The sequence below is a fragment of the Tinamus guttatus genome, unplaced genomic scaffold, assembly GCF_059628265.1.
Source record: "Tinamus guttatus ecotype Peru unplaced genomic scaffold, ASM5962826v1 Tinamus_guttatus_pri_ptg000027l, whole genome shotgun sequence".
NCBI classification, from domain to species: domain Eukaryota; kingdom Metazoa; phylum Chordata; class Aves; order Tinamiformes; family Tinamidae; genus Tinamus; species Tinamus guttatus.
The window spans coordinates 4,350,100-4,420,072 of NW_028288561.1; the positions used below are offsets into that span (position 1 = coordinate 4,350,100).

The window sequence follows — 69,973 nt, forward strand, 5'->3', positions numbered from 1 at the left end:
CGGCTGCAATTGGGAAGACATGGAAGAGAGGAGCAGAGTTCCCTTTGACCCTTCCCTGCAGTGGGAGCTCACGGAAGCGCTGAGGAAGCTTGGCTGGAAGGCACGTGCTCCGTGAAAAGACACGTGCTCCGGTGGAGATGCCGTGAGGAACACGGAGAGGTCCAGATGTTAGAAGACACCCCCGGTTTGTGGCTGGCTACCTCCCTGCGGTGCGCAGGGCTCCGGGTGCTACTGCAGGGTGAGGGCACACGATGCTCAAGGTCCCATTTAACCCTTCCGACAAAACCTTTTGCCTGCTCGGGACTCCCCAAAGTCATTCCAGAGCTGGTTACAGTTCTGCACTGTGGCCTGTTCCCCGTGGCCTAGAAGGACCGTGGAGGGTTGTCATGTGCCGGCAGCTCCCATGGAGGGGCTGAGTTCAGACTGGGGGGTCCCACACAATATAGTGAGGCTGGGGGCGGTATAGCGGGGCAGTATAGCCGTTGTGGGGTGGGATAGCAATAGCAGGCGGGGAACCATATAGTGGGATGGGGGCAGGGTGGGGGGGGCAGGACAGCAGAGAGGGGCAATAGAGCAGATAGGCGGGGGCAGGCGGGTCAGCGCAGGGGGTGATGCAGTGGGGTGGCGGGGGCTGTTGGCGGGCGGGGGGTGGGCGATGTAGCAGGGGGGAAGCGCAGGCATGGAATAGAGGGATATGAGAGCAGGATAGTGGCGGTGGGGGACGGCCACGGGGGAGCGGTGCGAGGGGTGCGGGGTGGTATAGCCGGGCGGGGGCAGAATAGTGGGACGGGGCGGTATAGCAGAACAGGGGGCGATATAGCGGGACGGGGCGGTATAGCCGGGCGGGGGGCGGCAGGGCGGCGCGGGGCGGTATAGCGGGACGGGGTGGTATAGGCGGGCGGGGGGCAGTATAGCGGGATGGGGGCAGTATAGCCGGGCGGGGGGCAGTAGGGCAGCGTGGGGCGGTATAGCCGGGCCGGGGGTGGTAGGGCGGCGCGGGGCGGTATAGCCGGGCGGGGGGCGGTATAACCGGGCGGGGGGCGGCAGGGCGGTGCAGGGCGGTATAGCCGGGCGCAGCAGGGCGGTATAGCGGGACGGGGCGGTATAGCCGGGCGGGGGGCGGTATAGCGGGACGGGGCGGTATAGCCGGGCGGGGGGCGGCAGGGCGGCGCGGGGCGGCGCTCGGGGCCCGGCCCGGCGCTGCCCTCCCCTCCGCGGGCGCGCCCGGCCCCGCGGCATAAAGCGGCGGCGGCGGCGGCCCCGCCGGGCCGGGTCGGGCCGGGCCGGGGGATGGCGGCGCTGGGCGCGCTGGTGAAGAAGGTGTGGAGCGTGCGGCGGGCGCTCGTGCTGCTGGGCGCCCCGCTCGCGCTGCTGCCCGTGCTGCTCAGCCTGCCCGCCAAGGTACCGCGCGGGGGGCGCCGGGCAGGAGCTGCCCCCGCGGAGGGCACGGGCCAGGGGTGCCCGCGGGGTCCCCCGCCCAGGGCGAGGATGGGGAGCGGGGCCGGGCGCCGAGTGGGATGCAGACCTGGAGTGCGGCTGGGGGTTCAGGGTACAGCCGGGTTATGGACTGGGGTCCTCCTGGCCCCGTGCCGCCTATGGTTGCGCTCGAGTTGGGTGTTTGCCAAGGACCTGCTGCTCTCAGGGGTGACCCGTGCGCTGCTGAGCGGTCACCAGGCTGCGGAGCAGAGGGACCCCCTTGGTGTGCGGCTGCGGTAGCCGTGGGGCTCCTGGGACCCGAGCACTCAGCTCAGCATGGAGGGGACTGCAGGAGCCCATGGTCACCTGGGGACTGCCCTTCTGCAGCCCCTGCACAGTGCGATCAGAGCAGCTTGCTTTAGTTTTTTAGGGAAAGGAAGGGGTAGGTAACCTAGTTTGTGTTGCTTTCATAGACACTTGCGGAGGTTTAAAGAACTTGGGGCTCAAAATTGGCTGAGTTGGAGCAGCACTAAGTACTTTGTGTTTGCACTCCCAGGAAGCTTAACTGCATACACAGCTCTTGTGAAAGGAGGTCACACACCTCTTGCTCCCCTTCCCAGCTGAGAAGCCGAGGTGTGGAGCAGGGACACAGCTCGGGTCCCCCCCGCTAGCTCTTTGCAGAGCCGGGGCACAAAGCACGTCCTGGGGACCGTGCTCCCAAGGTCCAGCAAAGCTGCCCCCTCCGTGCTGCCCTTCCCAGCGAGCAGCAGCTGGGACGGACAGCAGTGCTGGCCTGGGAGAGGTCACAGCGGCCGAGATGGAGCCCACGATTTGGTGGGATCTGTGCTAAAGCCGCCTGTGAAACAGAGTGGCTGCACTGCGTCGGGACAGGAGAGATGGACGGTGCCTTGGGATGCGGGAATTTCGCAGACTGGCACCTCTGCTACTGTAACTGCAGAAGCTTGTGCAGGAAACGCTTGAGCCGTTCCATAGATACGGTTAACGGGTCTCCTGGAAAGGTTTGTGAGTCGGGATATGTGTTATGCAGCACTTTAACTAATTTGTTTGTGGCAAGACTTTGGGGAATGAAGGATTTTTGCACCTCTCCTGTACACACTTTTGTGCCCTGAGACCATTGGAGCGCTGGGTGGCAGTCCATGTGGCAACAAAGTCACTGGGTGATGGCTTTACCGATGACTTCAGGGTGACCAGGGTTTCGCTCTCACGTTCTGAGTCAGATCCATTTGAGAGTGACTTTGTTTATAGCAAGAAATAAGTGATGTTCAGTAGTTAGTGATTATAGAATGATTCGGAGGCTGTGAGGATATGACTTCTACCTGTGTATTCCTTGTCAGGGAAAACCTTTACTTTCAGCCTAATAACATAAATCTTCTAAATTAAAAAAAGAACAGAAGAAATTGATTTATTTCATGATACAATATGTTAAAAAAGAAAATTTTTCTTTGGATGTAATCTCTCTCGCTTCCTATTTTGCATTATTTGGCTGAGTACTTAAACGGGAATATATATAATATTTGCTTGCCCTCAAAGAGTAGAAAACAGGTTACTTAGCAGATGCTTAATGCCTTTGCAGATTCATAAACATCTCACTGTATTAGTTTGTACCTTCATTTGGTATAGCAGAATGGGTGACTGCAATGATTTTTAATGGTACTCTGCTTGATTTTGGCACTTGTGAAGTCTTGAGGCACAGTTGGATGGTGAGGAGAGGCTGTGAGCTCGGCGCACGCTTGTGCCTGGGCTGAGCTCAGAGCTCCCCCAAAATGTCATCACACTGTGACAAGTCCTGAGAATCATCGTGGATCAGGATGGTGCTGTGGATGTCATTTTTTTTTTTCTGGTCAAAGCATATATTGATGCACATGGTATAGAGATCTGGGAGTTCAGGGAGGAGACTTGGCCTCACAAGCAGAAGAGCTGTCTGCAGGCAGAGCTTTACTGGTAGAAAACCTTAGCTGCGGTTTTGTGCCAGGGTGGTAGCATGTTCCTCGTGTGAAAGCTGAGAGGACTTCAGAGACTGCCCAGTCTGCTCAGCAGGTTTTTCTTAAAGAAAAAATGTGTAATGCAAAGGTAGGACTTCACAGTGGGACATTTACACCTGAGAAGGTCAAGGACAGCAAGGCAGCTGCAGGCCAGGGACAAGGCGACCAGCAAAACTACTGAAGGGAATTGCTGGCTGGATGCCTGCTTACATTAGTGAGTTCCTCATTTTCTATAAGCTCTAAATGCATTAGAGCTAATAGCGAAGAGACTGTTACCTGTGCTGGTTGCTGTCAAAGCACCGATGCTTTGATGATCGCACGACTCGTGTTAACCAGGGCAGTGTTTGTGGGTTTGAAGCAAATCTAGGCTGCAGTCGCACCGCATTCTCCCAAAATTGAACCTATGGGTGAACCTGCAGCTGCCAGTTACTGCAGAAAGTGGTACTGGTTTGTGTTCAGGGGCCAGTGAGTCATCCACAGTTTCAACATTAAGTTGTCCCTCACTTGTGCAGCAAGAAGGGAAATTTGCTGCTGCATCAGCATGGGGTTAACTTCTGAAGTCCAGCGCTGTTGCTCTGCTCTGCTCTCTGCAGCTTGAGCCGCGGGGGGCTGCGGGGAAAGGAAGGGAACAGATTACGCACTTAGCAGCGATGTGAAAACACAAAGAGGGGGGAACGGGCGAAGCCGCAGCAGGTGGGGGAGTCTTGCGTGGTTGGTGTTTGGAAGCTCTCCCGGCGCGCGGTGGGAAATGTGTGCCCTCCGCTGGGCTGCTGAGTCAAGAGATTTAGCCAAACACAGGCCCCGAGTCCAGCCGCCCCGTCCTGGGCAGCCAGGAGCACCGGCTGCTTCAGGGAGCCGGCAAGCTCCATCTCGGACCGACTCCAACCTGCTGGCCCGTGGCTGCTGTTACTCGGGGCTGGTCCAGGAAGGCCGCCCGTGGAGAACATGCTGGTGGCAAGAGCACTTCCCTGGTCTCTTAGCAAAAGGCCTCTTAGCAAGATCCCTGCTACTAATGTTTTGCATACCTGGAACATCTGTATTACCCTGCAGGGTGTTACACCAGTAGAATAAGGGAAGCAGCAAGGCCCAGGCCTTGCTAGTCTCAGGATGAGCTTTTCTGCAAAGACATCTTTCTTAAAGGTGTCTCTGCTGCGCTTTCCTGCTTGGGAAAATCTATTCCCACATCATATCAGCGATTACATTCCCATGAAAAATTCTCTTCTCCAGGAAGAGTCAGGATTTACAGTTGGACCTGGTGATCTTAAAAGTCTTTTCTAATCATAATGATTCTATGATTCATGTTTCAGTTGTTTTCTCTGATATCAACTTATTTTCAGTCATCCTTGTCCCCACTTGGATGCTCAGCAATTTTAATCTCTCAAGGTACCAGAGCCATAAAGAGCCATCTGTGCTCTGGCTTTGAGGGCAGCATTTCAGTTGAATTTGGAGACCAAGAGATTGTGATCTAAAAATTAGTTTGACACAGAACAAGTGAGACGTGACTTCTTGGAAAGGGGCATCTCTGCGAAACGCTGCGTGCAATGATTTTCCCAGTGAACTGGCACTTAGGTGATCTCTCCCTGGAGACAAAATCCTTTGAAGAAAAATCACGTGTCAAATCTGGCCTTGCTTATTGCTGCTCAGCTGCAGCATCCCAACCTACAAGGTCATCGTCAACCGTTGTCCTCCAGGAACCCATGCAGAACTCCATCCTGTCCCCACGCAGGTGGACAGCCATGGCAGGCCCTAGTGTTGATGTTTTAATGCTGCCTCTTGTTTGCATTTGACACCCTTTTTAGGTTGCAATCGCAGAGGAGACTTGCGTAAGTAGTTTTGTCTACAATCTTCCTTCTCTTAAATAGATAAATGAAATTTCTGCTCTGTGGATAGTTTTGCTTAGACCCCAGGGTTTGCTCCCCAGGCTGTGACCGGAACAGAGCTGCGTCCGTAAAAGAGCACAGTGAGACATTCAGTGTGGTGCTGCTTCCCTGCAATCAGTTCTTTGCATAAGGGTCTGTGTGTCACCTTCCACTCTGGTTGTTGCTGAAATGGTTGAACATTTGACCCGTGAGAGGAAGTGCCTACTTGGGAGAGCTGTGAATGATTGCAAAGAGCTCTGGCAGGGCAGGAGGGGGTTGGAAGAACTGTTCTGCAGGAGGGGGCATGGGGGGCACTTTCAATGAGCTGTGCAAAGAGCTTGTTCCAACAGCTTCTAATGAACTCAATGTCTACAGCCTCTTGGCTTGGTAACAGCTGAGGCAGCCAAATCTGCTAAAAGGAGCTTTGCGCAGGCAAATAGGGCCCAATGACTTCAAAAAAACAGAATTGCCTTTCTGAGTGGACATAGACCAATTTAAAATTAACTTGGGAGTGATGAATCCTCCTTACTAGAACAAGGAGACTTAAGAGTGAAGAAAAATGACATTGGTTGCATGAAAGCAAAGACCATGGACCACTTCCAAGCTATTTCATTATGGGGCAATGGGTGATGCAAATGGGGAGCAGGTGAGGAGCAGTGTGTCCCCAGCACGGTGCAGGGTACAGACTGCCAGGCAGGAGCTGCGTGGTGTGCAGAAGCACGGGCAGGCAAAGAAGGAGCCGTAAGGAGAGCAGCTTGGCAGGAGGAAAAGCCCTTGCAGCCTGGTTACACGTCATGCACAAAGTCCTCATCGGTGCTACCTGTGTGCCTGGTGCTTTAGAAACCAGGCTCGCAAAACTGGGAGCAATTATTGGCCAAAGAGGGAGAACTTCAGCAAGGGGAGTGATTGCTGGAAGTGTGTGACTCTGTTTTGCCATACGCACTGAGAGCTTCTGTTTGGAGAGACTGCTAGCAAGCAAGGAGTGGGTACAGAGGGGAAGCGAAAGCAGAAATGCTTTGGGCAAAAGGGAAGTTGACAAGAATGAATATTAATTGGGAACCATATAAAACTGAAAAGGAAAACTGAAAACTGATTCAGGAGGAAATCCCTGGGCAGAGGGTTGAGGGTGGTAAGTGATTTTTCAAGTGTTAGGCACAAAAGGAGTGGGGGGGAAAAAAAAGAGCCATGCGGACAGGTGAACCAGGAACCAGGGTCCATTTGCACCCACCTCATGGTAGACGTGTGTAACTGGGGATTGTGACTGTAGGCCCTGCGCATCTGCAGCCCCTCTTGAGGAGCAGGTTCCAAAAATGCCTCTGCAATATCAAGTTGAACGTGGCTATCTGGACTAGCTACCCATAGCCAAAAGGACCAATGTGAATTTTTATGTATAAATACATGAGAAGGTGAGTAAGAGCAGTGAGGAATTCCTAGGTCACTATTTAGTTGCAGTTATCACCGAAACACCCTGTGTTCTTATTTCCAGAGTTCAAAAGAGGCTTTGATAAATCAGAGGAGTCTGGGAGAGCAGGACGAGTAAAGGACTGCAAAACAGCCACACAGGGAGAGACTGCAGGAGCTCGGCCTATTTTCTCAAAGAACAAAAAGGCAAAGAGTGGCTTGTTCACCATCTCGAAGGCACATCCATCACAAGCAGAGCTTGGATAGGGGCTGCCCGGGCTAGGGCATAAAGGGAGAGCGTTTAACAAGATGCAGAGCAGGGAAGCTAACAGATTCAGATTACCAAAACGTACTTTTAACAGTGAGGTTAATAGGAGCAGCTTATTCAACTTGTATCTGACTCACCATCATTGAAAATGTTTCTTTTTTAAGCCAAAAGTGGATCTATCTTAAAAAAGCTGATGTTAAAGTAGAGATTTCTTCGAGTAGGGAGCCTTTTAACCTCTTATAGGATATTGGATCATCACATTGTTCTGATCTTGCTTTGCAGAAGAACCAATGAATGATTCAACTTCTGGGATCTGCTGGTGCCTCCAGGAGAAGATGTGAGCCTCGGGCTTGAGACCTTTGAGGCAGGGATGATTTTCCCTATGATGCCCATTTTTTATCATGTTTCCTATCTGATCTTTATCGTTTTGATCTCATATTTATGCTCAGTTTCTGAGCTTCAGCGGACACTCATAAAGTGGACAGAATGATTTTTTCTGCCAGTTGCAAAACGTGTCTAGAACTTCACACAGAAATGCTTCCAAAGTTTTGTCTTTTTTATCATAATTTCAGAGCAAAATATCTTCCCGAGCATTCACTGCAGCTCTTACCGCTTATGCCCCTGTGGCAATGGCCCTTTTCTAGCCACTCTGCAAATACCCAGTGGGAGCAAAACAAGTCTGCTGGCACGAGTGCTGGTAAACAGGACTTGTTTTAGGTCCAGATTACATAATGTTTGCAGGAGCTGCGTTGGTAGAAACTGGATTCAAATGTCCATCTAACTGGAGAACAGGCCGTGCAAATAAGGTGATGGGGGAACCTGAGCTGCAAATTGTGAGCAAGATGCTAAAGCCCTGCTGGGCTTTCTGCATCTAGTTCTTTGACTATCACAGATAAGATGTCCCTTCGTGACAGTAGCTGGACAAAAAGACTTGAAAACTCCATCTGCAGGCAAAATGAAAATCTCCTGGTGTTGGGCTTGAGGTGCTGGAGCATCCCCTGACTTTGCTTGCCCCCTTCTTTGCTCGTTTCGCAGAGGGCACACGAGGACAGCCCACATTTGAGACACGAGGCCACGGTGGCCCCGTGATGTGGCCAGGTCATCGGAGCAAAACCGAAGCTGGGCAGGGTGCCTCGAGCAGGGCCCAGCGCCAGCACAGCACGAGGGCGGGCGAAAGCCCTGACGTCCCCTTCCCGCCCGCGGGCCGCTTCCCGGCGAGGCGCTGCCGGCCTCCGTGCCGCTCGGCCGAGTCCCGCGCATGGAAAATCCCAGGTCTTTCGGTGCGGCGAAGACGGGTCTGGCAGGGCAGAGGTCGTCCTGGAGGCTCTTGTGCAACAGGAAGGTGAGATGTTGTAGCCACAGAGCCCTTGCCGGCAAATCATTAAATGGTTATAAAATTAACCCAATCACAAGACCTATTTTAAAGTTCGTATTTGCAGCCATTTTTTCCCCTCATGAACTTTGGTAGGGACTTTGGAAAAACAGGGCTGCAGGGAAGCGAGGGGAGCTGAAACGCCCCTAGCAGGCGGTGACACAGCAGAGGGATCGCAGGACACGGGGTGCGCGGGGACGACGGCGCACGCGTGCGGGCGTCCCCTTCTTGCCAACGTGGACAACCCGGGGCCGTTCGAGCGCAGTCCCTGTATAGCAGCCAAGCTTGCAGGTGGCTGGGAGCATAAATTAATTAATGCTTGCAAGATACTTTGGCTCCAGGAAACCTTTCTATTATATTATTAGTTTGCGGTCTTAAATTTCTATTCCGAGGAGTAGTTGCTCCGAATCTGAGCTATTTCTGACTATTGTCCTAAGTGAGAACTTGTTTAGTACTGGTGCAATTTCTTCTCTCTTGGGATGGACTAAGTTCCTATTGCTAAGTATTAGCAATACTTCGTCTTTCTTTTTGAAGTGCTTTGCTGTTGATGTAGGTTACACAATTTCAGAAACCCGCTTTGTACCATAATTTTCTACCCTGTTTTATCTGTGCATCTTGGCTTGGATTTTGCAATGAAGATCAATTATCAGCTTCATGGTGTATTTCATGGAAACATTTTCCATATGTCGGATAATAAATATTCCTTATCTTACAACTAGCTTTCTGAACTGTTTCACCCGTTTCGTTGGGTCAGCTGAAGTCTTCACTGATCTGCTCTTATATCAAGATGGTGTTAAAAACTCTTGGTCATTCTACCTTTCTCAGAGGCAAAGCATGTTTATTTTGAAGTCACTCCGGTGAAACTTTCCTTGCAGAAAACTGGAGAAGATTGTGCCATTGGGAGGAAAAAATGCTTTAAATGACCTTTAGCGAGCAAACGGAAAATAACTTAATGAGAGCAAAGCTATTTCTTTAGTGTATAAGAGGAGCCAGTGTAAAGAGAAATTATCAGTTGCCATGGGAAATAGATCACTAATCTAGTGTGCAAACATGTCACTGCATGATTCTTTATGTTTGCAAGAGGTAGCACTCCCAGACTGTTATTCTGGTCCTGCTGGTTTAGAGGAAATACACCTAGAGGGAATTTGTGGGAGCTGACAGATGTCAGATGAGCTTTAGGAATGTAAAGGTTTTACTTCACAATATCTCATATCTGTCTTTATCATGCTCTAAAATTAGGACTGCAGATGATCTTTAAGGGCAGATTTTGGGAACCTCACGTGAAGCAGTAGTCCTCTGTGAAAAATGTATTGAAAGGTCCAAGTTGGTTACTCTAGGTCCTCTGGTATTCGCAATTCCACATGCAATGGAGCGCTTAAGTTTTACTAGCAAAATTGCTTGTGAAATGTAAAACTGGAATGCTAAAAGCAAGCAACAAGTTCTCCCACTCTTGCCTATTTGCAGACACTCACTACAGATACAAGGTAAATCCATATGAGCTTAAATTCACTTAGCTCTACCCATCCAGGGTATCAAGGAAGATTCTGCTCCAGTTTTCCATCTTGATTATTTTTCAGCATCTCTGGGTGTGCGTATCACTGAACTGGTGTTTGCACTGGGAGCTCGAGGCCACCATGTTCAGCTAAGGCTTGCAGGGCATTTTGGTAGGTGGCCAGGCAGGTTTTGCCTTGGCCTTACCTGCCCAAACACTTTGTTGGAGACCTCTTTCTCTCCAAAGTGCAGTTTCAGACCATTCCCAGTTCGCGCTGTTCCCCAAACCAGCCAAGTCAAGGCCGATGGGGAACTGCCATCACCTCCCAGAGAAATCCCGGCAACCTTGGTGCCGGGAGGGAAGGTCCAAGCGGAGGTACAGAGGTGGCCTTGAATAACAATTCAACCTGTTCAACAAGCTGGAAAAAAGTGGCAAAATAAATAGCTTCCAAGTGGTTCTGAGCCGTTATTTATAGCCCCGTGGGCACGCTGCCCTGTGGGCACTGACAATAACGCTCTTCAGCGCGGCGGTGACGGACGGGTCCGTTGCTCTCCCGTGTCCTCCATGCAGTCCCCATCCTCCCAGTGCTGCTCTGGGGCTCTCTTATCCCTGCGCTTTGGGCACTTGTCCTGACTCCTTTCCCCAGCTCATTATTTCGGCTGGGGCTGTCATGACAAATGGCTCTGGGCTCGTTGGAGCCTCCTGGGCGGATGAATGAGCCTCTCCGCGGGCGCAGCGAGGGAGCTGGCTCGCTGCCAGCCTTGGCCGAGCTCGGTGGCACTGAATGTGGGCAGGCTCGCGGCGAATAGGAAGTGGCACAGCACCATAACTCTTGATTTACTGATTTCCGTAGGGACTGGGATGGGTTGCCTTGGAATTGTTTCACACAGATCTCTCCGGAGACCCTGATCCAGTAAAAGAAACCTTTTTCTATGCCTCCTTTTGCAAATATGGAGACCTGATATGTCCCTTGGACCTCTCTCAAAGGCGTTTTCTCACAGCCATGCAAAGCCTGGTCTGTGGAAGCCAGAGAGAAAGCACAAACATATTAAGTGTAGCAGCTGTGAGATGATGCGGACACCTAAGGATATTAGCAGTGCTTCTTTCCAGCAGCAGTGCTCGCTAAGGATTAGCACCCTAATTCAATGCAAGAAACAGTCCCTGCTTTCCAGAGCTTCCCAGCTGATGACTTGCTGCATTGCCAACCAGGAACGTGCTGGAGGTTCAGGCAACCAAGGAAGCCCTGAACCCCATGCCCAATCTACGAGGGCAATGCTGCCCTTCATGGGAAGGGCTTGGGAGAAATACTGGATCCTTGAAGGAGTAATTGGTGCGTATTGCTGGTCTGGGATAAGTGTTTTCAAGTGAAAGGACTCCTCTATAACCCATCAGGCACTACTTTATCTTCTCTGTTTGTTTTGCAGGAGGGAAGATGTCTCTACGTGATCCTGTTGATGGCCCTGTACTGGTGCACGGAGGCGCTGCCGCTGGCCGTGACAGCCCTGCTGCCCATCGTCCTCTTTCCCTTCCTGGGGATCCTGCCGTCTAACAAAGTTTGCCCACAGTATTTCCTAGACACCAACTTCCTCTTTCTCAGTGGCCTCATCATGGCATCTGCCATCGAGGAGTGGAACCTCCACCGCAGGATTGCCCTCCGTGTCCTCATGCTAGTGGGCGTCCAGCCCGCCAGGTGAAGGAGGGAGCGCGCGGGGCAGCGAGCGGCCGGCGCTGGGGAGGCCGCGGGCAGCGACACCGGCATCGCCCCCATTCCATGGAGCTTCACGTGCTTGTGGAGTTTGTTTGTGCTGGGTGTTGCCTAGGGAGAACTGTTTTGTTCCTCACCGTATTGATGCTTCTTTTGGTTATTTATGCTCACCCTGGTTGCAGAAGTGCTTTTTCCTGTTGCTTTTATGTGATTCTTGGATCTGTTCTTCTTATAGCCAAGCTATGTTAGAGAACCCCTCGAATTCAAGAAATTCAGCTTTTTCTTCTTTCTGTCTTGCAGACTAATTTTAGGAATGATGTTGACAACGTCTTTCCTGTCCATGTGGTTAAGTAATACTGCCTCCACTGCTATGATGCTTCCAATTGCAAATGCAATTTTGAAAAGCCTCTTTGGGGAGAAAGCCACATCTAAAGATCTGAACAGGGAAAATGAAGAAAACCAAGGTAACTGAGACAGGGCAATAGTAGAAGCAATCTGAGGTCTTCACTGGTGCCAGCAAATTTGCCCCATTTCATTGCTGCCCCAAGTATCTAAGAGCAGTTTGTGCTTCTGGCAGATGGCAATGAAAAACAGCAATGCAGAATTGAAGCCCTCTTCACAGCTATTACTGATGCTGCAGGTTCTCTTGCTTGCACTAATTAGCACTGCTTTTGTTACTGCAACTTAAAGGCAATGGCTTCTTTGTTACTGCTGATTTCTAGGATAGAAAAATGAGTCCTCAGAAGAAGTCTAAAGCCTTTACATATTCTAATCAAGATATACTTAACCATTCATCATTAATGTGTAGCAATCATGAGACATTTGCTTTATCACATTTGCTGAATGAGTTGTTGACCATGCACATCTATTAAAATCAGCCCCACTGACCTTCTCGCTGTAATTTCCTGTGCTGGAGAAGTGCTGCATTTTGTGATTCCACTCTTTAACCTCCTTCATCCCTGTCCTCTGAAATGATTTGATGTGTAGTTGTTACTATACATACAGTAGCTTTTGGGAATATGTAAATCAAGATCCCCATTGGCCTAGGCACTGCAAGTGTGAAATTAATGTGCTTAGCTCATGATGCTCGCAGTGATGTGAGAAGGCAGAAAAGGCAAAGGGAGAGGGATGTGAGCAGAAGAATAAATAAAGTGTTGCTTGGAAAAACTCCTATGATTACATAATGATGAGTTTTTTTGAGAGCAGAGACTTGTAAATGTGGTAAATACAAGTGAAGGAGGAAGTCATTTGTAAAATATAAAACATGAAAATGCAAGTTTTCCTGTAGCGTTTTTTTCTAGAAGTTTAGTATTTTAGGATAGTGTTTTAGGAATAAATGAGAAAAATGGGGTCCTTGAAGGAAGCCCTAAAGCTAAAGTCAGGCAGGAACTAAGAGTCTTATTTTATACTTACAGGAAGAGAAGTGAAAATGAGCTTTCTGTAGAGGTTTCCTGGCAAGTGTCATCTTCAGCCAGGACTGATGGCCCTTCTGAGATGGCGTGTCTCAGCTGAGCTTTTTCCCAGACCTGACGAAACCCTGTCACTGGGCTGTGTATGGAGGCCATCTTTGACCTTGGCATACGATAACATCAATTTGCTGATATGCTTGGGTATGCTTTAGTAGCACTGTAGTAATGATCCGAAGACTAAAAAGTGAGTTTGGATAGGCAGAAGAAATAGATTAAAAATGCTTTAGAGGTATGTAGCATTCAAAGACTTTTGATCTTTTTCAGAAGAAATCTCGAGAAGTGCATGAAATCAGTCTGTGAGTATGTAGCAGTCAGCTTCAATTGAACATATCATGCAAGAATTTAAATTATGTCTCTGATGAAGAGATCACATTTTGATGCTGCTGAGATAACCCTGAGGTTGGAATCACTCATGCCTAGGCTTTCCCATGCGTTTAGGACTTGGGGTGGTCTTAGTGGGTCACAGACCTGCAAATGATATCTTTAAGGGAGGCAGTTGAGAAATGTGTATTTATAACCCTCCACAGCCTACCTCTGTCTGTGCTGGTGGGCAATGGCCACAGACCCCTCAGCACATGGTGGCATTGATCCTCAGGCCTCTTAAACCTTGTAGAAGCAACCAAAATGTCACCAAAGCAAAAGCTTTCTAGGAAAAGCCCTTTGCATCTAAGGTACAGAAAGTATTTGGGTGAAACAGCTGGGATATTGTGCAGCTTTAAAGGATAATTTACAGTGAAATGCCTAATTTCTTGCTCAGGAGTAGTGGATATTTTGTCCATCATTCAGCATCTGCCTAGATGCAGAGCTAGAGAGGGAGACTGGGGGAGCTCATGGGTATGGCTAGCTGATGTTCTCCAAGTCATTAGAAAAATGAAGTGGTGCTTCAGAGGAACCAAAACATTTATTTTATTTTTCAGGATTAGAAAAAAAAATCCACTTAATTTTATCTGCAGCTATTTTCTGCCTCCCCATTCAGCTTTTATTTGCTTGTACTACTTAACTGAAAAAGCTGTTATTCATTGCACTTTAAGCAGCACCTCTAGAACTGCAGGATTGATAGCCACTGATACTTCTTGTACTGCTCAGTGAGAGGTCCTTATGGTGCTCATTCAGTGGTTTTCAACCTCTTCAGGCTTTTGAACCCCTAACAATTTTCAATCCTCCTTTTCGAAGTTTAAAAGGAAAAGATTGTTCTACAGCATCTCTTTCTTTCCTTTTCATCATTGCCACTTGCAAACCTTCTTGAAGAGAGAATTCGCAGGCACCATGGTCCTAGCAAGAGGAGATGGGAGTTTGGCTTAGCAAGGGAAAAACACAAAATTTCTTAAAGGTGGAATGATATATTTATCTTTGCTAGCACAACCTTGGGTGAGACTTAGATGACAACAAGTGTTGGGCAAAAATCTGTTGGGGGGATTGAGTCAGCCAGGGGTTAACATTCTTGCCCTTAGTTGCATGCTGGCATCACAGCAGTGTTGGGGTGAAAGCTCAGCATGTGTGTGTGTCCCAGCCCGTTAACTTCAATTCAGTAAATTAGCAATGTGTAAAACACGACACTGCAAAACTCCCTGGTTCAGTGAGCAGGAATGAGCTGGTTGTCTTCAGTGACAAGTGCTGGGGGTTGGAGACTTTGACCACGAGCTCCTTTCCGTGCGGCTTCCTTGCTGTCTCAGCAGACAAAAGCATGGGAGAGGAGCCTGAGGAAGAGTGCAAGGAAATTTGGGGCTTGCTGGGATAGTGATGGCAAGAAATGGGCTGAAGTTGCGAGAGGGAGAGATTGCATTGGGAGGGATAACCTTGTGATTCTCATCCATCTTTCAATTTCTGAATCCCGTGGGTGGGATGGAGTTGGCTGCACCTCCTTGTTTACCGCCAAGGGGAAGGTCAGACACCCTGGGCTGTTCAAGAGATGCCTTTTCCCAAGCGCTCCCAAGTCCTGCTTGCCCTCCCTGAGGTCAACGACAAGGGGGCAGAGAACCAGAGATGGTGCAAGCTGCACAGGAGGGTCCCTGGCTGCTGGGTGCGCCTGGGAGTCCCTGGGGTGGCCTTGATCCTGGCCCTGGCCTGGGAGGAAGCTCTCAGCCTGCTGGGTGCACTTTTGGAAGGAGGCTGAAGGTCTAGGATAGTCCTCGCTCTCTGGGTGCATTTTAGAGGACCATGTATGAAGCCTAATCCCCAAGGTGTCCACAGTTGCCTTTAGAGAAGGAATTCTAGCTTTATGGGGCTTTGTACAAAGTGCAAGGGGCTTAGAATGTTCATTCCTCAGGTGTATTTGGGCCAGACAGTGCTCTTGCTATACCCGGAGGAGCATGTCAGTTCCTCAAAGTTGTCAGGCTCAGCAAAGTTGTTCCTAAAACCTAGCTCTAGCCAACCAACAAAACAAATATATGATGGGATAAATGACAACCTGGAACTGCTGTTCAAATTACAATATTCCAAACTCTGACTAGTGGCAGAACTAATAAAAATACCAAGCCCATGATGGTGTCAGAGAGGTGGCGTGTGCTGCAGTGAGAGCATTTGAGCCATCAGACTGGGGGCCTGGAGCAGCAGCTGGAGGAGATGAGCTTGTCCATCCCAGCCGGGTGCTCCTGGCGCCCATGCCCATGGGGTTATTTCACCCTGCATTTGCAAAGTCCCTGCTCTGTAAATGCAGTTTCCTTCTCTGTTTGGTGCAGGGAGAATTTTCTAGATGCTTTGAACTGTTTTAAAGTCCTAATCTTTCTTTTTCAGCATCTTTACAGCAGAATAAACTTTACACTGTACCAACTGAGATGCAGTTTCTGGCAAGTACTGAGGAGTAAGTTAACTATAAAGTTTGTATTAGAGAGTTTAGAGAGAGAATTATCCCCTGAGCTAGACGCAGCTTTAGGAATGTGACATTTGGTCACTGAAATGTTTTGATAATGCCGAACTTCCCAGCTGCTAACAGGCTGAGCACAGAAACCCAGCTGGACACAGTGTGTGTCTAGCAACCTTCTGCACATCCAAACTATTGCAGAGGTTCTTGAGTTGCTTTGAAATATTAGCCAGAGGTGTCTCCTACTGAAAAACTGTGCCTTGGTTACGCTCTGGAGCATCAAACGTGTGAAGCAGGTGATGTAAAAGCCACCAGGCTTCACATAACATTGATGGTCCTGGTTTGCTAACAGGTGAGGGGAAGAAGCATCTTCTCAGGAGCTTGTTTCTTGCCACTTGGTGCTATCAGAAACAAATTTTTGTTCGCTTTTAGCAGAAACACTGCTGCCTTTCTGCTGTTTTGTGCATTGGGAGCCTGGGGCAGGTGTGGGCCCCGCGGCTCCCACGGGCAGGCCTTGTGGGTGGCCTTGGCAAGGCTGCCCCGTGCCAAGTGGCAATTCACTGAGCAGTGCGGAAGCCTGACAGACCCCTCCTGCCAAAACGAGCCGCTTAGGTGTCCTTGAGGACATTACTAACTTGGATTACTAAGAAACAAGAGTTTTCCCTTTGTCAAGGCTCTAAATTGGTTGCGCTGTATTTAAACCAGGGCTTTCACCGGATTCTCTTTTGGAATGTTTTAAAGCAAAGATCTGGCGGAGGAGAAGGAAGTTGCCAGCGATGTGCTCTCAGACTTAAAGAAGGAGGAAGAATACAAAACAAATATCTGGAAAGGTTTCCTCATCTCAATCCCATATGCAGCCAGCATCGGCGGGACAGCGACACTGACGGGAACGGCACCAAATCTCATCCTCCTAGGACAGCTGAAGAGGTAGGGGAGGTCGTCCCGGGAAAGCCCCACTCGTCTGTGTGTCTATTAGAGTAAATTCTGCAGAACAGAGCTGTATTCTCTGCCCCTGAAGGAAACTCACTTATGGGCTGAGAGCTGTTTTGGAAAATCCATACCTCTTCACAGCATTTTGGGATATGTTGTGAGCAGAGAAAAGCTATGTTTCCAGCTATCCAGATTTTCCATGCACCCAGTCAAGCTTTCAGCCAAACCAGTACATATGTGCATCACTTTATTGATGCTCTTAATCCCATTGAATTTAATGGGATTTAACTGCCAGCTTAAAATTAATCTTGTAACTGTTTTCAGGAAACAGGCCATGCAGTGTTTTGTGAGCAGTTGTATCTGCTAGAGTTTGGTAGAAGAAAAAAGCAGGGATCCCACTACTTCTCACTTGTTCTTTTAGTCATAAAAGATGCTGCTTATGTGCGTAGGAGCAGAGATTCTTGCCATCATAAGTGTATGCAGCTACTTCTTACCTTTAATGGTCTCTACGTATGTTAAGGATCTTCTAGGCATGGGGAACCTCCCTATGAAGTTCATGCTGAGACTCCCCAGCTGGTATTGTACCAGGACTGAAATTGATAAACCACAATAAGATCTTGGTGTTCAAGAATATTGTTGTATGAGAATATCAGAATATGGAGAGCCCGATTTTTTAAAAAACTTCATTTCCTGGCTGCTCATCCAGTTGGATGATGTCAGGTCTGTGCCTGGTGAGGTTCTCTCAACACAATGTTGCCCAAATCCCATAGTGCCCAGAGAATTGCTGTTGCACACAGAGGAATATTTATTAAAAGCACAATTGGCAAGTTTGTGAGATGTTTTTCTGCTAGTTTCAAATGTTTGTTTACCCTTAAATTGAAGGTTTGTTTTTCCTTCTTGCATTAACTTTATTTTTCCCATTTGCTTAGTTATTTTCCAGAATGTGATGTGGTGAACTTTGGTTCTTGGTTTATGTTTGCGTTTCCTCTAATGCTGATTTTTCTTCTCATGGGATGGCTATGGATCTCCATCTTGTATGGAGGAATTAACCTCAGGTACGTTTACATTCAGCCGTATGTATTATATACAATATATTACATGCAGTAAGCAATTGCCGATATGCAAAAGAATTGCTTTGGAGCTATTTGGCAACAACAGATATTTTATCAACCTGAAATACATGCACGTATATTTTTTTACATGTTCAGCCAATTAAACACAATTTTTAAGTTCAGTTTTACTGCCTGTGAAAGTCAGAGGCAGGATTTCCATGACAGAAGAGAAAGCAGGATCAAACCTTGAAGAGGAAGATGAAATCTTGGTTTCACGGAATTAGTAGCAAAAATCCCCTAGAACAGGGAAGAGACAAAATTTGTTCCTAGATTGAAATTTGGGTTTGGAACAGATTACTTCATGACAGGGCTTAGTTTTACAACAACGTGTTAATCTGTAACTGAGAGTAACATGTTTTACTGGTAAATCTTTGCAGGGCACTCGCAAGGTCTCCTGGAATGTCCAGTGTGTACTATTTAAAACAATTATCATGCTGCCAAACTGATTCATTTTGGAGCCTGTTTTTTGCCCTTTTGTGATAGTAGCAAACTCAGTCCTGCTTTTTCCAGGGACCATACATGATTTATAATATTAAGAAAGATTTTTTTTTAAGTTGAAAATTTAAGTAGAGGGTGAAAAGAGACGTGTCTAAATATTTACATTGTCTCAGAGAGGAAAAAAATCAATGGGAAAGCCACAGTTTAGAAAATAACCAAACCAGGCCCTTAAATTTCTAGACAGCTAAGCTCGCAGGTAATTGCTTGGAGAGGGCAAGGGGTGTTTTCAGCAAGACAGTTAAGCGCTTAAGCTGAAGCTTGTGATAAAGTCCTCAAAAACTAGGGGAGTTCAGGCATCTTCATAATTGCACTGCTGGTCTGGAGCCCCAGGTAACTTCAGTGAGGACCATCCTTCAGCCAGGCCCATAAGAGAAGTACGGACATGCTGAAAGGAGTTGTTTTTAGGCAAGGCAGTTGTATGTGAATAAGACTCAGTGCAGTGACAATGATCCTGCTGTGAACTAATAACATATGGGACCTTATGGGCAGGCATGAGGCTGCGCTGCAGCTGGTGGCCGTGGCTTGTGCGATGCAGAGCCTGGGGTTCATCAGGTGAGGGAAGAGGTAGCTGTGCTGGCCACCAGCCCGGGTAAAAGGCAAAATTGCTCTTCTATTAGGAGAACGTGATTGCTTTTGTTTTGTTTGGCTCCTCACTATCGGCATGAAGCACAGCTTTATTGGGATAGCTGTGTCCAGGAGAGATACCAGTATTCCCTAGAGGTGGAATGCTCTGAAGAGACGTGCGGAGCTGCGCAAAGGGGACCGCGTTTGTGCGGCCTGGTGCTTGGCGCCCTGGGCCCAGCAGTGAAGCAGTGGTGACCAGGCTTTGCATGAGGGAAAATCCCTGGTGTCTGCAGGATTGTGCCCAAGAACTGAGCTAAAGAAAAACAGGTTTCTTAAAAAGAGAAGTTACTCCTTGAGAAGCAGCTTTTATCTGTCCTTGCCCTAGTTCGAGCCCTGTGGGAGCCAGCTTTCAATAGCAGGCATATTTTTCTTGAATACAAGAGGTGTAAAAAGGCTTAGTTATAGGCTGAGCTAAGATGAAAAAACAAAACAAAAACCCTCAAAGGACCAGGTATAAATATTTGAGATCCAGGGATTTTCAATGACAGACCCAACCACACTGTGCCATTACCGCCATGAATGAATTAAGCGTGGGCAGCACAGGGCCCTACCTCCAATGGAGTTAAGTCCCATTTTGTAGATTTAATGGTTTAATCGAGGTCACAGGCAGTGTTCAAAATCCGTCCTGGTGGCAGGGGCTAGGGTGGACTATGAAGTGCGAGATATGAATATATCATTTGTCTGCGTGCCCTGTAGAGGATCAAACAGTGAGTGCGGGCAGTGCTGCTGGCCTAAAGAGGCTTAGCCAGCAGCACATTAACATTCCCGGCCAGTTAGAAATTCCACACATTTTTGTTGATCCTTGGCAGCTTTCAGAGCTCACTCAGGACTTTGCAAGAGACTTGAGAAGTGGAGGAGCAGATTCATTTTTCCATGCCACCCACTTCCTCATCATTCTGCCACACTAGCAATGATGAAATGCAGCAAAGCTGGGTCCATCTATTGGCAATTGGAGCCCCCACTGAAGGAAACTTTTCAGTGTATAAATGAGAGGAGCCTTCCTGCCCTCTGCTCCATGAAGACCACGGGTCTCCTTTGCACGGAGGTGTGGAGATTCACAGGCCCCTCTGATCCTTGGCATGGATGGGTGAAAATCCCCTCAACTGCACTCATTGAGGTGCCGGGCCAGGTTTTGCCAGGCTGCTCGCCTGTCTGCGGTGGGGTGTTTTGGACACGATACCAACTGCTGCGAGAGACGTGCCGGCAGGCTCGGAGGCTCCCGCGGGGAGAAACTTCCCGCTTTGAAGCTTCCCGAGCCGATGCTGAGCGCGGCATTTGCTCTCGAGTGAATTGTACTAGAGACATGTAAAAATGTAACTGTGTTTATTGGCAGGGGCTGGAGAGCAAAGAAGTCAAATATAAGGGTGGATGCAGAAGCCCGAGCCCGAGAAGTGATAAAGGAGGACTATCAGAAACTGGGGCCAACCAAGTGAGTTGTCAAGCTGGGACTGAAAGAGAACAGAATCAAGTGGGTTGGAAATGTCCCGGCAGACGACGGCTGGGCTGAGTGGCACTGAATTTTGAGGGGGTATAAAAGATTGAAATATACTTTTCCATATTCATGACCTACTGCTGTTTGGGTTTTGCACAATCCAGCTTCTTCATCTCCACTCATTCAATTAAAAGCAAATAGCATATTCATACTCAGATGCTTACCAGGAGCAAAATTCATATTAACTTCATGCTGTGTCATTTAACAGCTATTTGCAGTTTCCAGGATCACATGTGTACATGTACAGATTTGTTTATTTGCAAAGCAGGAACTAATTGCTGAGGAGACTGATGGATCATACAATAGATGTAAATCCTGTGGATTATGGATATATTTTAATAAATCATAAAAAAGGTGCTCAAAGAAAGCAAATGGAAAGAAAAGAAGTTAGATCCATTTCATGGAATGCAATATTTTTGCTGAGTTGCTCCTTTGTCTTTTATCAGTCAGGTGAAGAAAGATCAAGACACTTTTATTGTGGTTTCTTAAGGGTCTTCTGGAAAACAGTGTGGTGCAAATTGTAATGATGAGGATCACACATGGGAAAAAGGATACCTGAGTGTTTCAGACTTATAAGAAATGCCAGAAAGGGGACAGGAAAAGTTGAGTAGTTCCAAGAATCAAACCCTAGGTATATTCCACCAACTACTGATGTTCTGGGCAATCAGTGGTAGTGAAGATTTTTGAAATTGTAGTCCTAATCTCAAAGGGTCTGTGTTCCCCCATCTGTAAAATAATATTCTCATGCCCACAGAAATGCTGTGAAGATTCAACAATCTTGTGTGGCTCTGCTGACACTGTAATTACTGTTGTTGTGTGTGAAATGGAGTGTTTCTTCAAAGACGATTGTCTGGGCCTGTGTTGTACATGAAAGAAATTCATTTATTTGTTCCATTCAGTACATTATCTGGAAGCCTGCAAAATGTCTATGTAAGAATCAAAGCCCCACTTTGAGGTCTAGCAGCAAGAAAGCCCATTAAGCCTTGCTTTACCAATCTGATTAGCAACCCCATAACTTAAAATGAATGCAAGTGGCTTCCTCGCAACCATTTCAATGCCCTTCGTTGTGCTTCTGAGAGATTTTAAACAGTGTTTTGAGGCATCATCTTGGTTAAATCCTGACTCCACTAGGGTCGCCAGTGGAGTTGGTAGTAATACTTAGCCTATGATTTGCCATTCACAGGTCCCCCTGTTATTTGTCAGGTCTAAGTGATATTGCTTAGGTTTTGATCTTGGCGAATGTTGTTCCTGGTCTGTCATATATGATTTGGATCTCATCTGTCCTTTTATGCTGACTTGAAGTGTGGTCATGCCTATCAGTCAGTATCAGACTAAAACGTGCCTGAGAAACACAGTCCCAGAGGACAGCGATGACAGGAATGACCATCTAAGCTCTTCCCCTCTACCGCAGGGTCAACTTTGCATGTGCGAGTAGTGACATCTGATCAGAGCACGCCTGGTGCCTGTCTTGTCTGTCCTTAGTGTCTTCCAATAGAGAGATTTGCTGGTAAATACCAATGTTTGCAAATAGATTTACAGTCTTTTTCAGTGTTGTTGTTAGAAAAGCTGTCTAATTTCTCACCCAATCTGCTTCAGTTCAAGCTCCTTACTTGTGCTAAGAGTGTAGACCCAAGATAAGACAACTGCATTTTAGCTGCATTTCTTTTCATTTTAGGTTTGCAGAACAGGCAATTTTCTTCTTCTTTTGTGTGTTTGCGATCATGCTTTTCTCCAGGGACCCCAAATTCATTCCAGGTTGGGCAAGTTTGTTTGCACCAGGGTAAGATTTTATTTTTATTCCTCTGTCACATTTTTTCAATGGCATTTCCAAGTTTTGAGGATTCCTGGGTTTATGATTGTGCTGCTTAGCACCATTTCTCAGGTTTTATGGAATAAATAAAACTGATCCTCAAGTACTAGAGGCTTTATTGTTTACATTTTCTGAAGGAGGCTCATGAAGCCCAGCTGGAAGCTGGCATTGCAGATGCTTGCATATGTTTATCTGAGTCAATCCCTAGGGTTTGAATGTTGGGAATGCCTTTTAAAAATGCAGTTACAGTGAAATTCTGAACTGTCTATGCAATCCATTGATATTACTGGAGGTCTGGAGTAAGAGAGGCTTCAGGAGCTGAGCCTGTTTTGCAAGTTCATCTCTGCTGTGACATCCATCCCTCAGGAAGGCAAAAGGACACATAAATGGGGAATGCTACAGCTAAGAGTGGGTACTGCTATTTCTAAGTAGAAAGGACCATTCTATAAAGCCATAACTCAATAAATGATTCCATAATGCAATAAGATAGTTCCAAATTTTTGCCTCATCAGTCAATAGCTCTGCAAACATGCACATAAGCTCTTTCATGGATGAGACCTAGCTTTTACTTCAGAAGCTGAACATTTTGCAAAGTGTTCATGACTAAGACGCTGCCCTGGGGGGAGTTGGGGAAATCTTTCCAAGCCCCTTTCCCACGTTCTGCTCTCAAACCCGCACCCACTGAGTCCAGCCCAGTGATGAGAACAGCCACAACCTCCATTCACCAGGGATTAGATCTTGTTTTTTGCATCTGTGAGGCTTTGGGGCAGTTCTTGCAGGGGGCTCACAGCTCATCTTAGAAGTGCAGCTCAGCAGGGAATTAAAAATAAACGAAAAAGAATAACGAATGTTGTTCAAACCCGATCGAAACTCATAATCTTCTTTGGTAAATCCCTGTTCTCATAAACTTTGTAACGCTACAGGCATGTGCTTTTACACTTCTTTCTGCTGCTTTGGACAGGTTCATCACAGATGCTGTTACTGGAATCACCATAGTGATCATATTGTTCTTCTTCCCTTCACAAAAGCCCTCCTTCAGGTGGTGGTTTGACTTAAAAGGTGAGTAGGTGGTTTCACATAAAGCTGAGCAGGAGACACGGGTGGGCAGAGCCCCTCACTGTGTCCATGCTCCCACAGTGTAAATGCCAGAACATGCAGCCTTGCTCCCTCCGCAGCACCCGGCAGCGCAGGACCAGGCCATAGGGTGCAGCTTGCGTGGTGGCCTGTGCAACCCAGCATAGACAGTCATTTATTCTGAAGCACCAAAAGAAGCTTAAGAGTCACGGCCCTGCTGCCTGTTTCAGGAATGACTCAGTTACTCATGTAGCTGTCAGAGATGATGCTGTGTTGTGTTAAGGAAACTGGAATCCATGTTGACTTTAACTCCAAAAGTACAGACTCTCCAGGGGGTTCTGTCAAAGGAAACTGGTGAGGTCTTGGGCCTCTTGAGCAGCAAGGAGATACAGAAATATTAATCTGTTAGCCACTTGTCATAATTTGACCTGGAGTCCTTGGTGTCAGACATTCCTCATGTGGAGAGCTGGCTGTTGGAGGTGATGGGGACTGGCTTTGTGGATGGTGCAGCTCATTCTGGGGCTGGGGGAAGAAACCAAGGGCTGCTGCAGCTGATCGGGTCCTGCACACGTGCTGCCTTGCCCCTGCTCCAGGAAGATGTCTCATCAGCCCTGCCTTGAATAAAATAGGGATGCCCTTGGGCCTCACTTTATTGTGTGTTAAGAAATGTCCTGTGAGGAAAATGTGAGTTCCTTGACATAAAACTCCTGAGTTGTTGAATGGCAAGTGGAAAATCAGTAACATCCCATCTGTTGAGGACAATGTTTATGTCTTTTACAGGGAAAATATTAAACTGATATTAAATATCCCTTTAAGAGAATCTCAAAGAAAACCTAAACTGTTAGAATTACCTTTTTTTTTTCTAATTGTAAGTGAAACCATTTTTAATCACCTAGCTTAAGAGACTCTATGTGTATATTTTAATCACCAGCAACTCATGATTATGAGCTTCAGTGCTGATGTCAGGCTAATGATGTCATCCTATCAGATGATGACTTATGTGCTCGTCTTCGTGTGTGTGTTTGATGTGGGGGTTTTCCTCTCTGTGTAGCCCCGAACACGGAGACGCAGCCTTTGCTGACTTGGAGGAAGGCCCAGGAGACCGTTCCTTGGAACATCATCTTGCTGCTTGGAGGAGGATTTGCCATGGCGAAAGGCTGCGAGGTGAGGCCTCATGCAGACCTTGGGTGATGGTCATTCAGCCCAATGGTTTCTGGCTTTCACAGGCTGCCATGAGGGGTTTTTGTCTGGCTCTGGGGAATTTGCATCTCCAGATGGATACACCTGAAAAACCTGCTTTTTAACTCCCATGGATGACAGTGAATGGTATCTAACTGGGGAGGCTAGTAAATCTTGAACTGCCTTCAATACTTCTTGCTGCTAAATACATGCTGCATATAGGTGTTTGCATTGCAGTGGTGGGTAAGCAAAGTTATCTAAGGTTGTACACGCTTTGCAATTCCACAAAAGGATCGGTTTATGCACTGAGACAAGTCTGGCTTCTTTTCTCTCCCTGTCCGCAGGAGTCAGGTTTGTCTGTGTGGATAGGAGGCCGCCTGCACCCCTTGGAGGGCGTCCCCCCGCCAGTGGCCGTCATCCTTATCACTATTGTCATCGCCTTATTCACTGAGTTCGCCAGTAACACCGCCACGATTATAATCTTCCTGCCTGTCTTGGCAGAACTGGTAAGACTAAAACGATGAGCCCAGCCTTTCCTCTGCTCCCCTCCTTGCCGCGCTGTGCGGATGGGCAGGTCAGCGTCGTGTCCGTGCTGTGGGTGTCCTACCCTCAGGGCAGGGGATAGGCACCTTGAAACCCTTGGAAAGAGGCAACACAAGTGCCTCTGGCACGATTTGGGGACTGCCAGATATCAGATTGTCTTTCAAATATTATTGGTGACATGTGCAATTATTTATCACAGAATGGGATTCAACTCTGCACAATGCACTGACTATTGACTTTCTTTAAAATATCTAATTTTCACTCCTAATCCCTGATGTAAAATTTCTCTTCCATTCTGTTTTTCAAGGCCATTCGTCTGAAAGTAAATCCTCTCTACTTAATGATACCAGGAACTGTAGGATGCTCCTATGCATTCATGCTGCCAGTCTCAACTCCTCCTAACTCAATCGCATTTTCTTCTGGACACTTGATGGTCAAGGATATGGTAAGTTGTTTTAGCTACAGAAAATGCTGAAGACAGTCAATCTGATTGGAGTCTTTATGGAAGTAATTTTCATAAGTGTTACCAGTTCAATATCTGGTAAAGTAAATGGGCAAGACTAATGCTGTTTTGAGCAGTGTTTAAAGGAATAGGGATACAAAAAGAATCTCTTGAAAATCTGATACGGCGCAATTTGGACTTGCTGTGGATCCGAGGGCTGTGCTCAGCATTTCTTAGACCTTGTTCCTGTTCCCCTAATATTAGTTATCTTTGTGTTTCTTTTGTAGGCAAGAACCGGGTTGCTCATGAATCTTATGGGAGTTCTGCTTCTTAGCTTGGCTATGAACACATGGGCCAAAAGCATCTTCCAGTTGGGGACCTTCCCTGCATGGGCCAACATCCATGCAGAAAATGCCACGTTGCTTACGACAGCTGTAGAAAATGTCACTTTAAGTGCACTAAATAAAATATGAACAAAGCCACCCCAGGGGAGGACTCACTCACTTAGGACTTGGGCACTGGAATCATCAGAGTATGCAGAGGAAGAAGGCCATATGGCTGCTCACACCTACCGGATCCTCTGGTTTAATTTTATTTTTATAAATATTGGTGTACATCAGAATATCAATTTGTTATTTTCTCTGAAGATCTTTCCCCTCTCCCTGACACCAATCAGATATTCCCAGAGAATTCCATCCATCCATCCTAGATGGTTGTTCACTGGACAACCCTGCAAACTTATGGCATCTCTGGGGAGAAGCCTCTCCTCCTGAAAGCCAGGGAGTTTTGCTGTTCTAGCCACTGATATCCTATTGTGTTCTGGAGAGTGACACTGTCCCTGGAGTGGAAGCAACTGGATTAGTTACGTTCTTCCCAATGTGAGTGTGTCAGAACCTGGCCTCAGCCATGTGGCTCTAGGCGGACTGTGGAGATCAGGGTCTCAGTACGATCTTGTGAGTAATTCTGTCATGTTGGAGGAAGACTATTTCTTCAGGTTTGCGCATGAAAGGATGATTCAGGAGGTGTGTAGGTAGGTCTTGGTGTATTACTCCATGCTTTGGAAATGGGGAAGGAACAGTTTGTTTCCAAACATGGTCAATGGTTTGAAAACCTAAGACAGTAATTTCTGCCTGGTTCTTTGCACTGAATACACAAATGGAGCTTGAGGGCCAAATTTATTCCTGACAAGTCTGTGGACATCGGTGTGGAATCGCCACTGATCAAAGTAGCCAACCTTAGGTTTGTGAGATTGACTCACTCATGGGTGAGAGGCTGAGTCACAGGTCAGTGGACAGTTTGCATTGGAGTATTATTGACATTTTTGAAGAGTAGACTTTGATTCTTAACTTTTTTAAAAAATCTGATTACTCGGGTACTTTCAATGAAAGAATTGCAAATTGACTGTGATTTAATCACTTAACATTTTATCCAACTTTCTATTTTATTTTATTTTTCTCTAAGAATCTAAAATATTTAATTTAAAAGATCAATCGCTGAAATAGATGGACTGTAAGACAACGGATCTAACTTCTTGGTGTAGGAAGGTTAGTGACCTAGTGCCTGTGCTAGGCACTGCACTCCACCAGGTCCCTCTTTCTGACGGGGTGAACCAGCAGAGCTCACTCCGTTTTTTCATGCTGTGCCAGCATTGCTGACAGCGCTCGGTGCCAGCTCTGAGTGCAGACAGGGTGTAGCTCATCCCTCAGACACAGTGCTCGGGGGGTTCGGTCGCAATTACGGCTGCTGCGGGACTGCATTAGGGTCACAGCGCAGGGAGGAACCTTTGGGGGTTGAACCAAAACCACCACAACAAATTAATTGCCTGACTGTGGAACTTGATCGATCCAGAGACACAATCCTTAACGATCCTGGAAAATGTACAATAAAGCACATTTATTAGCATGGTGCCCACTGTCCTGTTTGCTCTGTAAATCGAGGGGAGAAAAGCCAGTCTCCCTCTGGAGCCAGGTTGTCGTTCCCCAGGAGAAGAGCCGTGCCCAGGCCGAGGACAATCAGGCCAGCGCAATCCGGCCAGGAAACAGCCGGGAGCGGGAGATGAGAGCTACCCCACAGGGACGGGAGCCCTTGTCACCCGCCAGCCTCCTGTGCCAGCCGCGCTCCTGCTTCGGAGGCTCCTTTCCGTGCCCTTAGCCATCCCCGTGTCCGGCACGCAGGGCCTGGAGCTGCCGGGCCCGCGTCCCCGGCCGGGCCCACGTCCCCTGCCAGGCCCTGCCCGCGCTCAGCAGGGCACAGCGCTGCCGAAGGTCCCCTGCTGTCGCGGCGCCGTGGCCGCCACAGTCATTGCTCTTGTGGGACAACAGAGTTGCTCGGTGGAAAGGAGCGGGTCTAGCGCTCTCTGTGGCCCGCAGCCTGGACAGTCGTTAGCAAAGACCTTCCTGGTGGGTCAAATTGCCTGATTCAGGAGCTTAAGTTGTAACACCAAGTCCATCTCCATTACAAATACATAAGTTACAGATTTATGTACAGTCTCCAGTCTGCTTTGGTGCATCCTGGTTGTACCTAGTGACAAGCTTTCCTTTGGGCATGACATCAAAACTGAGACCAGAGTGTGTAGATGTCCCCCAGAAACACTCCCAGGGTCCTGGCAATTCTATGGCACTTCCTGACCGAAGATCAGAAGATTTTTACAACACCCTGTCTCTAAAAGGAGGTTTATGGTCTCGGTGCTGGATGTGGGAAACAGAGGCACCGGGGGTGTTCGATCAGTAGGGCCACCAGGCCCAGGACAGCCCTGGGGAAGGTGTGAGGATCTCCTGAGTCCTTGTCCCCTACTGCAGACCTGGCTTCTGCCAGCTCCATTCCCAGCCTCAGGGCAGGATGCTGGCTGGGTTTCCCAGGTGCTCCTCGAAGGAGCTGGTTTAAGGGTCTGATGTGTATTGCAGAGTTATCCAATTCTGCTTTTTTTTTTGTATCCAGGCATCTGGGAGCAGGACTCTTCTGCCATCCTTGATTTTTTTCAAATAGAAGTCTTTAAGGTTTAGTATTTCTGGAGCACAACAGTGAACGGATGTGCATAAATTCAGTTCAATTACATTTGCTGCTGCAAGCACTAACTTCATCAAAAGAAGGTTTTTATGGCGAGTTACCCTCCTATCCCACCGATTATTCTTGAAGCTCCTGTGATGCAACTAGAAATATGAAAATCCACAGGGAAGGAAATTTCAAATACTGTATTAACTTTCTGCAACTTAGAAAACATTACTTGAGAGGAACTTTGCCTGCCTGTGCACTCTTTCCTAGGAATGTAAAAATCCAGCAATTGCCACAAAAGCCATTCACATTAGCAGCCTGCTTTGAATTTTAATTAACAGGAAATGCCACTCACACATTACAGTTCAACTTCCAAAATCTCTCTGCTTTACCTCTTTGAAGTTTCCCATCCAATCTGGGAAGAAAAATCTATATATCTTTCTGAGATGCTTGCATTCTGGTTTTGCTTACAGTAAAGCATTCCATGGTATTTCTTATCCCTGAAACAAATACTAAAGTTGCTTTAAGATTGTTCAGAGATGCACTAGAAACTTTGCGGTCTGGATTTTCACCATGGTGAGTAATTCACCACCATAACAAAAATGCTGCTGGGACAACGATGCAGCCAGTTCTGGGCTGTGCATAACCTACTTGCACCCAGCAGCAATGCAAGAAGGTCAGGATTGAAAGGCAAAAAACCCTGAAACAAGTGTGTATGCAGCAGGATAGGGTAAATTAAGCTTAGATATTTCTGGGTCTCTTACTGCAGTTATTCCCCCGTACAGTCACAGAATGGTAATTGTGGGATTTTTCTGTATTTCTACAGTAGAAAACAGAAACGGCACAACCTGACTCTGCATCACCGTAAGTTGTTCATTCGCATGTGGTTGTGAAGGAGCAGCACAGCCTCACTAATGGGCTGAGCCTTCCCTCACTCTCAAATTTCTTGGCTTGCAGAGCAACATGATCAATAGTGGTGATGATGTTGCCATGAGGAAACATCTTCAGCCTTCATCCATAACATTTTATACCTTTATTCACCTGATTTACCCAGTCCTTTTCTGAAGCCGTGTAATTCACATACCCAACCCTGCCTGTGAAATGGCTCCTCCTGTGCCTGGCATCCCCTTGCACCTTCCTCACCACCCTGCCGTGGTTACCCTGTTGCTGCGGGTTGATCTTGCAGGTGTTTTGGCAAGATACTCCCCTGCGACCGTCTTGGGACCTGTCCCAAGCAAACTGCAGCCTCAAAGGCAGAGATGGGTTTAAAATCTGTGTCCTGGTTTATGGGAGGTCAGTCACTAGCCCCTGTTCAGTGTGAATAGAAGCCGTGACACAGATTAAACCTCCTGTCTTCTTCATACAGTTACATCAAGTCTCAAAGCTCCCTGTTAGCTGCTTTCCAGGCTCGTGGGTCTCTCTGCCCCTGTAGCACTAAAAATCAAAATTGGGAATGCCTGAGAAAGATGACTATAGCTTCCTACATGGGGTTTGTAAAGAAAGCAAAGCCCGTTGCTCTCAGCTGGGAGCTGGCCAGGAGACTTTGGGGACACAGATTGGCCAAGGGCATCCTGGTGCGTCCCTGGAGGGACGGGGGCATGGACCCACCACTGACCCACCAGCAGGCCTGTTTCTCCTCCACGTCCTCAAAGGCCTTAAATGTCTCCCACAAACCTAAATAATTTGTGAGCTCAGATGAACACAGACCTTGAAGTAGTTTAGCAGAATCTGACCACAAGATGTCACAGTTGCTTCAGAGAGATGTATATTCCTCTGTGTATGCGTGTCCCGTACCCCAGGTTACATACACACATGCATATATACATAAACCTATGCATATATACATACATATATACGAATTTTTGTAAAGCAATCTTTGTCATTGTGTCCTGGGAAACACTAGGCATTGACATCTCGTTTGCACGGTGTCAGCTGGGAGTCTAAAAAGAAAGATATTCCAGACTTAACCCCTCCTTGTGTCCCTCCTAACAGAGAGCAACTTCTAAGTCAAACCAGAAGGAAAATCTATGTCTAATTACACATATAACATTTCTTGCTGCGCCCAAGTCATGGGTTAGGAAGAGCTGCCTCACTAAATTTGTTTCCTTGTCACCAGAGCATGCTGCACACTTGGAAAACATTCATCACGGTGCCTGCATGTCTAACTCAGCAGCCAGCGGGCGCTCCACATGGATAAGTGACGGTCTCTCCTGTGCCTGCTGGCAGCCGGAGCAGTCCAGCGGGTCCCCTGCACACCCGCGTCCTGCTCCTCCGTGAGGGATTTCGGTATCTGCACGGCAGGAGCCGCAAGGGCCGGAGCCGCTGCGGGAAGCAGCCGCATCCGCTCCCAGGCTCATGTCCCACCGCCCGCCCTTCGGCCTCTCCCACCCAGGGAGCCTGGGAACGTCCCACGGCCTGCGGATTCCCACCCCAGGGAAGGCTCTGCTCTGTGTGCCGTGAATGTAGGCAGGCTCCAGGAGCGAGTTGCTGCTGGCTGTGACACCCTCCCACAGCAACCGGGGAAGGAAAGCACCCAATGGCCGTGCGGTTGTCCTGCCCGGTAGCAGGTTTTCTGGGAACAGGGAACAGGGAAAGGCACCAGTGTGCAGCTCTGTCCCCCAGAGCTGTTTGTGCCCGCACACCCTGCTCAGGGTACAGCCCCAGCGCAGGCTCTTGTGCAGCAGCGACCCATGAGGCTGCTGGCGCACACAAAACGTTCAAGCCAGGACCCCTCATTGTTCATTATTTACAAATCTTCTTCATTTAGGAAGGAGGAGGGACACAGATGGCACCTAAAGAGGCAATACGGAACAAGGAGCACACGGAGCCGTTTGCAAGCGCCCTACACAGGCGCACAGCCGCGCTGGGACAGCTCGCAGGGGACAGCGAGGAGGAGCCAGCTGGGACGAGGTGCTGTATTTCCCAATACGTGGCAGCACCCGGCCCTCATGTGATGCTTGTTCTGTGTTAGTCAGTCTGTCAGTCATTGACTGATTTTCTTCAGCTGGGTCACAAAAATCAGCCTTGCCTGTAACCACACTAAGGCACAAAGGGGTGTAAGGTCTGAGCAGGGTTGTGTATCCCTGTCTTGTCCTGACAGTGGGTTATTTCCTCAGGGTCTGCACCCCTTCTTTCTGGAGCCACCTGCCTTTGCTCATATGAATTGCTTTAAAATGCTTCTTTTTTGAGTCCTGGATCTCTCATGATAACTGCAATTTTCTCTCCTGGGAGTCACAGAAGCTGTATCCAAGATCCTCTGAGTGCAATAAGGCAAGGCCCTTCTCTGGAGCATGGAGGGATTACGAGCAAGACTGGAGTACCTTTCTGCACCTTGGTATGTAGTGTCTACTTTAATCTCTGCTGCTCTGTCTTGACAGCTGCCCTGCTGTTTTTTTTTTTTTTTTTTTTTTTTTTTTTTTTTTTCTAGGAAAACAATGCTGTAAATGAATTGGCTGGGTCTGGATTTACTAGGCAGAATTCTCCCTCTGGGAGTAACTGAGACTGGGGGAGATGGTGATTTCTTGGCTGAGTTTCACCTTGTGCCTTGTCAGACCCACAAGACTATGGGAGAGGTTTTGGACTGTGCAGAGGGGAGAAAAATCAAACAAAAAAATGAGGGAAGAGTCTGTCCCTCACCCCCACCCCAGGTTTTCTGCTTCTTAGAGAGTCCCTTCAGGCCCAAGGCCTGAGAAATGATATTCCTTCCAGAATGTTTATTTTTATTAGACATTTAAATATCTATGAGACATATCCTGTCTTCCCTGGCCAGTTACTTACCTTTGAGGACTTTCTCTGTCACTGGAACATCAGTGTGAAAAGAGCATTTTCTCTGATCAGTTCTGTATTTGTCACCTTTGTGCTCCCTGATTTTTAGCCTGGTAGGAGAGCAGGAACTGCTGCTCTGACTCCTCTTATCTACTGAGTACCCTGTAATTACAGAGCTGGAGCTAATGGCAGCTGCAGCAGTTGCACTGTAGTTGGTATTTAACCTTTCCAGAAATGTCTTGAACTTTCCTTCCCTGCATTTTTCCAGGGAAGATCTTGACCCTAGCTGCTCAGTTTAGGATGGAGGTAGAAAAGAGGGAAACCAGAGGCATTCAGAGAAGAAAGTTATAAAGGCCCGTGAGAGAATGTCCCGAAGGTCCCTAGCGAGTGCACTTCTGTGTTTCCTCTGCTAACACCCAGATACCTCTTCTTTGTACAGGTTGAGACTCTGTGTCTGCTGTGAAGACTTTGTGCTCCCTAAGGTACGCAGGACTGTGCTAGATCTATGGTCAATTTACTCAAAGCCTGTCCCAGCAAACACCAGAGAGTTGGGGACTTTATTTCTACAGTGTTCCTGCATTACAGTGGTGGTAGGAGGCCTCTTTTACAACTGGATGTTTGCTTCCCTGGAGTATTCACGACATCTCTCTACTGCAATTGCAATTTCCTTCAGTCTGCTCCTTCTACTGACCCTTTTCTTGGTGCACCCTGCCCGCTGCGTTTTCAGTATCATCATGCCTACCTTAGGTACAAAACAAGGTCGGAAGCTTCTTTTGTCTACCTGCATCATGGTCGTGGCAGTTAATGTAACACCAAACATTATAAGTAACATTAAAGCCATACTGCAGGTTATCGAATGCATCTGTAAGAATTCCTCCGAGAGCCTTTTGAACTCAACAGCCCTCCTAGGGGAAGCGTCCTGGGAGCTTGGAGATGTCATCCAAACAGTTGACATTGGTGCTTTGCGGCCTAAGAATGGACACTTTAAATTTGCGCTACTTAATAATAGCACCTTGGTTAATCAGCAAATGCATCTTGCTGGTGAGAAAATTAGAAAAAACTTTCTGGCAGTTGAAGCACTGGTAAAAGCGTCAGTACAAGCAGGGAACAGATTAGTAGCTGGCTTTTCTGTGCTCTATCTCTGCTTTGAGTCCACCTGGTATTTGAAAAACTATCTCACCAACCTTCGCTTTGACAATTTCTACATCACCAAGAAACTGGAGCGTTTGTCCATGGACAGAAAAGCAGCTCATCTGCTGACCGGCTCATCCAAACGTTTCCTTCGGCCAACGGGCCCAAAGTTGTCCCGGGAGGAAGTGATGCTCTGCCTCACCCAGATGATGTTCCTCACCGTGGTCTTGATGCTGATGCTGGTCATCATAGCAATGGACCACTTTGCGTTCAGCGTGGCAGACACTACGCTCAGGAACGTGGCTCTATTCTCGGTGGTGCCCGTGACTCTCAACATCAAATACAGCGTAAGTGCCTGGTTCCCTTGTCCAGCTTATGTTTATCGGTTCTGAATTTGAAACATGTAGCTACTAATACACCTTTCATGATCACTAACATCTGCAGATGATCAGAGAGGACTGGGGCTCACCATGTCAAATATTCAGCACATACACAACATGCTGTTACTCTTGGGCAGTCTGAAGCACTGATGCACTTCAAATTTTGTGTGTGTGTGGTAACCTGTTTATTTCATTCATATTTTGTTTAAACTTTTACTCTTTTCATTTCAGGCAAAAATAAGGGCCCTGCCCTTTTTCCAGAAACTTTTCCCCATTTTTTCTGCAGAATCATCAATTCAGGACTTTGAAAAAAGCTACCACCATAATCTGCACTTCAGCTCTGCCCGCTGCAGGATCAACCCACCACGGCCTCCTAATAACTCTGTGATCCTTGTTGTTGGGCTGCTCTACTGCATCATCTACGCCACGGTATTTCTGGAGACCTATGCCCACCGCTCGTGCAGAAAAATCGCAGCCTCCTTCTTTGAGAGCCAAGAGGAGAAGCGAGCACGTTACCTCTACGACAAGCTGTCCAGGAAGCATGAGGAGGAGAAAAACTGTGAGAAACCAAGAGCAGTTTTAGAAATCCAAGGATTGTCTGAGGCTTCTGGGCAGTAGTTGGGCTCAGGCTTCTGGGATGGTGTCATGTCAGTGCCTTTTCTCAACCAGCTGATATTCCAGAGTTTGAGAAGTGTTTGGAAGCTGGCAAAAATATTTGCTAAAAAAAGCTGAACTACTGCATTTTTACATTTATTTGATAAAAAGGACATATAGTCCATTTTTAAAAATATCTTTAAGGTCTGGAGTTAGTTGTGCTGTGAGAATGGTGGGAAAGTTAGTAGAGACAATTTGTAAGATTTGGAGGATAACCACAGCCTTAGGCAATGCTAAAAGGGAAATATGTGGGAGCTGGCCAGGGGGAAACAGTTCATTTACCTTCCCCATCAAATCCCTGCCCAAGGAATTACGTATTTCTCTTCCACTCAGGTTATCCTTTCAGGTTTCATTCACAGAAATCTGAAAAACTGTGTTTAATAGTCCTTGGTAGATAGTTCATCCACCAAAGTGCAGTTTCAGCCCACTGGAAAAGACCAGTATGAGCAGTAGGTGCAGACCCTGCTCATGGCTTTCCTGGTGATGGGAATCAGTATGGAGGGACTTTCTGAAAGTCACTTCACAGGGAGTTTCCAAAGTGAAATATAAATTGTTAAAGAACATAGGTAGAGAATGAGACCTGCCAACAAAGGTTAATCCAGGCCAAAATTCTGAAGGATTTTAGAAGTGGCAGACTGCAACCTGTCATTTGAGTCTGTGCTTTGTAGGAAGCAGAAAACTAGCAGGACTTGGATGCCTGGACTCTTCCAAACAAATAGGTGTTTTTACCATGGTTTGACACAACACAACTTGTAAAGTAGCTAGTTCCCAGAAATACATCACTGGAGCTTCATTTGAAACTGCCATTTGAAAGAGAGGTAGATCAGACCCTTCTGCGTCTTCTGGGCAAGAGCCAGGAAGAGAGGGAGCTAAATCGGAGCCAGGTTAAAAAGAAAGCATTTTCAAAGGTGCCTTTTTTTCAAAGTGTGTCTATTCTTTTCCTCTCTTCTCTCATTAGAGACTTCATTAAGGTAATTATTTGGCATAATGCCTTTCAATGAAATTAAATTGCAAGAGTGGAGTGGCAGTTTCAGCCTGATGCATCATATTCTCTCATCTTTGGAGACACTTGGAAAAAATAGGTCTGGAATATTTATTTATTTTAATCATCTATCTACCAAAATCTGGGTCCATTCTTCTTCCCAGGTCTCCTAATTTCCTGCTGTTATGATGGTTAGCCCAAGCACCTCTCTACCTCTGCAGCAACTAGCTTTTTGGTTGTGAGGTTTCTTTGCCTTCTTCTGTTTTGGGAAGGCAGAATGTTTTCCAAGTGCCTTTTGAATAGCCAGAATTATCTGGAGCCAGGGATTGGAAGAGTGGTGAGGAAAATAGGAGACCTTTCAGCCTGGAAATGATCCCAGCAGCTCATTGCCTTCCAATAAGCACATTTCTTTAAGAGATCTTTAGTTTAAAAGGAGGGAAAAAAATCTTTTCAGAGATGCATATCAATCTTTCATCATCCTCTAAGGAAAAAATAAATTATTATTTCTTTAGTCAGTAGCATCTGGAGAAAGCCTCCAAACAGTTTCTGATTCTCCTCCCCACCTACCAACCCATGGGAAAGCAAACTAGAAGGAGGTGAGGCAGAGACCACAGTGGGAAGAATCAGGAAGGCTGCTTGGAAAGAGGGAACAGGGCAGCTGGCAGAGCAAAGACAATGTCTCTGTGGAGCCGACTGTAGGTGTGGGTGCTACTGTGGGTGCTATTCACTGAGAAGCAACAGAGAATTTATCTTGATCAAAGTCACATTCCTTTGCTGAAACTGTGCCAAGCTACAACTTCCCATCAAATGGGAAACCAGAAAAATAAATAACAGCCCATTTGAGAAGGTTCATCTGAACCCAGCCTTGGCAGAGCTTTGATCTGGAGGTGGCTTCTCTGAGCAAGGGCAACTATCTGCGCAGAAATAGCCTGGGTGTTTTACTTGATAGAGTTGGCAAGACATAGACACAAACATCTGATTTCCAAGTTGGCTTCTGCCTCCTTAAACCATTAGCAGATCCTCTCTCCCTGTCTCTGAAATGCTTAGGCTCAGCACAGGGGTGTAGAGGGTTTGGGTTCACGTGCAGGCGTGGATACGGGTAAGGAGAAGGACTAATCGGATTAAGCATCATGCTGAACCTTCCGTTGTGCTCTCCTGATGGATGCTGGTCATCTCCCCCTCAGAACAGCACTATGATATGTGAAGCAGATCCTGAAATGCACTTTTTCCAGCCTAAAATTGACCTCAGCCTTGAGCCATTCTCCCTCTCTTCTCTAGAGTTTGTTTTACCTGCTAAGGACTAATCCTAAGAGCTTTGTACTTGTAGACTGGAGAACTCACCATCAGCTAAGCCTTGATTAGAGCGAATATATATTCCTGATATCCTGAAAGGACAATAAGCAGCGCAAGGTACTGCTGCTCCACCCACAATCTCCGTGACAGCCTTCAGGAAGGAGACATGAGCTCTTATTTCCATTTTACAGGGCAATTTGAGCTCCAGAGAGACTAGGGGCAAGACGTAATGGAGTGCTTTGCATGTCACATCAGTTTCAGTGATTTTGGGGGATGACTAACCACGTGCAGCAGAGCTCCTTTTGTGAAGAGCTACACATGCAGTGCTGAGGGGTTTCGGGCCATTGGTGTTAGGAAGGAAAAAATTGCTTGATACTCATTGCTGATATTTTGGGAGTGAATCTGTATTGCTGTAAAAATGAACAGTGTGTATACTCAGGGCAAAATAAAAGTAATGTTAGGCTTGAATAGCCCAGGGTTATCAATGCCCATAAAGCGATGTTAAGAGCAGCGTAGCTTGAGGTGTTGTGCATAGCTTCGATAGATAGTGGGTAAATCTGAGAGAAAAGTGGATGTGAAAGACTCTCTTTGGCATCTTTCCACTTAATGCCCAGCCCTGTTTTTCCGAGGAAACGCCAACCCGGGAAACCATGGTAAATGTAACAGTGCCACAAGTCACCCATGGGTGAGTGTCCCGCAGTCGCGCTGTTGCACAACGGAGCTGTTGCTGGGGCCGGTTCCCATGGCCCGGCCTTCTCGGCCCTGGGCTGGTGGCTGCAGCGCATGGGCTCGCCATGTGAGGGGACGGGCCGAGCCCGAGAGCGGTGCCTGGTTTTGCAATACGCGTGGGCTTGGCTGCATCACTGCTGAATTTCCTCGCGTAGAGACTTCCCCCCACAGCTTCTCGCTGCAAAGATGGCAAGAACGGGAAGAGCTGTGGGAGGTTTCTTCCCGGCTCCTCCCAGGGTTTCCTCATCGATTGCCACACGCTGGCTCCCACCCTCGGCAGAGGGTACGTGGCAGCACCCATGGTTGCATGTACTTCCCCCCCTGGTTTGAGAAGCACTTCATCTTCCAAGCATGAGGTGGATGGTACAGAGCTGGGTGCGGAGGTGTTGGGGTCTGAGGGAAAACATGGACACCCGGTGACAGCGGTGCGTGACCAGGCCTGACCAGGCCTCGCCACAGGCTCCAGGGGCTGCTGCTCTTCCGTGTCCCTCCCCGAGGCCCCAGTGGGTGTTTCTAGCCACCCCTGGCCCTCAGGGTGTCCCCAGGAACCCCGGCCTGCGGGCGACCAGGATTTGAGCTGCAGCCCCTAGAGAGAAAGCTCAGTGCCTATATCAGGATAAAGAACCAAGCATGAGGATTTTAAATTTTGCCTAGCATATATTGGGGTAAATGGAGTAACAGTCTGCAGTGTTCACTCTGATTTGCTTTGCAAAAACATCCCGAATTCCAGCTGGTGTTGGAGGAAACGGCCTTGTTACAAGTGCCCAGAGCTCATTTTGTGCTGTAGTTGAACATGTCAAAGGCAGTACAAGTCAGGGAAAGGAAAGCAAGAGAGATGTCTGTGCAAAGCCTGGTAGTGTTAAAAAGTGTCTGTTTCCTGCCCTGGGGCCAAGAGGAAAAAAGTATATAGTTGTTTTATAGTTGAACGCAGTAGACAGTTTTGTGGCTTATGTCCTAGGTCTGTTTTTGTTTTTTCTAATGCAACGTTACACATGTGCCATGAAGATTTTTCTCTTGGTTATGTCACATAAATTAACCACACAACCCTAAGTTGGTGGTTACTGTGGAATCCTGATTGCATCTGAGGTAGGCATAGAGCCATACTATATTAATACACATAGATGGTGTTTCAAAGGGGCACAGCTGAGCAAACTTTATATCAAATCGGAGAGTAAGAAATTAGATGGAAAATTGTGAATTAGAATTGGCAGTTTTTAAGAGAAAGGTATTAAATCACAATAACGAAATGGGACAACTTTGGCTCTAAGTCTTATCTTAGTTCAGTGATAAAACAAAGGGGAAATCATGTAAGGAAAAAAAAGGTGGAAATAGCAATTCAAAGAAAATGAGAGTTAGGAAGTATAAAAAATTAATAAGGAAAGCAATAGCAAAAGGAAAAGAAAAATGTATATGTTGGAGTGCTTGGAAAGGGTGATAACTGAAATATGGAGGGAAATCTGCAATAGCATTAGTGCATGCAGATGGCAAAAACTGCAAGAGGCTGGAAACCTGATGTCATTCATAATCATTGCTTATTATTCAAAATAAACATTTTTAAATTTAGAGGCCTAAAAAGTTGAATCAGGGCTTCCAAGGGAGATGCCTGAGGCAGTCTCTGACTTGCTGATGAGAAGAAAAGCCAAGAGGGCAGGATGACCGAGTGAAGGGCTCAATTCTCCTGACACCTCCTGAGCCAGGGAAGGGGAAAAGTGATCAAATGGTGACACAGACGCATGAGGAAAGTCATTACATTCTAGCATCTTTTTTTTTTCTTCTATTTTATGTTATTTTGGGATTGAGTATACCTGGACCCCTGCAAAGCTCGGGCTTCTGCGATAATCGCACAACTCAAAAATGGTCACTCAGAGAGAACCACGGTGAAATGGGGATGCTCACAGGAGGATCTGTTGGGACCCAATATAATTCAGTAGTTCCAGATCACTGGTGAAAATACACATGAAATTGCTACTGATAAAAGTGCACATGACAAAAATATCCATACCCAGGACCAGGACAAGGAAAAAGACAAAAATATCCATACCCAGGACCAGGGCAAGGAAGAACCCCCCCCCCCCCCCGAGCTCCCAGTGCAGCTTTTTTCCAGGGCAAAATCTAATGAATAAGAACACATTCGTCTTTTGAATTATCATTAACAGCAAGTGATTATACTTCTGTATGTCTAAGCTATGAGACTTGGGAATTTTGGATGTGATTTAGATATCTGCATTTTAAAAAAGAAGCTGAATAATTGGAATGGAGGCAAAAAAGAATCAAAAAGTGATTAGTGGAGTATGAAAATGCCTTAAAGACATAGAGTTCACTTGGCAGAGTCTAACAAAGATTGAGTAGTGTCTTGATTGCAATGCAGAAGTATCTTCACAGGGAGAAAATACCCAGCCGTGCAGCTCCCCCTCTTGAACAAAAGGAATCATTGACTGGGTATCATAGCCAGGCAAACTCAAATTGAGCAAAGACACAAATTCTTAAGGGAGTAACTGTACTTTAGGAATGTTTTCCCTAAAACCATGAACAGAACAACAGAAGCTATGCTATGCAGATAGCTTTTCCATGCCTTTTTCTTTTCTTTCACAGGTATACTTAGGCAGGGTAAGTCTGCTTAAGCATGCTTAGGATGAAAAGGCTCCAGGTGTGGAGGGAAGGAGCGTAGCCTGGTTCCCTGCTCATGATAACATGGACATCTTTGTGTTCCCTGCTCACTGGCCCTGGCACGGTGTGTGCAAACAGGTCGGCTGGAGGAAGATGTTTCTACTACACCTACGGATCGCGTGAGATCCAGCCTCACTCCCGGGGCTCTCCCTTGCTTCCTAGCACTTTAACAGGGACCTTGCAAAGAAGACTACACATGCCAAGATAAATTTTAATTGCCCAAAGGGACTCTCTGGGTGTCCTCCAAATGAGCAGATTTTTGTTGGCTTTGCCATGGGTAAAGCGCCCATTGTCAAGGTCCCAAAGGAGGTTAGTGCAGCAGGTGGTTTAGAATCACTTCCAGTTCTTTAAATGTTTGCCTGTGGATCTCCACAAAAATAGCAGCAACAAAACACAGCAGCTCTTAGCAAGGGCAGATGTTTTGCACGAGTGCTTTACTTGCAAAAGGTTTTGCTACGGTGAGTGAAGAAAGAGGACTAGGAGGTGGGAGACTGACTTTGCCTGCAGAAGTGCCTCTCTCCGTTAATCACAGAGGGCACCTAAGGTGAGTTAGCCAAGCTTGGCCTTCTGGCATATCCTCTTAGAAGCATAAACATTTCTGTGCACGACTACTGTTTTACCATGCCTGGAATGTGTGAATATGCTGACAACATTTATATCACAACTTTATGTATTTAATAAGCATCTCATTTGAATTATTTGTTCATGTACACATCCCCCAAAAATCTGTTATAAAACCCATAAATTATCTAAGTACAAGCTGCAGGTTTGTAAATACAGCATTAAGAAGGTAGCTATTGCATAGCTGGTTTAATAAAATATCCTTTGCAAGTAAGATATGTAGGTTTATTTGGAGAGGATTTAGCTTCTGGGAGGAGGTCTTCTCCAAGTAAGTTATATGCTTCTTAGCTGCAGCAGACAAGGGAATATAATTTCTTACTTTGTCTTTCCTGTCCCTAGAAATCAGCTTGACCTGATGTGCTGAGAGCATTTCCTCAAGACCTTGCTCACTAGCGGCAAATTTATGAAACATCCTTACACAAATGTGGCTGGATTGAGATGTAAATTAGTGCCAGAATACTTGCTATAGGGGAGACAGGGAAAATACACAGCCTGGGAAGGTTTGCATGTAAGGGACCTTTGTCTCCAGGAGATGCAGGATGAGCAGGAGCTGTGGCTGCCTGGTGCTCCTTCACTGGCTGGACAAGGGCAGCAGGAACATGGTGGCAGCAGCCACATTCCCAAAGCACAGGCCAGTGCGAGTGAGGGGAAAGGCAGAATTAGGCAGCACGGACGCAGTGCCTGCAGCTACGTGATGCTGAAAGTTGGGAGCAGATGGGCACAGTGGCCTTTTCCATTTACTGCAGCTTCTAATCTGACCACGGCCAGGCACAGCAGCCTGTCCAGGTAATGTGCAGGGAGTGCTGGTTTTTTTTGCATATAACTAGGTGGAAAACTGTACATTGCATCAATGTGTATGTATACATGAAAACTGCAGGAAAAGTCTGTGAACTGAGGAAGGAATGATTAAGAGTGCCCTTATCAAGAGCACTTGCTGACTCTATTGCTGGCTGATGCTACAGATCTAAATTTGCAAGAACAGCAATGAGGAGTAGAATGGGAGGGAACTTAACCTCAAAGAAACTCAGCAGCAACATTTGGATGTTTGAATTACATCTGAATCAAGCTTTTGATTATATCTTAGAAGAGTCAAAAGCTCAAAGCAGCAATTGTAACTGATTGTAGCTCTTTTTTCATCTCTTATTGCTAAATTATCTATTGCAATGTGCAATGCATCCATGTCACTACATTAGATTTGTAGGCAAAGGGAAGATTAGGCAATAAAGCCACAGGACAAACAGTATATAGTCGGGCTTATCTTCTTGGTTTTGTTCATTGCTGTTTTTTTTTTTTTTTTTTTTTAAAAAAAGTGTTTTCAAATCTAAGTAAAACTTATTCCAGAGGTGATCATTTGAAGAATATAAAATCATCCTAGCACCAGGACTATGTGAATTCTTTGCTGTACCTGAATAGAGAGCTAGTCCCATCTCAAAAATTGCAGTGCTACAAACAATAAAAAGGCCACAGGCAAAGGTTTTAGTGCTTCATTCCCACTAGCACCCTGCTTTCCCAAGTATTTCAGACTAAGATATTTAGAGAATTCCTCCGAGGCCCCAGCACACTGAACAAGAGGTGCTTGATACGACGTGGGTCGCTTGTCTGGACGGTCGGGGCTGGATCCATCCGTGGGCCTCTCGCCGATGAACAGCAAGCTGCGGTCCTTGGCGTCTTGCTCTGTTTTGAACAGCTCATACTCCGTGTGCGGCAGCTTGATGCCCAGAGCCAAACATCCATTTGTGGGCGTTATATCCTGCTCCATCCCAGCGCGCCAGGAGTTTGTCAGCCCACAGCTTCCCGGCTCCGAGGAGTTGAGCATCATCACCGTCACCTGGTCCATCGGCGTCACCCGAGCCTGGGTGACCTTAAAAGCCAGCTCGGTGCCACCTCTCACTTTGGAGGAGGGGATGCCTTGGGTGTAATGCCCGGACGCGTAGATGGTGAAAGTCGGCTGCTTGCAGAGGGGGTCGGAGTAGTGGTAATAATACCCTTCCCAGGTGTGATTGCTCCCGTGGAAGATGAAGTACCTGGTGAGGAACAGCACGGCGGGCCGGACCTCGCAGTGGGTGCTCACCCAGCTGCCACTCAGCTGCATGGGCAGCTCGGCTTGCGCAGGTAGGATGGGTGGATGGTGTTCATCAGCTCTGTATATGATCCCGCAGGCTGGGCAAGGATGCACATGGTGCTGTGGAAGGCAAAAAAGAGTACTTTAAAAATGGATATGCAAAAAAACCCACATATTCAGAGTTATTTTAAAAGTCTCAGAACATTTCTCTCACACATCAGGGCTTTCATTTGCAATGAACTTGGCCCTAGACATCCAAGCAGATGAAGTGAGAAAAGGAGCCACCCGGGCTCTGTGCTCCGGGGGGACGCAGCAGGATGGGGCTCGCGTGACCGCCAGGACACACATCCCTGCAGGAGAGAGGAAAAACCTCCCGCAGAACCAGGTCCCGAGCTGGTTCCCTGCCCAGGCCCTGCGCAGCGCTGAGCCAGGGCAGTCCCATGGCCCATCACTCACCAGAGATTTTTTTTATTTTTTTGTCTAGCTGGGGACTTTTTTTTTATATTTCACATATCACAACTGATTTATTTTCAAATAACCAGGGTTCGAACGCTGTATCATTTTCCAGAATAAGAGCTAATCTTGACTGAACTGTCATATGCAGCAATGTTAAGTAACTTGGTAGTTAACTGCCAGGTGGGTAATTTACATGCAAGCTGATTGGAGTCTACTGTAATTTAGTCATTTTCAGCTTGCTTTACTGCTACTGTCACACTAATGAGTGCTGACAGTACATAGTACAGTGCAGCTAAATAATCCCAGAAGTTGGCAAATATATGTGCTCTCCTTTGACAGGAAATTCTTTGATAATGAAAGGTAATTTGGGGAGAATGGGTTTCTTTAAAACAGATATAGATTTAAGGGAATAAGAGTGATATTTTCTTAAAGTGCACTAAAAAAAAAGGCCTAACATACCCGTGTAGCCTTCTTACTGGTGCAAGCAAGCGGCTATTAGCTGAGTAATAAAAACAAAACAAAAACCTTCTGCCCAATAAAATTATCACCATCATCATGAAGCAAAAAGTCCTACTCGCTTAAACCAGTTGTGTGAAGTTATTTCTAATGTTTGGCAGCTTCTAATTATCGCCAAGTGGTGACATCATGTGCTGGTGCATTGGAGAGCTGTTAGCTGATTAATTACAGGGCTGGATCCAGACAGTGAATTTCGGTATCTTTAGGTTTGCTTTTAAATTAACTTTTTTAAAGTGTTTATGTTTATCATCTGGTTTTGCTCATATATATGGTTTTGGCCCAAGATAACACAAGTTTAACCAATCTGAGAATGCTACTTTGGAGTGGGAGAGGTGTTGCTCTGCATTTTCCTTTTGCTCTTTCAGGAGTCAGCTGGTGCAGATCAGGGTGCGGGGAAATGTTACCCCCACAAAGCTGCCCCCAAAAGGGACTTTTCCATTTCGTTCAGTTCCCTCTGGCAATGTTCAGAGAGGTTTCTCACCCTGTCTCACTCCTCACTCATTTCTGAGTTGATCAATTACGATTCAAACAAAAACATGTTTTTCTGGAAATAAACCAGAGCGCTGGCAGAAGAAAAGAGCTAAAAAGCAACCAAGTCTCTTACTCCATTTCATATATATCAAAAGGAAAGCCTGATTTCTGCATAACAGTGTAATTGTATTCAGGACCGCTTCCTCTTCTAATGGCATTACATTGGAAAATAATGATTTAATGGGATTTAATGGGATTTAATGGGAAATGCTGCTTCCTTACTTTTCCCCAATCTGCAGGACACAGCGAAGAAATAGCAAGAGGGATGTGAGACATCCGAGCGCGCAGCTCTGTTCCCTGGGCTCCACTGACCTCGCTCTGCATCCTAGGGGTAAGCTATGCTTCTCTCCGCAATGGGGCCCCCATAAAAACACAATTTTTACCACAAAAGCATCATTATTACCCCCCCCAAAAGGCCCGTTTCTTACCACAGCGTTCTGCAGAGGTCGCTGGTAGCCCGTGGGCCGGTAGTGGAGCCTCTCCCCCCACTCGGTGTGGATGTCGCCCAGGTAGAGCTCCTCCACGAGGCGCCCGCCGGGCCGCGGCAGGGCCTGGTAGTGCTTCTCCACGCGCACCAGGCTGAGCTCGTGCATGGCGAAGCCCAGCGCGGCCGTGCAGTCGCGCTCCGTCTTGGCGCTCAGCACCTCGTAGAGCGCCCCGGGCGTCCAGCTGCGCCCCGCGGGCAGGAAGCCGCTGCAGCCCGTGCCCGACGTCCCGTTGACCCAGGCGGCCACCTCGCGCATGGCGCGCCGGCTGTGGAAGACGATGCCCACCTTGTGCAGGTGGTAGTCGGCCTCGGTGGCACCGCGGGTGATCCAGGAGGCCTGGCGCAGGCGCACCTTGCCCTTGATGACCAGGGAGTAGGAGGGCTCGCGGCACGACGGGTCCCAGTAGTAGAACTGGTGAGCCTTGAAGAGGCGGTTGGAGTAGAAGAGGTAGGACCTGGTGAGGAACTCAGGGCCCGGCCGCACCTCGCACCTGGGGACCAAGGCAGCGTCCTCAGCCGTGTGACAGTGGCACCCGCCTTCCCCTCCCTGACCCCTGCAGCCGCGTCAGCCCTGGGACACACGGGGGGCACCCGGGCAAGGGTGGATGCGGGTGGCAGCAGCCCCCGGCACTGAGCTCAGCACCGGCTAGCAAAACGTGACACTGCCAGGCATGGCTTTGGGGTGGGTATTTGACACTTTGCAGCTCAGGACAGGCAGGGGAATGAGCGGGTTGTGGAAGCAGAGGCTGGAAAGGTGCTGGGGGACAGGGATGGGCTCTGTTCAGCTCTCTGCTTCCTTTGGGAAGTTCATTGGAGCCCCTGACGTGGCCTTCTCGGGGCGCCCAGGGCCTGGGGTGTGTATTGGAGTGCTTGGGGGTGCCCGCAGGGACCTTATTCAGGGATGCAGGGGCAGTGCCCAGAGGATGTTCAGGGCCTAGAGGTAACCGGAGGGGGGACGCAGGGGTACCCAGAGGTCGCCCGGGGGTGGCTCACGCAGGGGTCCCCGTTCCCTGGGCTGCCCCGGGGGTGCCTTACCCGGTGGAGACCCAGTGCCCCTCGAGGCGGGGCGGCAGCCGCGCCGCGATCCTGGCGCCGTCCTGCAGGTGGCGCAGCTGCTGGCGGCACCGCGGCTCCCAGCGCAGCGGCGCCTCCGCGGCCGCGCACGCTGCGGGGACAGCGACAACGCGTCAGGAGGGTGCGGGTGGCAGCGGAAAAGCTGCCCTGGTCCCCCCCAAACCTCCCCGGTTCTGCTGCAGCCGGCGAGGCTGCGCATCCGCGCGGGAACGCTGCTGCAAGCCGCGATGGGGACGGATGCTGCGGAAAAGCCGCGGCCACCGCCGCACCAGCTCCTCCACGGCTCGCTGCGGGGCCCCAGCGAGCGCCGGAGCGGGTTTCGGTCTGCAGCAATCCCAGCCGGGCGCCCGCAGGAGGGTCACACCTTGCACAGCGGCTGTGCATGCAGGAAGCAACGTCCCGCGCTGGAAACGCTGCCGAGATCTGCAGGTACCTGCAGGCAGCTCCTGCCAAGAGCTCTTCCTGCTCACATCGCAGACACAGAAAACACCTCAAACCCCACGTTGGAGCAACGCTTCCCGACCGCATTAGCCCAGGGACCTGCTCAGAGCATGGAAGCCAAAATGGGTTAACGGAGTAGCAAGGTGTTAGTTAGGCAGGCAGAATAGGTGTTTTACTGCTCTTTAATTCCAGTTTCTGCAGAACCCGGCTATATTTCAGATGAACTCTTCAAACAAAACTGAGGGCTCTTTGTTCCCCTTCTCCCTCCCAAGCTATTGTCGAAGCAGTGACTGGAGCAGGGAATTACGGCATGGGAACGCGAGCCTTGCCTGTCGCTGCCATAAGGACAGTAATTCTGTCACTTACCTCATTTCCCATAACAACGGATGTTATTGGCTTAGGGAATGTGTGAACACTCAGCTAAATCCTGAAGACCTTTGCATGCACACACATATATATGTACATATATATATTATTCATTCTCTGTTTCAGCAAACTTCTGTTCCATTCAGCCTGAGTTTGCTTCAGCAAGAAACATGGGATTTGCCTCTCTACAAGAGCAAGAAATGAACACTCAGGGAAACTCCTGAGGCCCTGGGGACTCCCTTGCTCCTGTACGAGTGTCCCGTCTGGCAAAGCCGCAGCCGCCGCCTGGTGCTGATCCAGCCCAGCGCAGGCAGCTCCGCTTTACTAGCCCAGCTGGGGCTCGCACGCACTTTGTGTGCTCTGTAATTTACCCAGTTGTGGGCTGGAAATTTTGAAGCCAACTTTCATTCACAACTTGCCCATGGTCAGGACACGGGTTGCTTTCCAGTCTACCTATCAAGCGGACAGTTTAACATATAAATATATATTCCTTTTCCACAAATTGAGGATGCTGAGGGTTTGCACACACCTCTCACTATCTCTTCTGAAAAGCTGCAGGACAAGATTTCTCTAGAAAAGATTTTCTTCTCAAGCTATCTCAGGCGGCGCCTCTGAAACATCCCTATGTCCATTTGGGAGCCCTGAAACTGTCACCCGACACAAAAGAAAAGCGCACAGGAACGGAGCCGGCAAAGAGCAGAAGGGCTTGACAAAAGGCAGCCTACCTGCCCAAAGGCCAGTGAAACTGGTCCTGGGTTTTCTGTTACCTCAGCGCCACAGTGCACAGACCAGGCGGAATGGCACATTATTAGTGCTAAGGGGTCTCTTTGGAGCCAACTCACTGTTTTCATCATCTTCAAGGGCTTAATATGCTGAGCAGGGACAGGCAGCAGCAGTGCTTGCTGCAAAGGAGGTCCTTCGAGTTCCCACACAAAACGGGACAAGATCGAATGTCAAAACCCTCTGCTCTTAGCTCAGCAATTCATCCAGCAACTGCAGATCTGCTCAGGCTGCTCCAGGGATGCCCCAGCAGGAACAAGCTCCGCGTGCTCATCCCAGCTCGCCGTCACTTTGCAGCTCAGGGAAATCTCTTGTTCCCTCGTATTTCTTTATTCAGCTGCAAATAAGCCAGTTTTTGTCTGGCTGCCTAGCATGGAGCCTAATTGCTGAACAAGTTTGTTAAGAACCTTCAATTAAAGGGAATCCAAATGCTACAAGCATGCATGAAATAATTATCCTACTGCATACTGCAGAATAAAAATATCTCTATCTGTATTAGAAGTAGCAGGAAAAAAGGGCTAAATTTGCTCTTGCTCATAACCACAGAAAGACCCTCGAGGTGTCAGTGCAGTTAATCTACAGATATAGTGAAATAACCGCATAGAATATAGCCCAGCTCTGGGCTTGCGAGCTGCGCTGTATGTCTGCCTGTGCTGTTTATTGCACTGGAAGCTTCAAGATTTGACTCAACCCTTATTGCTACTTTTGGCAAAAACACTCAAAGTCTACATTATTTTAGAGCACAGACACTTTGGCAGCGTAATCACAAGACTTTAACACGCTCAATAGAAAACGAGAATTTTTATAATCAGGATAAAAGTCCATAGGGAAAAGAAAAAGGAGGAAGGGGAAAATCCAGCATATAAATATTTGACATGATGGGAATTCCTACGGATTTTGCCTTACTTAACTGAACACAACACATCAAGCTGGATGCATCCTCAAACCATGAGTTATTGGCCCGTGTCCAAATTTTGTTGCTGCTCTGCTCTCTTAAATACTCCAGTCTAGCCCCACCAATTTCAAACATCCTTTCAGCCTGGAAAAGTTCAGTTACAGACGAAAAATCTATAATTAGGATGCATTTCTACTTGAAGAGCAGCACAAAGTTCAAAATAACTGCTTTCTGGTACTGCGTGGAAAGGGAAGGACTTATGCACAATTTTTCTTCCAAGGCTAAAACATTCCCTATAGGAAAATCTAAAAACAAACCTCCCAACTGTGTGCTCTTCCTCTCACTCATTATCCATGTGTCTGTATCAATGAACCACAAGCATTTCCAGAGAGCTCCTAAGTCCGGCAGTTAGACAAAACAGGATTTTTTTCCCCTATCTTTCCAGTGAATGTTGCATCCAAAATACCAGCCCCAAGTCTCCAAGCAACAGGGTTGCACGAGGCACCTGCAGCGGCAGCAACCAGGGACGGCGGCTGCCGCTGCCATCGCTCAGGGACAGCAGCAGTGACAAGCCTTCCTCCAACACCCCATACACTTGTTTGGACAAGCAGCTTCTAGAAAAATCAGACTAACATCATCAAATGATAGGAAGGCAGACCTGGAAATTCCTACTTATTTAAGGTGAAAGATTTCTAGGCAGTGGCCAGGTCTGAAAATGAGAACCTACCCCTGGGGTTGTGCTATGCAACTGCGTAGCTCCAGGTTTAGACCCGTTTCTCACTTTTTAAGGGGAAAAAAAAATGCCAACCAGGAGAGAAATACTGTAAAATGCCTTCCTGGAAACAAATCTTGTTTATGTTCTTTCAAGCAGATTGACTTTGGAAAAAAGCAATGTTGAGTCACACATCTGCTTCTTTATAAATAGAGGAGAAATTGCATATATTACAGTTTGCACCAAATTGGTTACTGTGCATCAGCTCTTCTCCAAGGCTGAACTGCTTAATCTCTTACATGTTTTTGCCTCCTATGGCCAGAATTTATTATTTCCATTTATAATTCTAATGTTTCAGTTAGTCACCCATTTACAGGGATAAGATCAGTGCCTGAAGTCATGGAGCATTACATATTTCTTCATTTAGAGATGACATAAAACCTTTGATATTTTGCGAGGAATGTTCAGACTGGAATGAAATGGATGATAAGGAACATATCAATATACTCTGCATAAGTGAATTATACTTAAACACAGAGACTTCATTAATGGAGCAAAAAAGTCTTTCTTTGGCATTCTTGTCTCCTGAGAGCATGCAGAATGGATTCTGGGTTAGCCTCTAAAAGAAAAAAGCACTCTTTCAAAAGCAAATAAAGTGTTTGTATTTAGCAAATCCATTTCTTTTGCCTCTATGTTGAGATTAAGCTAATCATGCTTTAATTCACTCAGAATAAAGAATTTCCAGGGGAACAATTTTGCAGAAAGAGATATATTTTATATTATAATATTATAAAGTTACAAAGCTTAAATATAACCCACTGTGGAGGGGAACTGCATCACAGCACAGCTTTACATTTTGCCTATCTGCAAGCTGAAGCCACTTCAGGACAGCACTTAAGCACAGGCTTAACTCTAATTGGTTTCACTGAAACTTAAGCATACGCTTGAAATTAAGCCAGTACATGAGCGTTTTTCCTGATTAGTAATGCCTCCCTGAATCCAAGCCAGAGTGTGGCCAAGTGGTAGAGGGAGGATGCCAGCTCTTTCATTGCAGTACTACTTGGCTTTTGAAAAAGTATTTCTATTATTCATCCCTTCTCTCATTTGTCCGTAAAACGGGTATAATTACATATAGCTGTTCCACCAGCCTGATGCTGGTTCATGCTATTCGCAAAGTGCCCCGAATTCACTGGGTGTTTCTAAGTTATTCTTTCAACGACAGCAAGCAATGTATTACATATGGTAGCTATCATTGCTGAGCAGCGCCCTGAGTTTTCTGTGCACAGTAGAGAACAACCGAATACAAAAGTCTGCAAACCCCAGGGGGGAACTCAGCTGACTGGAAATTCCCAATGAGCTCAGGATCTGCATAAGAACTTTTCAAAACATCCTTTCACCATGTAGCTTCAGGCATGCTGGAAAGCAGGTTCAAACACTGTGTTGCACTGCTTTAGTCTAGCTTTCTTCTGAAGCTGTGATCATCGTGTGATCTATCTCACGTTCACAATTAAAACAGTGAAGCACTTATGGCGAGTTGATTACCAAGTTTTTTTACAGCTCTAGAAAAGTTCATATTTTGTCCTTCACTCTTTTTTTTAAATGCTGCAAGCAGCAAGTCCAGGAATCCCATCCCACCAGAGCTTTTGCCAGCAATGACTGGTGGCTTGGTAGCATGAAACCAACATTTCAGCAAAGCCTGGATGTTTTAATTAAAATTGGCTTTGCTGCACCGTGGTAGGCATTCGACTTCAGTCAAAAACTACAATCCTGACAAAGTGGAGAAACCAGATTTGCCAGGGTTAAGTCACCCCTCACCCATGGCCACCCTACTTGGTGAAACCTCGCTCCCTGTGCAGCCAAGACGCTGCAGTTTCACTAAAACTGCTCCTCCTAATCCATGCCAGCTGCCCCGACTCGAGACAGCCCACACAGGAGCGAGAGCATTTGCTGAGCCCCAGTGTTCAACCCTGCCCTCCCACAGGGAAATTCCCATCTCCGCTGGGACACAGGATTATGCCTATGGATTAAACAGCAGGAGGAATGTGGGGCAAGATAGACGGGAGCTGTGGTGAGGAAGAATTTGACTCCTACATTTCCAATATTTTCTTCAGTAGAAACCATGTTATAATAAAACAACTTAAAATCACCCTCTGTGGCTGTTCACCTCAAAGCAGCAAACCAGTAGTTTTCTTAGTTGAAGCAGAAAAACAATGAAGAAGAAACCATAACCCTGTAAAGAGACTACAGGGCTTGATCCTGCTTTCACAGAAGTCAGCAAATAGGAAAGATCCCATGGTACTAACAACACAGGACCACAAGTTTGTTCAGAAAAGGCCCTTCTCCATAAATGGAGAAAAAACCCACAACTCTCAGTAAATATTGGATCTGGAGCTGGAAGAGATGCAAAGGAGAAATGGGATACAGGGTGCTCTCTGCTGAGATGAAGAAAAACAAGGAAGACATGCAAGATTTGTCAGGAGGTCTACAGAAGTATGAGGAGAAACTCCAACACTAAGCGACCAGCCTACTGGGTCCAGGACGGAAGGAGAGGAATGCCTTATCAGGCAAAGTAGGAATAATGGGATTATTGCTACATCCCTTCTTTTTTCCATCATCAGCAGGCACTGAAAAATGCAGACAGGCTCAGACACTAGTAACACCCTGTGATCAGGCTTGCTGCAGAAGTCCAGCACAGAGAAATACACAGCAAAAAGCAAAAGGAAGGGGTGCAAAGAAACGCAATGCTAGAGGTTTTTTTCCTCAAACACTGGTGGAAGCATGAATTTGATCTTCTTTCCATAGGAAACCACGAGGAGATGATCCCTCATCTCCCGGATATCTAGCTGGTGAGAGGTTGGTGAGCACAGTTGAGGGGAGGCAATTCCCTTCAAAAACCAAAGCAAACCAACTCAGGCCAGGGTTGAACAGTAATCATGATTCAGTTAAAACATTCTAACCGGAATTTATATTCTTACCGAATGGGAAATATTACATATATCTTCCTTAATTTAGAAGAGATGGAAACTCATTAGAAAATAGTGCACATGGTTTTGAAATTAATGGCACACCGTCATTTCAAATACATGGAGCACCCATGCAGTTTTGGCAATTCCCTCTAACCTCTGCACAGAGACACTTTATTAGCAGCTATCATGGCCATTTTTAATAGTGATGGCTAAGCATATTTTTTCCTGGAGTGCTTTGAAGAGCGGAACTGGTAATCAGGCAATGGCTTGGCTATGAAATGCCAACCTCATTTCAAACATCCGAATCGCTCGCACAGACCACGAGCACCGAGAGGACCACCCACCACAGGATAGTAACATAAATATAGCCTTTGCCCAAGGCAAAATGAGCAGGGGGGACTGTCGGGGCTGAAGGCAGAACAGCAAAACGCGATGATGGGGTGAGAGGGATGGGGTTACAGGTGGGAAGATGGAAGGAGCCTGGTATGCACAGCCTGGTGGCAGCCAAGGCGAGATGGACACGATGACCGCCTGTAAATCCGGCCTCAACACTGAGGATGGGAGAAACACCCTACTGCGAATAACCTGGGTGAGTGAAGGGAGGAAAAACGGTGTTCTGGGTTTCTGGGTGAGCTGCTGGACACACAAAGTGGGCAGCACAAGTCCGAGGCACGGAGGTGCTCAGAGCCAGCACTGTGCCATGAACGTCAATGCAGCTCCTAACACCAGCACATCCCAGCAGCGTTGACACTGCTGAAAACCCAGGTCCAGGATGATAAACCCCATAAAGCAAGAGCCATCCTTCTCCCTTTAGCTCCTACCGCAATAGGTTTGCACCTGGCACTGCTGCAGAGATTTGGTTTATAATCATAAAAATCACCTCTAAAGGAGCCAATAGTCCGAGGCAGCTACTTGGCTCCTGCAAAGCCCAGGAGCAATGGATCAGAAGGGCAATCAAAAGAGTCCTTGCAGACAGTATCCTCAGTAAAAAAAACTCCCCTAGAAGGGGGTAACCCGATCCACAACCGCACCAGAAACACACATATTTAGCTCAGCATCACGAGCAACCACAGAGAAAGGTTACTTGTTCAGCTGAAGCACAGAACTTGAGTTACTCTGAACATGTGTTTTGGGGTCTGGGTGTGGTTTGGAGATAGCCTGAAATTTCAGCCTACTGTTTCGCCTGTCAACATGAGCCAAGTTTTGATGTGTTCCAGTTCTCTTAACATTGCCGACAGATGCCAAAATCAAAGTTGACATTCAACCTACATGCTGCATAATCTAATAACGGGACTTGCACTCCTCAGAATTAACAGAACTTCACAATTTCTTTGCCACAAAACTTTGCTGCCCTTTATATTTTCATTGGTCTTTTTGAATGAGTCTAATTGGAATATTTTTTTCCTCTGAAAAAACTCTTCTGGAAAGCTTCAAAAGTAAAGCACCATTGTGTTTTTGTATCAACAGAGGGGAAAACAAGATGCTTAAATGACACAACCTGCCAGTATCCAGCACCACGGGTTTAGTAAGCGTGCAAACAAGGCAAATCCAGTTGTTTCTCTGAGGAGCTTAGTGTATAAATTGAACTAAAACACAGGGTGAAAGCTCCTTTCTGAGGGATCTCGGCCACCCAGTTGTGCAAGGCCAAGAGGTCACAAATCCGTCACTGGTTCAAACTACACATCTCTTTGCTCCCTTAGTGGTGACGCTCGTGACGACTGTTGTACCATCATCCCAAGCTAAAGAAGCAGAGAAAGTTTGAACTGATGCAAACATCTACCTAGCAGTGCCACAAGAGCTGAGCTCCACTGCGGCTTTCTCAGCTCCAGCTCCCTTCCAACCACAATGGTTTAATATGCTATGAGAAAACATCAGCATGAAGGATATTATTATCACACAATCACCCTGCTAGAGCACAAAAAATAATATTTCAACTCTCTTATCGCTTAACAATCTAGAGCTTTGACATTTCAAATGGACACCAGCATTTTCATCCTAATACACAAAAATTTCCTAATATTGCAGTTTAGTGCACAAGACCTTTTAACCACTAGAATAATAATAATAATAATAAATCTTGCAGATCTTACACAATATAGTAGAGAAGAAGCTGCACCATGAATTACATTTTCAGTTTCTGGCAGCGCTGTCAGCCTACTGAAGATGAGTTACACATTAAAATCATTGCTTTGTGCCTGTCACTGTTGTGGCATTATTAAATCTGTGATGCACTGCCCTAAAATCAGCAAGCTAGGAATCCTCATTTATGTAGCTTTATCCTCCTTAATAAACAAGCAAGAAAGCCAGAGGAATTGTGTAATAGCCCCGCAAAGGTGCTTCCTCAGTCTGAGGCTGATTTTAACACTGATTTTATCTCATGCATGAAAGCGTTGTCTTTCTAGATGACATACGCTCTGTTGTGGGGAAGCACAGGATCCCACTGAAAGCAAAATCTCTTTCCAAACTTTGTTCTGCCAGATGCAATCTCCCCTAGCATTGGATTCCAGCTTTGGTTTTCTTCATAGCAATTTCTGGCTTTTTAAAATCTCCTTACTCAACAATTTGTGCTTGTGGGGAAAATATAGAAACCACACCGTCTTTTTTTCACTTGTGCTGTTTTTACATCTCAGCCCTGTCTTTATCTATCTCCATATACTTTGTAGAATGGCTGACCTATAATTATGGGAAGAATAAATAGAGCCAAATCAGAAGATCCAGCATAATATATTAGTTGTTGATTTTTTGGCTAGTTCAAGAAATGAATAATAAAAAATACCAATGGGTTACAAGTCAATTAGCTAAGTAAACAGTGCCCCAAATAAGCATTTGTACTGAAGACATTGATGTCAATTTATTAGTAAATACATTAATGCATGTGTAAATACACACACACAAATCTATAATTAATTTAGTAGTATCATTCACGAGCTACGCTTCCTAATCTCATCACTGAATGCAACTGCTGATCTTATCTTACCTCAACACCATAGTTTTCAAACTTAAAAATAAACTCTGAAAGCAAGAATAGATCTTTTATGTTAAAACCATCTAGGAGAAGCTACACATGAAAAATATCAGTGTGGTGTAAGTGGAATGCAAAGACTTTAATGAAACCCTAGGTAAAAACTTAGCAAGTCTCTGAGGGCTTCTCCAAGAATGAGCGGTTCTTTGCTGAAGGAGGCTCCAAAATCAGATCCAGTTACCGAGGTAAAGTGCTTTTACTACTAATTATGCACGAGTGTCACGCTGATGCTTGGGGTTATGCAAAAGATACAAGGGCAGAGCTGCTTGCAGTGAAGTCCCTGGCAAAGCTTGCCTTGATTTTCCTGAGTTCTGGATCTGACTTAACTATCTGAATGTGTGTTTCAAGGTCCTACTTTTGTTACTGCAATCAATGGGAATTTTGTCACTGACAAGAGATAAAGCAAGAATGATATTTAAATTAGATTGGACTAAAAATAAGGTGTATGAGGACTTAAGAAAACAGTATTCAAATTAGAAGTGAGTCATCTTATGTAATGCAATTTAACATCTCTGAGCAGAGCAACTTGAGCAAATACAGAGCGTACATATTTCGCAACCTGTTTAAATCTTAAACAACATATGGCAAAGACCCCGCAGGAGCACTGAGAACTAACCCTATAGAAATGCGTATGGATTGCATGCTGCAGCCTGCTCCTTTACTCCTAATGCAAATACGCCCCGCAGCTCCAGTGTGCAGTCCTGTAGGAAAGACCTCACAGCCGGAGAGGCGAATCAGGGTGATCCTTTTCTTCCTCAAAGTTCGGATGAGTGAAGTGAGAATTGCCGATGGCAGCACAGAAGGGTGTCTGGATGTCCAGCGTGCAGGTGGCCTCGGAGCATCTTCCCCACCTGCTCCTCCTGCTCAGCGTTGCGGAGCCTCAGCCAAAGCTCTGCCTCGCATTTCCTTGCTGTCCCAGCAAGGGAGACCTCTCAGCCAGGATATCCCCTGGCATTCCCTAAGGAAACGCGCTGCCCAAGCACGGGGAGCCTCTCGGCCGCTGCTTTTTGCCCTGACCGTAAATCCCTTTTCCTTTTCCCTCCGTGCCCCCGCAGGACCCTGCAGCCAGAGCCTTTCCCCCCGGCACTGCCGGAGGCTCCAAAACGCGTCCCCCGCGGGACACGGGGGCTGCAGCGGCCCCTCCGGCGCTGGAGCTCACGGCGATCCCCGCGTGGGCAGAGCGCAACGCGGGACACAGAGCCAGAAACCGGAGCCGCGGGCACCCCGGCCCCGCCGAGCAACCTCCGCGCAACTTCCACGCACCCTCCTTCCCCCGTCCGCGCAACTTCCACGCACCCTCCTTGAAGCCTTCCTGCACCCATCTCTTTGCACTCATCTCTTTGCAACTTCCACACACCCTCCTTGCCGCCTTCTCGCAAACTCTTTGCAATTTCAGTGCGCCCTCCGGGCACCCTCCGGGCAATTTCCATGCACACTCCTTGCAGCCTTCTTGCACTCTCCTTGCACCCATCTCCTTGGACGCTCCTTGCAACTTCCACGCACCTTCCTTGCAACTTCCACGCACCCTCCGCGCAATTTCCATGCACCCTCCGCGCAATTTCCATGCACCCTCCGTGCAATTTCCATGCACCCTCCGGACAATTCCCAACCACTCCTTCCTTGCACCCTCCTTGCACTTTCCATGCACCCTCCGTTCCGTCTCCACGCACGCCCCGGAGCGGAGGGAGGCGGCGGGAGCTCCCGGCGGGGTCTCAGCGCCCGCCGCCCGCTTTCTGCCCCCAGCCCTGGCCGGTGTCACCTACCTAGGAGCAGCGCTGCGAGCCACCAGCGCCGGGCCATGGCGGGCGCTGCGTCGCGGCCGAGCTGGCGCGGCGAGGGGCGCGGGGCAGAGCGCGGCGCTCAGCGGGGCGGCGCGGCCATGGGCGGCCCCCGCCGCTGCCCCGGCCCCGCGCGGCCCCCGCCGCTCCGCGCCTGAGCGCGGGCTTCGCACAAGGAGAAAAATAATAATAAAAAAAAATTAAAAAGGAGATAAGTTTGGGGAAATAAATAAATGAAATGCAGAGAAGCGCACCCAAGCCGCCTGCGCTGCGATGTGCGTGTCCCCCCCGCGACGGCCGGGAGTTTTAGCGGAGCTTGGCAGCTACAGGTCCCCGCTGCCAGAGGAGGTGGAGACTCGGCCGCCTTCGCGGCTGCACCTCGGGCACCCCCCGCCGCCCGGCCCGGCCCGGCCCGGCCCGGCCCGGTTCAGCCCCGCGGTGGCCCTGGGCTCCCTCCCCCGGGGCTCCTGCCCCGCGGGGACCCTCCCTGCGCGGGGGCCACTCGCGTGTCCCAAGGGTTGGTGCAGCCCGGCCCGAGGAGCAGCCAGGGGCAGCGGCTGGTGGCTGGCACGAGGTGCCGGCCTGGAGCCACGCGTGCCGGTGTTGGCACGTTCATGGTCTTCTCCGATGGTCAGCAATGGACGGGAAGAAAAATGTTGGCTTGTGGTGAAATTGTCATCCTCTGCGGCTCTTGGAGTGAAGGGAAGCAACGCGTGTGCTCCCGACTCATGGACGGGGCTCCCCGTCAAAGCAGTGAGGGGAAAAGGCCGAAATGTGACAGCCGATAGTTTGCACCATCTGCAGTGTCTGCACCAAGGGCTGAGGTTCACTGTGTATTTCTGGACTAAAAAATGTTTGGTTCATTTTATTGCAAACAAGGCAAATCCAGCAAAACTGAAGGCAATGGCTCTGCAGACTCACTTTTCCTTGCAAAACCTGCCTTTTCACCAGATAAAGGGAAACTAAGGAAGAAACCCCCAGTGGCGGCTTGTCCAGGTGCCACCGACGCAAGGAGAAGGAGATACCAAGGCCTAAGCCTGTGTTTTCATGTTCACTGAGCGATTAGAACTGCTTTGGCAGACTGGAGCCAGGTCTCGTTGCTGTGATTTTATTACTTTGACTAAAATAACATACAACATCTTTAATGCAAAATGGGATAAACTTATCTGTCATGGGTGTATAAATAATTAAAGTTTAATGACACTTGCCAAGATAAAAATAACAAAGTGCATTTGTAATGCAGGCACTCCTTTTTTGAGCTGATGTTTTTATCTCTTTTTGTCTCTCAAATTCCCCAAACTAGTCATTCTTAGTAAATGTCCAAATCACTGTGGTTTTACTATATTTACAAATACGTAAATTAGAAAAGACATAGGGAGAAATGCCTTTTACAGTGTTGCTGGAGAAAAAGAAAACATTTTGCAAGACATTATCTTTACAAAGTAGGACTTTCTCTTTTTGGATCCAGTCCACTGAAACCCCCAAAACTTCTGATATGGATAACTTTTCACTAGCAACAAAGTCCATTTCAGGACACACACACCCTATATGACATTTCATGTATAAAAGCTCCCAACGTGCGGATACTGGTTTGGTTTTGCTGCTATCAGATTTCTTTGGGAACAGTTTGAGAGCTGTTTTGAGGGGTGGCAGCATAAAACTAAAACCATCCAGAACCATTTTTACACACATATTGGAAAGTTATAGTAAGCATGCAGCGACCATCACAAGATTTTTTTTATCATACGCCAGTGCTACCAGGGTACAGTGACAGCCTTCGTTCATGTGGCTTCCTTCATCCCTTCTACTCCCAAAGGATTTTTGCAAAGTAACAGAATTAGAGGCTCAATTTCTTTGGAAGAATTCCTTCGGCCACCGCTCTGAGCAGGGGTGACCATGGGGGACAGCACAGCTGCCGTGCAGCGCATGGCCCCGCTTGGATGGAGTGGGTACCGTAGCCAGCCAGGAGCACCAGGAGGATTTTGACAGGCATCTAGTCTTCCAGCCTGGAAGTGTGCCAGGACATGAGGCTTAAATTCTCAGCTTGCATAAAAATTGCTGGGTAATCTTCAGCTCCTGCAGAGGACCGGCTATATAAAAATGCCTATAATTTTTATTATCGAATAATTGCAGACTACCTGCTGGGCAAAGCACGTGGAGGGAAACAAATGATTGCAAATACCCTGTAATTGCAAGAGAGCCGGGTGGCCTGATTCACGTGTTCCGCGTGCATGTAGTTTGTTCCTGTGCTGATTCAGGAGTGCTTTCCTTGCCATGCTGTAAATACTAACATAGCTGCAGAGTAACTGGGAAGGTGTTTTCGCATCAGCTGTGCTTCGCTTGCCTGGCACCTTGTGCAACATTCATTCCTGTGCAAAACAGGTGAAGAGTGTTTGAACTCGGAGTCGTATCAGAGATATCGGGCAGTGAATCACTCATCTTTGAGGGCCGAGCGTTTTCTCGTCCCCTTGCCAGACTAGCCAGGATGGGCAACCGCTCATAAAGGTGAAAAGCTGGGAAGATACGTAAGTCACCAGCCCTGCAAACAATGTTTGGGTGAATAAAGAGTTTATCTGAGTAGACACCCAGGTCATTAAAAAGATATGGCCTTAAGCCATATACTTCTGAATTTAGAGTGTAATAATAAATAATAGTGTATTTAATAGTATATATGTAGCAAGGTTAGTGTCTGCTGAGTTGAAAGTAGAGAATGACCTGGAAGTGCTGAATGTGTGTTTTGAACAACATATGTTGACTATGTAGAGCCATTGGTGCTATGCTTGGCCTTCAAGGACTGCATTTTATGGAGTATATGCTAATTAATGGGCCCTAGCAGCTTTTCAGGATAGCCTGTATTTGTGGGCACAAAATGACAACAAAGATGGCAGTGAAAGCACAATATTAAAAAATAAATAAATCTTTCTGAACATGCAGGTTCCATTTTCAGCCAGGTAATTTAATCTGCCATGACTGACTGCCTGTGAGATGCTCTGCACTAAGGGGACCCCCAGCATCTTTCTTGGTGTCTGTGGATGATTTCCCATCTGTGGCTCCTTTTGTCCTGTCTCAGTCAAGACTAGATGGAGCTGAAACTTAAACCCCAGTTGTTGGGGCCTTGAAGGAGAAGAGCAAAGTGTCCCTTGTGACAAGGGCTTCAGTGAGTCTCGCAGAGAAACTCTGGAGGGAGCTCTGCACATTTAACACCCCTTGACTCACCAACAGATTTGCCTTGATGCAGAGTTGGCAGGTGGGGACAGAAAAAGGTATAGAAAATAAACAAGGCTGGAGAGGATTCTTGGATTTCTCAGAAATTCCAGGAAATAAAATAAATACAAGGTACAGATTCTATTTCTTGCACTCTCAAATAAAAACAGTTAGTATGTGCAGAGGACATGTCTTCATCTTAAACAAAACGTACAGAGCCTGTATTTAGTAGCTTTTATAGCATGAGGAAGGCACAATGTTCTCCAGTGGAGCACAGGGGTCTGGGGCTGATATGATTTGGGTCACCAGCGTCCCAGCACCCTGTTTCTCCTGATCCACAGAGCAGCTGGACAAGCTGTGGAAGAGTATTGGCACGCTCTGCTCGACTGGCAAGGAAAACACTGGGGTGTTTCATGACCACCTGATACCGAACAGATAACTTTCTCCTGCTTTTTGGAGTTCAGAGAAAGGCTGTTCTGATGCTGCTGTGCAAGGCTGCTCATGGGTACAGGGAAATCTCTAGTGCTCTAGTTGTCTCAGCTACCCGAGAGCATCCTGTCATGGGGCGGCTAGGAAATGCTACAATGCTTTAGCCTCTTTATTTGGTCTCTTCACTGAGATTAAAAAAAAAAATCTAGCAGTCTAACACACTTTAAAGAGTAACAATAGGAAAAAATGAATAAACTTTTTGGGGTACCTGGCTCAGTGTATGTATTTATATGATAAAAAGCACTGGAATATTATTTACATGCTTAGCTGGGGTTTGTCCTTTCTAGAGAAGTCTGGACTGCTACCTGTTATACTTGGCTCGTGATGATTTAAATAAGAATTTATAGACCCTAAACCATCTGCAAAATGTCCCAGTTCTTCAAGGCCAATGTAAATGCAGTGAGGGGGGGAAACCACAGAAAAAAAAAAGGTTAACAAGGTTTCTTCTTGCTTCCCCCTTGGCACATTTTATAATTGACTTGATACTGAGTGCAAAGGTTTGAAGCATATAGATCTTAGGGGCTCTGCACATCCTGGGAGATAATTGCGACAGCTTGTGTAGCACATGGCACCAGGAGCAGCTTTGGTTTCATTTCAGGGTGACTTGTTGAGAACACATGAGCCTCAGGGCACTGAGGAGAGCCGGTTCGAGAGCAGCTGGCTGTGATTTATAGCCCATGCTAATCAGCACAGCACATTAATTCAAGGTCCCTTTTTGGGGCTTGGGGTAAAGGAAGAATTGAAAATGAGCCAGCTTTCTATCTTATGCAAGGTGCTACCATTTTCCAGCGTGTGAGGGAATGTGGAAGGGTCCTTGGTTTTTGCAGACGCTTGGAAAGGCAACTAGAGGAGCCATCTCGCTGTGTGCTGCAGAGAGCTGGGGACAGCCGAACTGTCTTCTCCCAGACTCTATCAGCAGTAAGGAAATTTGAAATTAAAATCGATCTTGAAACGCTAGCCCACATTTTCTTATGAATGACAGGTCCTTCCTGCCCTCAGTCCACCACATTTCTCCAAGCTTGAAAACTGACGCTTCCTTCTTAACAGCGAAAAGTGGGAAAGACGTTTGTGGTCTGGTGGTTACACCATGGGGCTGGAAAGCAGAAGAAGTGTTGTTCCACATCTGGGCCAAGTTTCTTGTTCACCATGGACTTGATCCTACCAGATACTGAGCACCCATTGATTTTTCAAGGCCAATCCCTCACACAATTCATGTGAGTCCAAGTTCTTGTTCCAAGGCAAAATCTGGGCCAGTGTTCAAAAAGTAGGTGCTGGTTCTGTGGTTGTGCTGCTTCCTTCTCAGTCCAGCAGCCCGGCATTAATTAAGCCCAGCAGAAGCCCGTTCTCCCTCTCAGTGACATGAGAGCTGGGATGGTCATGCCCTAGCACTTGACACCTCCAAAGCCCTGATTCATCATTAAAATTTAATTTTACTCCTGAGTGGGTGTTCATTTGTTTAGCTCAGCTGGAGGTCGTGTTCTCTTCTGTTTCTGCCCATACCCAGGAAGGGAGAAGAAGAACCATCTGTAAAAAAAAATGCTTTTATTTTGGGGAATGGCAAAGTCACCACTAGCTCTGGCTCTTGCAGGAGGAGAGGCTGCTGTGCAGCTGTAGTGTGCGCTGAGACCAGCATCTTTAGGGCAGCATGTGGTTTAGAAAGTACGAGCAACTGTAGTCATATGTCTTGGTTATTTGTAGAGCAAGTAGGAAAATTTCTTCAAGGCTTTATTAGTGCTCACCCTTTGGGACTGTAGGGGTTTAGCTGGTAGTATTTTGTGAATACCTTAGAGGCCTGATTTTCAGTCTGTTTGCCGTGGACTTTGTGGTAACTGTGAATTTATTCTAAAGGTTCTGGAAAAAAAAAAAAAAAAAAAACCAAGAAAAGCAAGTCCATTGTCAGGAGACTCCATGGGGGCCCATGAAGCCTGAAAGGTTGGAAACCACCGCTGAGATCAATTGAAGGATTATTTTGATTGGATATGGCCCTTTTCTGTATCCTCACAGGTAATCCAATTTTCAGTGTACTATTTCAGTGTAAGAAGTGCCATTTGCACCACTGCATGCAGAAAACTGTATGGAACTGGCTGACTGCAAAGTCCTGTGGCTCCAAGCATGGCCACTGCCATCCTGCACAGACAGGAAATAAGAAGGAACTTGGGCCATCCATAAAGAATGGCAGAATAACCTTCTATTTGCTCAGTGATGAGAGTAATCATAAACAGCTGTTAAAACAGATTGGAGCACACCGAAAATCCAAGCCTTTCCCTGGTCCTTAGTCTGGGGCTGTTATAAAAAGGCTTGTTTTCTCCTTATTGAAGCAATTGTTCGCTTTTTAGGATTTGGAAGATAAATATGCTCAAGGCACATAGTGATATCAGCAAAGACAAATTACAAAGGCCACCAGCCAAATTCGTGCTACTGTGGGGAATGCATCATAAATCGTTGCAGCAGGCGCACGTCTGCCCTCGGAGCAATGTTTGTAGGCACCTGCTCACTGCTTGAGAGCAGCTCTAGGGCTTAATATTCCCGCTAAGAGTAAGAATGATCTATAAAGGAATCTGTGAACAGCAACAAGGACATGCTTGTGCCCCATGCAGAAAAAGCACTTAATCATTTATTTCTTGCTCTACCTAGAGAAGAATTTAAGGGCATCCTTCACTTTATTTCAAGCCTTGAGTATGTAGTACCCTTATACACCCAAAACGTTATTCCACTGCGTGCAGCTTTTCTGGTATGCATGCATGTGCTTTGCCCGCTCCTGCTCAATGCTGTAGAAAAGTGTTTTCAAAGCTTTCTTTAAGGGGGGAATAAAGGAAGGTCTTTTAAGCACATTGGGTTATTTAACACACTTTCATCTCTGAGGGCACCGTGGGTACCTGATTGCTCAGTGTGCCTGCACAGCAGGTCCCTCCTTGCTACCCCAAAACAACCGCCAACTGTCCCAAAATGCCGACCTATTACCCACACAAACTCAGCTAAATATTGCCATGTGTAAGTGCACTACTAGTTTTCTAATTGCTAAAAACATGTCCTTCCTGCATTCAATAGCCTCTAGAAGAGATTGTTAACATCTGGGCGTTTGGCACGGTAAGCCTTTAAACTTAAAGGAGCATTGTCCAGGTTAGCCAGTGGGTTCGGCCATATTTTTATTTGGGTACATGCCTTTTTCTTTTCAGTATTGTCCCTGTTTCATTTGAAAGTGTAACTCGGTGAATCTTATGAAGGTTAAATCAGCACACTTCATTACAAGACAGAAAGACCTGAGAGAAGAGGCCATGCATCTTAGATGTTTATGCAACCTCTGATAGGTGATGAGGGGCTTGGGTTGCTTTTTGGCCAGCTGAACAGCCCTCATTTGAGAGAATGAGGGGCTGGAGGGACAAAACCTATTTGCTGCAAAGTTTGATGTGCTTAAGAGGTTTTCTGGTGGGCCTGCCTGGGATAGCTGTGAGCCTCATGACCCCAAATGTCCCAGTTGTTCCCAACCAATTTGGTATCAGTGGGTGAAGATTCGTCCAGAAACTGGTGGCTTCTGCAGTGAAGGACACCATCGTATATCTATCTGTAATCATTTTGAAAGCCTACTTTTATTTTCTACGCTAACTACAAGAGGTTTCCACTCCTAACACTATCACCTCCCTAGTTTTCGCTTGCCTTGAAGGATGAAGAGAGACAAGTCATTTTTATTCTTGTTTCAGGACAGTTTCAATTCCTACAATTGTGAACTGGTTTGCTGTTACAGCATTTGTGCTGCTAGCATGAAAAAGAGATGTCTAGACCTTGCAGTGCTGGGGAGAGAGTTTTTTGGCAGTATTTGAACCATAAATATGACCCATTTACCTTCATCTTATATTTTGTAAAGCCTTGTTTTACACAAAAATATCTAATCTTAACAAAAATATATAATCTTAAATCAAACCATGTCTCCCACTAATCACAGCAGTTCTGTGGAGCCAGTGCAGTGTATCAGAACAGTGACAGTTTAGGTAATCCAAAATAAGGCAGTTATAAATCTGGCCTCTGTACTGTATGTCTAGAAAGCCTGGCACATTCCAAAACCCTACAGATGAAGTGGAGTTGCTCTGCGTTTACAGAAGCAAGATCTCAACCTTATTTTCCCATTGTGCTGGATTTGTGCTGGAAGCTCTGGCATTGAGAACCTCCAGAACGGAGCTTTCACAGAAGGAGGTCACTTGTTCTGTGATTGCTCTCAAACCTGGAACATTTCTTAATGGATAGAGGGGTTTTCCTCTGCTAATTTGCTCAACAGCTTCCCTTCTTTCAAGGTCCTTTTCCACATGGACTTTTTGTGCTGTCCTGTCCCGATTAGAGCAACCTGGACGCAGAAGCCAGACTGCACCAATGCTGAGAAGCCCCAGTGGTGCCAGGACAGGGGACAGAGGACAGAGGTGACGTAGGGAACAGTGCTGAGGCTCCAGCCTGATATTTCGAGCTGCCAGGGAAGCTCTGAGCCACTGAAGACGTGAGGTGCAGCTGATGTCCCCATCGGAGGCAGGGCTGGTGCCACATTTCCCTAGCTGGACAAGGGTGGTCCAGATGTCCATGACAGATTTTTGCACGATCACTTTGCAGTTTTGTTTTTCTAGCTGTTCAGTCTTCTTCCCTCCTTTAAAAAGGATCTTCATAGGCAGCTACATTACCCTGAATAAGAAGTTACATCAAACTTCAGTCTTCAGCAGTTTTTTTGATCTCTGATTGCTAATGGGGGAAAAAAAAAGACAAAATTGGGAAAAGAAGGAAATTGAACTGTGTGACAATAATTTATGTGGATTCTGTGTCATTTTTTTCTTTCAAATGAGTTAGTAGTGCAGCCATATGCTGAAAAAATATGCCAGCTTTACCAAACCCACTCACAAATCAAATATTTGTACACATGAACAGATTACTCAGATGCACGTGCATTTTGACCTATCTGCAACATTTTCTTTTTTTTATGGAGCAGATTCACGGGGCTTTTTACCCATGCATGAGAGACATGATACAATGAGACAATACTGAAAAAAAAAGTCATATACCCAAATAAAAATACGGTCAAACCCATGAGGCTACAACCTTTTCTTTATGAAAGACAGAACAACTAAATGTAACACCATGTAACTTGGTCACTTCTGGACTTTAGTCAAGGAGAAATAATGCTCCCCCTATCCTCCCTGGATAGTTTAATCTGTCTGTATTACTAAAGGAAATAAAATGTTGATTGCTGCTAAATTCTTCTAAAACAATGATTTTCAATTCATCCCCCAAACAGTGAGTAAATAAAGATAATTGTGATTAAAGGGCATGTGGGCTTTTCCCCCAAATAATACTTTCTTAAATAAAGTACTTCTAAAGATTACTGTTATTGTATATTTTGAAATGTCTGGTACTTTGAAATGCCCAGCTAAGCTGACTGCAGTAATTGTTAGGAAAACATTTCCCTCCCTGTCTCAGAGGTGGCTGCATAAGAACTGTGACTTTGTTTAAGGAAAGATTAAAAAGGAACAAAAAATTTCCATTGTAGGTTCAAAAGCACTCTGAAAATGCAAAGTGCAGCTGCACTGCCAGCCTCGCATGCGATGCCCACGCTGCTATGATGAGCAGAGCCAAATCCAGCCATGGGAATAATGAATCCTGCTGGCAGCAGCATGGGCTAGGAGCAGCTTGTGGGCAAAGACACACTTGTCCCATCATTAAATGTGGGACCAATATAATCTGATTGCTGCACTGCAGAAAGCTGGACTCTGGACCCAAGGCATCCCAAGGACCCTTCCTTTGGGATTTCCAGCAGTGCTGCCCACAACCATCCAATTTCTAGCCCTAAACTCGTAAACTGCCACAGACTAACACCTTAGAAACAGCTTTGGGCCGAAATTTCAGTAAGATTCATGAATGAAAAGCTTCAGCTGCAAGCAAAATCTTCATGTTTTAAAATGCTATCTCTGATCTTTCTGAGAAAAGCATTGACATTATTCTATGAAGCAAAGAAGGTGCTGTGAAAATCCACATCAGGGCAACCACACGAAAGAAAAAAAAAGGTATTATATAATCTACACATTAACAGGTGGAAAAACAGCAACAAGATTTAGCTTTCGACACAGAAATGTCTTCCTTGGAGCCAAGCAAATTCACTCTGCTGTTTAATCTGAACACTTGCCAGTGCTCTGTCTGTAATGGGAATCCAGTGGAAACTCGGAGGGAGAAAAAATTAAAGATAAATGCCCCTTTGCGTGTGGCAGCAAGTTCCATGAGGGCTGGCAGAGCCTGGTCCCCATCAGCTGGGGCACTGCCGGGCACGGTGGTGCTGGCATTAGGGAGTTGGGCTTTACCCACCTGCCAAGGGGCTCACAGAGAGTTTAACTCCCAGCTCTGTAGCCACTTGCCTTGATCTGCCCAGTCATCGGGGTCTTGCACCGAAAGATTTTATTAATGCATGAAGTTGGGATTTTAATAGCAACCCACTGCCTTTTTGTCATCAGAATTTGGTTGTCTGCATGAAAGGTTTCTACCTGGGGGTGGATTTCAATGAGAAAATCCCTGGGACCTGAGGAAGGGCCTGGTGGAGTGGAGGGCAGGGTTTGCATTTAGTCATATCCCCATTTAAAATGCAGAAGGTGTCAAAATTAATATAACTATGTGTATATATATATATTTGTAATTTTCACAGATGTTGTTTATTAATAGGAAAGCCTGAGATGTTCAAAGGAGGCAAAGGGAGTTAAGCTGCCTGTGCCCTTGAATTTTAATGATATACATACTCTATAGGCTCTTTTAAAATCCCAACTTTAATGTGTTGCTTCATGCTAGGCTAGAAAGATTCATTCCAAGCAATAATTAAAAGTCTTCTAATCCCAGGAAAAATCAGAGCAAGCCAGAGAGCCCATTTTTAGTCATTAGACTAAAGCTAAAATTGAAATCTCTTAATGGAAATGCTTTCTATTTTTTATTGTTAAGCTTATGCACTCAGCACACTCTTTTGCTCTGAATTAAAAGCTGTTAAGTGGGGCAAATATAATGTTAAACATTTTAACAATAAGATTTTTCTGTCTAATCAATCTCTCTGTTGCTACAGCAAATGTAATTATTTTAATGGAGTGCCAAGATAAGTAAAAACTGAAAGTAATCTGCAAATTTCTCTAACTGCCTGTTAATGGTGGACTTTCCTTCATTTTCTCCTTTGAAAACATTCCAAGAGTGCTCAGGACTTGAGTGAAATATCTCTTTAAATATTACCTAACAATCACTTTTGTGATGGCTGGTTTAAATGAAAGAAAAAGCTTCTAAAACTTAATGCAGTCTTTCCTTTTGAAAAAAAAATCTTAAAAAAATAAAAAATCTGGAATGTACATCTCCTTTGTTTGCCTTGTCAGATACTTTAATTAGGTTACTAGAAACTGAGCAGAATTTGGTATTTTTACCTTTAGCATAAACCAGAATAAAATTAAGAAAACTGATAAAAAAAAAGAGGGGAAACATAAAAGTACCATGGGAATGAGATATAGAAATAAAACCAATGCTTCCAATACCAAAATGGCACAACCACAAATAGCACGCTGCAGTAACACAACTTTGTTGGAAGGACTACTAAGAATTAGGTACTAAGAATTAATTTTAAAGCTTTTTGCGTATTGGAGATATAGCTAGAGGAACGTATGTGCATCACAGGGCTGGGCTCCAGTCGGTAGCTGCTTCTCCACGTTGCCTTTGGCCTGGCTACAAGGACCGTGTCCGGCTTCTCCTCCAGGTATCCTCCGTGTCCCGTCCTGGGGAGGCCTGGCCTGGTGCTCACGCTGGGACACCCCAGTGCAAGTGCTCTGGGCATCGACGGGGCACGACTCAGCCCTGCTTTTCCTAAGGGTCTGGCCCGGTTTATGCTTTGGCACTTTGCTAATAAACCCTCCCCATGCACTGCAGGGCCTGCCCGCTGGCCTGCCCGCACAGCGCCTTTTGCAGGGGGAGAGGGCAAAGGAAAGCGGTTTTCTGCTAGATTCGAATTCCTCGGAAATGCTTTTTTAATAGCCCCGTCTTGTTTGGCAAGGGACCTCGACGTGTCTGCCATGTCCTGGTGGCAAGCTGCAAGAAATCCGCCCGGCCCATCCATGTGTGTCTCCGAATGCCGGCTCGGCGCTGCCCGCGGCGCGTCGGCGCTGCCAGCCGCAGCTGGAAAACGCGTTAGAGCTTTGCAGGCAGATCCCTGCCAGCCAGCGTGGGCCACGGGGCCATCGGCATCATTGTTCGGATGGCTATGGCATGAATTAGGGCCTGGCCTCGGCGCTGCTCGAGGCAGGCAGCGTGCAGGCATCCGCCTCTGCTGCCGCCTCCGCAACGCCAGCGCACAGCGTGCTGTTGCGAGACATTGTTATTGCAGCCTACGGTATGTTTTGAATGTTGCTACTGCCATTAACTTCTCAGAACTAGGCTCCCTCTCGAGCCCCTCGATGTAATGCCTTAAATCTTAAAGCCTGCCGTAGCTCCAGCACTTAGTCCCAGCTTCTAAGATATATTGGCTGTGACAATAATGGGACTCGGCACAAAGCTTCGAAACCGGGCGCGTTTTTGCAGGCCTGTGGTTTCCTCCTAGCTAATAACTGCGTTTCAGCCATAGGAGGGAAAAGGGCCAGGGTAATTCGCCTCTATCCTGTTTGGCCTTACCCGTCACATTACGCTGGGATGTTTTCAATGTGTGAACCTTAGGCCAGCTATGGACGTGCGAAACACAGGACATTTCGTGGTCCATACAGTTGGTTTCCCAAATTCTGTTTCTCACAGCTTCCCCCTTTGAGTTTGTTTTCTAAGAGGAGAATTTCACAATGAAGAGTAATTTCATTGCAAAGGAAGTATTTTGGCAGATCAAGAAGCCAGGAGTCAAATATTATCCACTGGTAATGAGGCTGTTCTCAATGCAATCTATGTGCAACTCACAACACACCACTGGGAGAAGTTCTGACATATGCTTTCTATATGGAAAAAAAAAGTGTTTAAATAAGTTATTCATCATCACTTGAAGACAGAAAAGTAGAAAGTGAAAAGGGGGCAAGTGTAGGTAGCACCTGCCTGTGCTGCAAGATGGGTCCTGGCTTTTGCTTGCTGTGCTTGAACCTCCTGTTGCTCTGGTGCAGCCACATCATGGTCGCTAACCAGCCACACCAATGTGGAAGCAGATATCCAGTTTAGGAGCCTGACTGCTTTTGCTGATTTGCCTGGTTGCATTTTACCTGCTCACCAGATGAGCCCTGTTCTTCAGCAGGGCTGCTCACAGTCTTTCCACATGTACCCAGTAATGCACTGATATTTTCTTGCTGTCTGTTTCCCAAAGACTTTCCTCCACAAAACTGCATGGAGTTTAGTCTCAGCTCTGTTAGAACTCCACTACCTCTCTAATTGTTCATGCTATATAAAAGTATGAGTAATGCTTACTGCATATCTCGGTGGTGGCTGGAAAATCAGACACTAATGCAGAACTTTAAATCTTAATATGCTAAACATGTTTTGCCC

General features: G+C 46.9%; 3 protein-coding genes across 4 annotated transcripts; 2 read left to right on the top strand and 1 right to left on the bottom strand.

Moving 5' to 3' along the window:
- Nucleotides 1-1,253: 1,253 nt before the first annotated feature.
- Nucleotides 1,254-25,971, top strand: SLC13A3 (solute carrier family 13 member 3). The gene is made up of 13 exons (XM_088528783.1): nt 1,254-1,401; nt 11,236-11,501; nt 11,817-11,980; nt 15,719-15,785; nt 16,527-16,712; nt 17,645-17,770; nt 20,283-20,378; nt 22,117-22,221; nt 23,213-23,310; nt 24,377-24,489; nt 24,849-25,010; nt 25,355-25,492; nt 25,777-25,971. The coding sequence occupies exons 1-13, from the start codon at nt 1,291-1,293 to the stop codon at nt 25,960-25,962; spliced, it is 1,818 nt and encodes a 605-aa protein (XP_088384909.1). The 5' UTR covers nt 1,254-1,290; the 3' UTR covers nt 25,963-25,971.
- Nucleotides 25,972-31,770: 5,799 nt separating this feature from the next.
- OCSTAMP (osteoclast stimulatory transmembrane protein) lies at nt 31,771-34,401 on the top strand. 2 transcript variants are annotated; one of them, XM_088527916.1, is made up of 4 exons: nt 31,803-31,814; nt 32,685-32,727; nt 32,831-33,723; nt 33,988-34,401. In XM_088527916.1, exons 3-4 carry the CDS (start codon nt 32,860-32,862, stop codon nt 34,372-34,374), a joined length of 1,251 nt encoding a protein of 416 aa, XP_088384042.1. In that variant the 5' UTR covers nt 31,803-31,814; nt 32,685-32,727; nt 32,831-32,859; the 3' UTR covers nt 34,375-34,401. The 2 variants fall into 2 exon arrangements, with proteins under 2 accessions (XP_088384036.1, XP_088384042.1); XM_088527910.1 differs by having other exon boundaries at nt 31,771-31,814; nt 32,685-33,723.
- A 7,590-nt stretch (nt 34,402-41,991) lies between these two features.
- On the bottom strand, nt 41,992-56,810 carry APCDD1L (APC down-regulated 1 like). Its single transcript, XM_088527623.1, has 4 exons — nt 56,774-56,810; nt 45,790-45,919; nt 44,696-45,245; nt 41,992-42,884 (listed from the first exon to the last, which is right to left on the bottom strand). Exons 1-4 carry the CDS (start codon nt 56,808-56,810, stop codon nt 42,120-42,122), a joined length of 1,482 nt encoding a protein of 493 aa, XP_088383749.1. The 3' UTR covers nt 41,992-42,119.
- Between the last annotated feature and the right edge of the window lie 13,163 nt (nt 56,811-69,973).

Coding starts and splice junctions, on each gene's coding strand:
- SLC13A3 (XM_088528783.1), top strand. CDS start 1,291: ATGGCGGCGCTGGGCGCGCTGGTGAAGAAGGTGTGGAGCGTGCGGCGG. Junction 20,379..22,116: donor CAGAAACTGGGGCCAACCAA/GTGAGTTGTCAA, acceptor TTTTCATTTTAG/GTTTGCAGAACAGGCAATTT. Junction 22,222..23,212: donor GCAAGTTTGTTTGCACCAGG/GTAAGATTTTAT, acceptor TGCTTTGGACAG/GTTCATCACAGATGCTGTTA.
- OCSTAMP (XM_088527910.1), top strand. CDS start 31,771: ATGGAGGGATTACGAGCAAGACTGGAGTACCTTTCTGCACCTTG. Junction 31,815..32,684: donor GAGTACCTTTCTGCACCTTG/GTATGTAGTGTC, acceptor TTCTTTGTACAG/GTTGAGACTCTGTGTCTGCT. Junction 33,724..33,987: donor CTCTCAACATCAAATACAGC/GTAAGTGCCTGG, acceptor TTTTCATTTCAG/GCAAAAATAAGGGCCCTGCC.
- APCDD1L (XM_088527623.1), bottom strand. CDS start 56,810: ATGGCCCGGCGCTGGTGGCTCGCAGCGCTGCTCCTAG. Junction 45,920..56,773: donor GCTCGCAGCGCTGCTCCTAG/GTAGGTGACACC, acceptor CTGTCCCCGCAG/CGTGCGCGGCCGCGGAGGCG. Junction 42,885..44,695: donor GACCTCTGCAGAACGCTGTG/GTAAGAAACGGG, acceptor TGCCTTCCACAG/CACCATGTGCATCCTTGCCC.